The sequence below is a fragment of the Symphalangus syndactylus genome, chromosome 9, assembly GCF_028878055.3.
Source record: "Symphalangus syndactylus isolate Jambi chromosome 9, NHGRI_mSymSyn1-v2.1_pri, whole genome shotgun sequence".
NCBI classification, from domain to species: domain Eukaryota; kingdom Metazoa; phylum Chordata; class Mammalia; order Primates; family Hylobatidae; genus Symphalangus; species Symphalangus syndactylus.
The window spans coordinates 71,359,508-71,418,766 of record NC_072431.2 but is presented as its reverse complement, the minus strand read 5'-3'; the positions used below and the strand labels follow the sequence as shown (position 1 = coordinate 71,418,766).

General features: G+C 45.1%; 1 protein-coding gene, 1 non-coding gene and 1 pseudogene across 4 annotated transcripts; 1 reads left to right on the top strand and 2 right to left on the bottom strand.

Annotated features, from left to right (window-relative positions):
* Positions 1 to 4,256: 4,256 nt before the first annotated feature.
* On the top strand, positions 4,257 to 14,771 carry LOC129489843 (speedy protein E18-like). 3 transcript variants are annotated; one of them, XM_055293018.2, is made up of 8 exons: positions 4,257 to 4,835; positions 5,793 to 6,011; positions 7,329 to 7,559; positions 8,589 to 8,647; positions 9,866 to 9,951; positions 12,001 to 12,244; positions 12,358 to 12,462; positions 13,319 to 14,771. In XM_055293018.2, exons 1-7 carry the CDS (start codon positions 4,676 to 4,678, stop codon positions 12,415 to 12,417), a joined length of 1,059 nt encoding a protein of 352 aa, XP_055148993.1. In that variant the 5' UTR covers positions 4,257 to 4,675; the 3' UTR covers positions 12,418 to 12,462; positions 13,319 to 14,771. The 3 variants fall into 3 exon arrangements, with proteins under 3 accessions (XP_055148993.1, XP_055148994.1, XP_055148995.1); XM_055293019.2 differs by lacking the exon at positions 5,793 to 6,011 and having other exon boundaries at positions 4,531 to 4,835; positions 13,319 to 13,519; XM_055293020.2 differs by lacking the exon at positions 7,329 to 7,559 and having other exon boundaries at positions 4,531 to 4,835; positions 13,319 to 13,519.
* Positions 12,227 to 46,834, bottom strand: LOC129489844 (putative postmeiotic segregation increased 2-like protein 2; annotated as a pseudogene).
* On the bottom strand, positions 35,186 to 35,292 carry LOC129490839 (U6 spliceosomal RNA). Its single transcript, XR_008660329.1, has one exon. It is a non-coding gene; the product is annotated as a U6 spliceosomal RNA (small nuclear RNA).
* Positions 46,835 to 59,259: the final 12,425 nt, after the last annotated feature.

The window sequence follows — 59,259 nt, the reverse complement described above, 5'->3', positions numbered from 1 at the left end:
AAGACTCGCCTCAGGTAGGAAACTAAATGACTCACCTGGAGCACATGTTATTTTGCTTCTGAACTGAAAGATACCATAAAGCTCCTTTCCTCGATGACATTTTCATTTAGAGAGGGGTGGGCTTAAACAGATGTTTGGGTCTGGAAGCTAAAATCAGCTTTTGGTGTAGGAGTCTTTCCTTCTTTCTCTCTTTCTTTCTCTCTCTCTCCCTCCCTCCTTTCCTTCCTTCTTCCTTCCCTCTCTCTCTTTCGTTTGTTCGATTTTTTTTTAGACAGGATCTCGCTCTGTCGCCCAGGCTGGAGTGCAGTGGCACAATCTTGGCTCACTGCAACCTCCACCTCCCAGGTTCAAGCGATTCTTGTGCCTCAGCCTCCCAAGTAGCTGGGATCACAGGCGCCCGCCACCATGCCCGGCTAATTTTTGTTTTTTTAGTAGAGACGGGGTTTCACCATGTTGCTCAGGCTGGTCTCGAACTCCTGGCCTCAAGAGATCCACCCACCTTGGCCTCCCAAATTTCTCGGATTACAGGTGTGAGCCACCATGCCTGGCCTTGGTGTAGGAGTGATTTCTGAAATAATTTTTGGTTCCGCTTAAAGCACAGCCCCTGCAGACTGCAAGGAAGCAGTGAGGAGAGACCAGCAACCCCCAGCCTCCCCACACTCCCTTCTCCCAGCGGATAGCACTTACTTTTCCTGAGAGCAGCCTCCTAAACCAAAGCTGAGTGCAGAGCCAGCCGGGGACCCTGGCTTTATTAAATTTAAATTAATTTTGTTAATTAATTTATTTTTTAGAGACAGAGTCTCCTTCTGTTGCCCAGCCTGGAGTGCATTGGTGCAATCATAGCTCACTGCAGCCTCCGACTTCTGGGCTCAAGTGATCCTCCCTGCTCAGCCTCCCAAGCAGCTGGGAGCTACAGGCATGCACCAACACACTTAGCTAATTTTTTATTTTTTGTAGACATCGGTCTCATTGTGTTGCCCAGGCTGGTCTTGAATTCCTGGGCTATGTGATCCTTCTGCCTGGGCCTCCCAAAGTGCTGGGATTACAGGTGCGAACCACCACACCCTGCTCAGGCACCCGGACTTTGAAATGTGCAAGGAGACCTTTCTGGCATTCTTTCACATTATAAGCATTTTTATGCCCGAAGTATGTGTCAAAGACTGTAAAATCCATTCAGGGAGAAAAAAAAGAAAATAAGAAAAATAAGACTCAGTCCCCAGCCCTCCAGGAGTGAATACCAAGGTGGCGGGCCAAACTGTTCACCATTTAGGCATCTGTGATAAATGTGTAAGCAGCATTTCTGAAGTCAGACCTCCTAATGCTTATTCAGTTTGTATCTAAGACAGCTGATAAAAGACCCAATAATAGACAAATGGGCTGGGCGTGGTGGCTCACGCCTGTAATCGCAGCACTTTGGGAGGCCCAGCGGGAGGACTGCTTGAGCCTAGCCAGGAGTTCAAGACCAGTCTGGGCCACAGCGAGACCCCATCTCTATAAAAAATTAGCCAGGCATGATGGCGTGTGCCTATAGTCCCAGCTACTCAGGAGGCTGAGGCGGGAGGATCACTTCAGCCTAAAAGTTGAGGGCTGTAGTGAGCCTCCAACTGATTGTGTCACTGCACTCCAGCCTGGGTGACAGTGCATGATCCTGCCTCAAAAAAAAAAAAAAGCGGGGGCACGGCTTGGAGGCTGTTTCAGAAGGTCCCACTGAGCCAAGGACTCAAGGCCAGGCCACAGCCGTCCCAAGTGAGGCCCTGATAACATTTCACCACACTCAGAAAACCTTGTCGGCTCATTTCAATCCATAGTGATTTTGCTTTCTTTAGGATCTCTCTCTCTCTGTCCAACCCAGGGAGTTCCAAATCCGAATGGATTCCAATGGTGGAGTTAAATCAGGCCCCACCTCAGTTTTTGAATTACAATCAATAGGGCTGGGTGCCAGCATCTGTATCTTAACGGTCCTCCATGTGATCCTGCTGAAAGGCTGGTATTTGCAAATCCCTTTTTTGGGGGAGTGAAGGGTTTTTTTTGTTTTTTTTTTTTTTAAGAGACAGGCCTCACTCTGATGCCCAGCCTGGAATGTAGTGTTAAGATGAGAGCTCACTGCAGCCTCGAACTCCTGGCCACAAGAAACCCTCCTACCTTGGCCAACCAAAGTGTTGGGATGACAGGAGTGACCACTGCGTCTGGCCAGGAAAGCCCTTCTGTTTCACTTGAATGATATTTCTGCAGCATACCTACAGCCATTGTTGTATTAAACTGCATCATTGCGGGAAAAGAAAAGGTGAGAGGTGACTGTTTTGCTTTTTTCTGAACATATCAGACCAAATCTGGGCTGTTTAGCTTTTTTTTTTTTTTTTTGAGATGGTGTCTTGCTCTGTCACCCAGGCTGGAGTGCAGTGGCGCAATCTCGACTCACTGCAACCTCTGCCTTCCAGGTTCAAGCGATTCTCCTGCCTCAGCTTCCCAAGCAGCTGGGATTACAGATGTGCACCCCCACACCCAGCTAATTTTTTCTGTATTTTTAGTGGAGACGGATTTAAACATGTTGGCCAGGCTGGTCTCAAAATTCTGACCTCTGGTGATCTGTGTGCCTCGGCTTCTTAAAGTGGTAGGATTACAGGCATGAGCCACCGCGCCTGGTTTGCCAATTTTTTGATAACGTATCAACATCATTTAAGATGGGCACAGCCTCAGTGTAGTGTGTCTAGACAAGGTGGCCAGAAGAGAGAGGAATATGCAAACCAGGCTTAAAGATGGGTTAAATCAGAGCTTTTCATTCCACAAAAGAGAAATTTTAATGGAGTCAGAACATTGATGATCTAATATTTGAAAGCCTATTAACTAGGAGAGAGATAGCAAACTATTTTGTTGTAGGAGGACCCACCCAGCTCTGATGGTTTAAAGCGTTATGAATGCGAATTTGAACTCCAGAAAAGCAGAGCTTCCTAACAATGGGACTTCCACAGCAATGGGATCTGCTTCCTCATTCAGTTTGTGCCTTTCCCATGAGTGAGAGACTCCTAGGAGAGCCGCAGCCCATTAGGAAAACGGGTGGGAACTCACTCGCAAGTTCTTTGTTTTTTTTGAGATGGAGATTTGCTCTTGTTGCCCAGGCTGGAGTGCAATGGTGTGATCTTGGCTCGCTGCAACCTGCGCACCCCGAGTTCAAGTGACTCTCCAGTGCCCTCTCCCGAGTAGCTGCGATTACAGGCAACCGCCACCATGCCTGGCTAATTTTTTGTATTTTTAGTAGACACGGGGTTTCACCATGTTTGCCAGGCTGGTCTCAAACTCCTGACCTCAAGTGATCCACCCCCTTTGGCCTCCCGAAGTGCTGGGATTACAGGCATGAGCCACTGAGCCCGGCAGGGAACCCACAGGTTTTCTGGATGTCTCTGAATGTCATGCAACTCTTTTATTTATGAAAAAAAATTTTTTTGACACAATGTCTTGCTGTGTTGCCCAGACTGGAGTGCGGTGGCAAGATCACAGCTCACTGCAGCTTCTAATTCCTGGGCTCAAGTGATCTTCCTGTCGCATGAGTCTCCCAAGTAGTTGGAACACAGGTGCCAGCCACCACACCTGGCTAATTTAGTTTGGTTTTGTTTTTTTAGAGATGGGCTCCTGCTATGTTGCCTATACTGGTCTTGAACTGCTGGCCTCAGGCAATCTTCCTCCCTTGGCCACCCAAAGTGCTGGGATCACAAGCATGAGCCACTGTGCACAGCTGAGATTTTTTGACTTAGTCTTTTTGTACATGCGATATTTTATTCATAGAATCCATAAATGGAAGGGAAATTTCTGAGTTCAGAGCAATACATATGATACAAAACTTGATACAGAGACTAGAGTTTCTTAGCCGAACTCCTCCGGGCTGGCTTAGGTAATCCATGGACTCCCTGAAATTGGTGACACCATTGGAAATACGTGTGAGCTCAGGGGCAGTTTCCTATGATTTTCAGGCCTCAAAATGTCTCTTGGACTCAAAGTTGCCTTAGGGCAGAGGACGCGTGTACCCCCGGTACAGAATCTCGGACGGTGAATGTCAGTAAACATTCGGCAGAAAAGCTCTGCCAAATTGAGTGCTCTGATGTGACTTTTTCATCAAGTCAATGTTCCTGGGATCTCTTGTACATGATAATCTCACTCTGGTACATGATAATCTCACTCTTGTACGTGATAATCTCATTCTTGTGAGATTTCATAGTTTCTGCTTACCCTAGTTTTCTTTCCCACCCTATTCCCTCTCCCACCAGACTGGACTCTGAAATGGGCACGTACAAAGAGGAGACCCCAACATGCTTCAGGCTTTGAGTGGAGAGGACACAGCCTCTGCTGGGACAGGGAACAGAAGGATGCGGAGACCCTGAAGATGCTTCTGGACAGTTGTCTAAGGTTGGGACAGTGGCAGGAGATACCATTCACCCAGAATCTCCAGGACAAGAGATCAGCCTGGCAGTTACAGTTTTGTTTCAAACTGGTTGCCAGGTTGGAAAGACCGATGACATCAGAGATTCCGACCTTCCTGATTGGAAGGATTGGACTCCGTGGGCACCTGGAGTTCAGTTGGACAACAGTATCTTCTCAGAGCTGTTCCCCACTCCTGACTTCTCCTAGCCTTGAGAATTGATAACATACTCTTCTGGATCCTAGCAGTGTCCAGAAGAAGGCCATGGACAGAACAGAGACTAGGTTCCGTGAGAGGGGACAGATTACGGGAAAGATCATGACCAGCCGTCAACCGCATCCCCAGGATGAGCAGAGCCCCCAGCGGAGCACCTCGGGGTACCCCCTCCAGGAGGTGGTGGTTGACGAATTGTCGGTACCATCAGGTGAGGGAACTGGAGGAAGAAGAGGTGGGATAGGATTGACTCAGACGAAGGAAGGGGGCTGGGTGCAGTGGCTCACGCCTGTAACCCCAACACTTTCGGAGGCCAAGGCAGGCGGATCACCTGAGGTCAGGAGCTCAAGGCCAGCCTGGCCAACATGGTGAAACCCCATCTCTACTAAAAGTATAAAAATTAGCCAGGTGGTAGTGGTACGCACCTGTAATCCCAGCTGCTCGGGAGGCTGAGACAGGAGAATCACTTGAGCCTGGGAGGAAGAGGTTGCAGTGAGCCGAGATCGCGCTACTGCACTCCAGTCTGGGTGAGAGAGACAATGTATCAAAAAAAAAAAAAAGAAGGGTCAGCGGTCAGGAAGGAGAACCTGAGGAGGGTGTGTGGAAAGAATGGAGAAATTCAGGCTGGGTGCAGTGGCTCACACCTGTAATCCCGGAACTTTGGAAGGCCAAGGCAGGTGGATCACTTGAGGCCAGGAGTTTGAGACCAGCCTGGCCAACATGGTGAAACCCTGTCTCTACTAAAAGTACAAAATTAAGCTGGGCATTATGGCAGGCACCTGTAATCCCAGCTACCTGAGAGGCTGAGGCAGGAGAATAACTGGAATCTGGGAGATGGATGTTGCAGTGAGCTGAGATTGCACTGCTACACTGCAGCCTGGGCAACAAAGCAAGATTCTGTCTCAAAACAAAACAAGAAAGGAGGGACTCAGAGAGCCAGGAACCAGGGAAGGACATGAGGCGGTGTTCTGGGGACAGAAAGACGGAAGAATGGGGAGGGGAAGGAGCGGCACTTGGGGTTGAGCAGAGGAGAAAGTCAGAAAGGTGGCTTAGAGAAGCCAGCAGTCTGCGAGACTGGGGAGGATGGAGAGTGGTTTGGGGTTTTGGGTCGGGGTCTAAGTTGATCAGATGCAGAAGCATTACACGGTGGCCTGGTTTCTTTACTCAGCCCCTGGGGTAGATCCCAGCCCCCCATGTAGGTCACTTTGCTGGAAAAAGAAGAGGGAGTGGTCCGACGAATCTGAGGAGGAGCCAGAGAAGGAGCTCGCCCCTGAGCCTGAGGAGACCTGGGTGGTGGAGACGCTGTGTGGCCTCAAGATGAAGCTCAAGCGAAAGCGAGTGTTGCCCGTGCTCCCTGAGCACCACGAGGCCTTCAACAGGCTGCTTGGTAGGAGGACACCCCAGAGAGCACCTCCAATCCTGTTCTCCTAAAAAAGAGCAAACTTCCAAAAACCACACTTTTCCAATGGGAAAAATATGCCCCCAGTGGGTGAGCTTTCCATGCGGGAGGACTCTGAAGTGATCACTCATGAGGGACACTTAGGAGACGACAGAGGATTAGGCTAGACTTGATAAAGGTTGGCGCTTGGGATAAGAAAGCTTGGTTTCGGGCCAAGCATGGTGGCTCACGCCTGAGATCCCAGCATGTTGGGAGGCTGAGGCAAGAGGATTGCTTGAACTCAGAACTTTGAGGCTGCAGTGAGCTATGACTACACCACTGCACTCTAGCCTGGGTGACAGAGCAAAACCCTGTGTCAAAAGAAAAACTAAGGCCGCGTGTGGTAGCTCATGCCTGTAATCCCATTACTTTGGGAGGCTGAGATGGGTGGATCACTTGAGGTCAGTTGTTCGAGACCAACCAGACCAATATAGCGAAACCTCATTTATACTAACAATACAAAAATTAGCCAGGCGTGATGGTGCATGCCTGTAATCCCAGCTACTCAGGAGGCTGAGACAGGACAATCACTTGAACCCGGGAGGCAGAGGTTGCTTTGAGCCAAGATAGCACCACTGCATTCCATTCTGGGTGAGACAGTGAGACCCTGTCTCAAAAAAAAAAAAAAAAAAAAAAAAAAAAGAAGGAAGGGCCCAGAAGTCAGGAAGGAGCACGTGAGGAGGGTGTGTGGGAAGAATGGAGGTACTGACGCGCAGGGTGCAGTGGCTTACACCTGTAATCCCATCACTTTGGGAGGCCAGGCAGGCAGATCACTTGAGGCCAGGAGTTGGAGACCAGCCTGGCCAACATGGTGAAACCCTGTCTCTTCTAGAAGTACAAACATGAGCTGGGTGTTCTGGCGGGCACCTGTAATCCCAGCTACTTGGGAGGCTTAGGCAGGAGAATCACTGGAACCCGGGAGGCGGAGGCTGCAGTGAGCCAAGATTGCACCACTACACTCCAGCCTAGGCCACAAAGCAAGACTGCGTCTCAAAAAAAAAAAAAAAAAAAAAAAAAAAGGGACTCAGAGCCAGGGACCAGGGAAGGACATGAGGAAGTGTTCTGAGGACAGAGAAATGGGAGAATGGGGAGGAGCAGGAGCAGCACATGGAGCTCAGCAGAGGAGACAGACACAAGGAAAGATGGCTTGGAGAAGCCAGCAGTCTGCGAGGCTGGGGAGGATGGACAGTGGTTTGGGGTTATCGGTCGGGATCTAAGGTGATCAACTGCAGAAGCATTACACCGTGGCCTGGTTTCTTTACTCAGCCCCTGGGGTAGATCCCAGCCCCCCATGTAGGTCCCTTTGCTGGAAAAGGAAGAGGGAGAGGTCGGACGAATCTCAGGAGTCGTCATCGGAGGAGCCACAGAAGGAGCTTGCCCCTGAGCCTGAGGAGACCTGGGTGGCGGACACGCTGTGTGGCCTCAAGATGAAGCTCAAGCGAAAGCGAGTGTCGCTGGTGCTCCCTGAGCACCACGAGGCCTTCAACAGGTTGCTTGGTAGGAGGACACCCCAGAGAGCACCTCCAATCCTGTTCTTTCTAAAAAGAGGAAACTTCCAATAACCACACTTTTCCAATGGGAAAAATATGCCCCCCCACTGGGTGAGCTCTCCATGTGGGAGGACTCTGAAGTGATCACTCATGAGGGACACTTAGGAGACGATAGAGGATTAGGCTAGACTTGATAAAGGTTGGCGCTTGGGATAAGAAAGCTTGGTTTCGGGCCAGGCGTGGTGGCTCACGCCTGAGATCCCAGCACCTTGTGAGGCTGAGGCAAGAGGATTGGTTGAACTCAGGACTTTGAGGCTGCAGTGAGCTATGACTGTACCACTGCACTCCAGCCTGCGTGACAGAGCAAAACCCTGTCTCAAAAGAAAAACCAAGGCTGGGCACAGTAGCTCATGTATGTACTCCCAGCTACTCAGGAGGCTGAGACAGGAGAATTGCTTAAACCCGGGAGGCAGAGGTTGCAGTGAGCTGAGATCGCATCACTGCATTCCAGCCTGGCCCACACAGCGAGACTCTGTCTCAAAATAAATTAATAAATAAATAAAAATAAAAATCAAATAAAGAAAAACAAAATCAATAAACAAAGTGGTTTCAGCTGTGCCCTCTGAAAATGTCTCTTACAGACTTTTCTAAACCTAAGTGTCTCCATCCATAGTGGCGGATACCAAGGCCATGGTCACACCCTGATGTGACTGTCTCATGAAGAAATGATGGGAATTCCTTTATGACTCTGCAGTGGTCCCTCCGTGTCTGCTGGAGGGGGTCCTGGCTGATTCCCAGCTCTACATCCTATAGATTCTCACACCCACGGCCTCCTTCGGCCTCTTCTCAGGGGATTCTCAGAGCAGGAGCCCCTCTCCCTTGCCCAGTGAAACTCATTCTCCCCTCTCCCATCCACCTCACCCGTGGCCACAATCCTGAGACTTCCCCCCGGGAGGCACACTTCTCCTCGCTGCTCTGCTGCTCCCACGGAAACCCTGTCCTGCTTCTCACACTGACATCTGCTCTCTAATCACAGAGGATACTGTCATTCAAAGATTCCTGGCCTGGGACAAAGACCTGAGGGCGTCGGACAAGGTAAGGTTGTTCTCCATGTAACTGTGTTCCTGTTCCAATGCACGGCTGGGGGGAGGGCGCAGCTTCCAAACCCACAGTTCTCCCTCCACCACCTCCCACCAGATGCTCCGTCTTTTTTTGTGTGTGTGTGAGACAGAGTCTTGCTCTGTTGCCCAGGCTGGAGGGCAGTGTCTCGATCTTGACTCAGTGCAGCCGACGCCTCCTGGGTTCAAGCAATTCTCCTGCCTCAGCCTGCAAGCAGCTGGGATTACAGACATGAACCACCAGGCCTGGCTAATTTTTGTGTTTTTAGTAGAGACGGGGTTTTGCCATGTTGGCCAGGTTGGTCCCGAACAACTGACCTCAGGTGGTCCACCCGCCTTGGCCTCCCAAAGTGCTGAGATTACAGACGTCAGCCACTGTGCCCGGCCAGCTCCCATGGTCTTGAGTCTTGTCACCCACACATTCTTTTTTTTTCGGAGACAGAGTCTAGCTCTGCTCCCCAGGATGGAGTACAGTGGCATGATCATAGCTCATTGCAGCCTCTAACTCCTGGGCTCAAGCAATCTTCTTTCCTCAGCCTCCTGAGGAGCTGGGACTAGGCACATGCCACCATGCTCAACTGTATTTTTGAAATCTTTGTAGAAACAGGGTCTCTCTATGTTGCCCAGATTGTTCTCGAACTGTTGGGCTCACGTGATCCTCCTGTCTCCACCTCTCAAAGTACTGGAATCACAGGCTTGAGCTGCCACTCCCACCTATTCTTGGTCTTTTCATGACTTGTCAGCATCTCCCTCAGGACTCTGCTGGTCTCTTGCAGAGTGAATGAATGGCCCCTGCCTCTCCTACGGGTCCTGTGGGATCTGAGCCCTGGGGCACAGTCTGGCCGCAGCCCTGAAACTCCTGGCCCCTCTACTCTCAGCTCTTTGGGACAGTTCTCTGCCTGGCACACAAAAGGCCCTCCTGACAGCAGCCGACCTAGACACACCCCCTCCAAAGATCCCATCGGAGCCCACCATCCTGGGAGCATCACCGAAAACCCTTCCTCCGGCTTCTTGGATTTGCATCCGACCTTGGAATACCCCTCCACCCCACAATTTCCACATGAGCACAGTCACCCCAACATTGAGGTCCCTTCTCTGATGGGCAGCCCCTCCCCAGACCCTCATTCCCCCTCTCCACAATCTTCCTCTTCCAAGATGTGACCTCTCCCTCTCTGTGTTCCTTTCTCTCCATCAGTATCTCCTGGCTATGGTCATAGCGTATTTTAGCCGGGCCGGCCTCCTCTCCTGGCAGTACCAACGCATTCATTTCTTCCTGGCTCTGTGAGTGGTTTGCTGCCTCCTATCCCTCAATATCCAACACCCTGGGATAGCGGGGGAAGTGGGATTCCAGCCTTTCATTTATTCTTTCACCTATTTGTCCTCTTTACACTGTGTACAAAAAAGGGAGGATTATACTATCATAGACTGTTGTTTCTAAAAAGAAACTCAGGCTGGGTGCAGTGGCTTATGCCTGTAATCCCAGCACTTTGGGAGGCCGAGGCAGGTGGATCACCTGAGGTCAGGAGTTCGAGACCAGCCTGGCCAACATGGCCAAACCCATCTCTACTAAAAATAGGAAAATTAGCTGGGCATGGTGGTGTGCACCTGTAATCCCAGCTACTCGGGAGGCTGAGGCAAGACAACCCCTTGAACCCAGGAGGTGGAGGTTGCAGTAAGCTAAGGTTGAGCCACTGCACTCCAGCCTGGGTGACACAGCGAGACTTTTTCTCAAAAAAAAAAAAAAAAAAAAAATCCCAAAAAACAAACTCCAACGCCAGTGTACAAATAAAAGAATAAAACAAAAGGAACCACAAACCGCTCCTAAGGGAAAAAGAAAAGGAGTGGAGGAGCGGACACGACGCTTCCCCCAGCAAGCAGACGTTTCTGGTTCTTCTCTCTCTCTCCTACTTACATCAACCACAAACGCCATCAACCTCCTCCGGGTTCCCATGACAGAGGTCACGGTTCAGGTCCCCCTCGCATCACTCAAATCCACTGTCAAATGCTCCCTGCTGGGGTCTCCTGGAGTCTCTCCCCAAGCCAGGGGGCTTTCTAGTGCAGCCTGAGCATCTTTCCAAAGCACGACAACCTCACTGTCCACCTGAACAACTTCATTAGCTGATGTCTTTCTCTATCGAGGCCAGGGTCCACAGTGCCAATTCCACCCTCTCTACAATCTCTACAAGCACACTGGCTCGCCATCTTGGTGTTTCCTGGCGTGGCTTCACTGCCCCTTCCAAATGCCCTCCACTTGACTTTGTGTTTGTGTTTTCTGTCTGGGTGTCCTGCGTACACGTGATTCTGAAGGGAAGGACCCATTCCTTGAAGTCAGTTCACCCCACAGCCTCTGTGATGCCTTCCCCTCATCTTCCAACTTCTGCATGCCCGTAGCTCTCCAGTTACATCCTGGACACTGGGATTAGGTCATCTGCCCTGATTACTCCCAGTCCCATTAGACTAGATGCCTGTAGAAGGCAGGGTCCTGGCAAAATATCAATGTATACAATTTCTTTTATTTTTTTGAGACAGACTTTCCCTGTCCCCCAAGCTGGAGTGCAGTGGTGAGATCATAGCTCACTGCAGCCTTCATATCCTGGGCTCAAGCGATCCTCCCACCTCAGCTTCTTGATTAGCCCCAACTACAGGGCTGTGCCACCACACCTGGACAGTTTGTTTGTTTATTTATTTATTTGTTGAGACAGAGTCTTGCTCTGCCTCTCAGGCTGGAATGGAGTGGCCCAATCTCAACTCACTGCAACCTCCGCCTCCTGGGTTCACACAATTCTTATGCTTACGCCTCCTGAGTAGCTAGGACAAAGGGGCGTGCCACCGCAACAGGCTGATTTTTGTATTTTTAGTAGAGACGGGGTTTCTCCATGTTGACCAGGCTGGTCTCCAACTCCTGGTCTCAAGCGATCCACCTGCTTCAGCCTTCTAAAGTGCTGGGATTACAGGCATGAGCCACCACGTCTGGCATATTTCTTATATTTTTGAGAGAGACAAGTGTCTTGCTATGTTGCCCAGGCCCGTCTCAAACTCCTGGCCTCAAGTGATCCTCCTCCTCCCGTCTCCAAATGTGCTGGGATTCCAGGCATAAGGCACCATTCTTGGCCACCAGTTCGGTTTTTGTCTCCATCCTGAAGGAGTGGGAGACACCCTTGATCAGGTCTCTGTCCAGCAGAGCCCTCCTGAGGAAGGCGTGGCTCTCTGCAGGGTGGGTGCCAGTCCTGAGCTAGGGACGGTCGCCTGCCCTCCTCTCTGGGAAGCTGACCTCAGACGGAAGTCTCTCCTGGTGGTGCCCCTGAGCAGTAACCTGATTTCTGTCCCCAGCTACCTGGCCAATGACATGGAGGAGGACGACGAGGCCCCCAAACAAAACATCATCTACTTCCTGTACGGGAAGACCCGCTCTCATATACCCTTGTTCCATAAGCGTCGGTCCCAGTTACGCCGTTCCATGAACTGGAGGGCCAGGAAGAACCGCTCTCAGATAGCCTTGTTCCAGGAGCTTCGGTTCCAGTTCTTCTGTTCCATGCGCTGCAGGGCTTGGGTTTCCCCGGAGGAGTTGGAGGAGGTGGGTGGGGCCTGGGGAGGTGGGGAGGAATCAGGTGGGCTGGAGGCTGGACAAGGGGAGAGACAGGTATCCTGGCGAGTCCCCGTCTTCTCAAACGGCGTTTGTTTTTCCAGATCCAGGCTTATGACCCAGAACACTGGGTGTGGGCACGAAATCGCGCCCGCCTTTACTAGAGCTCCAGGGACCGTGCAGGCCTGAGGTCATCGGCCTGAGAGAAGGTACATCTGCATCCTCCGGGGTAAAGGCAGAATATTGGGGTCTACTTCAGAAATCCGAGGAACCCAATTGCTTGATCCGGCTTCAAGCCTGGGCAACGTGGCGAGATCCTCTCTCCACAAAAGTACAAAAATTAGCCAGGCGATGTGGGAGGCATGTCTACTCCCAACTACTCAGGAGGCTGAGGCGGGAGGATCGCTGGAGCCTGGGAGGTCGGGGCTGCAGGGAGCCCTGATCCTGCCACTGCACTCCAGCCTGGGCGACAGAGTAAGACCTTGCCTCAAAAATGATCATAAATACTGAGTTCGGGGAGGTTCATTATGATTGACGCACTTGAGGTACCGATTTGGGTCGAGGGTTCAGTGAAGCTTTGGTTTACATCTTGCGCAGCTAACCACGTTGAGCACAGAGCGTGAGACTTCGTCATGAGGAGGTAGGATTATGGATTAGGCTTCTGGACTCGTGGTTTGCGATGTTGTCACATTAGAAACAGATCTAGCATGGTTACAAGTTTAGATCTTAAGTGACACAAAAGGCCCCAGCTGTGATGAAGTCCAAAGCCACATTCTCTGAGAATACCCTACTCCCTGGGAAGACCCACCCAAAGTCCTTGCTATGAAGCAGATCACTGGGGCTGACCTTGGGTGTATTAAGTGAGTTTTGGAGTCATGGTCACCAAAGCGTGATATCACAGTTGAACATGATAGTTCAGAAGCAGGGTATAGAATGAAAGGCAGGAGATAAAATTGCATTTCTCAATTGCTCTGAACTCTAGTTAGACTTGACATGGGACGTGAATAGCCTTCCTGTCTAGAGAGCTGCCTCCTTGAAGTGTAACATCGTCTCTCTCACTTCCAGAACACTGTGCCGAAGGGAGATGTGGATTTTCAGCAGAACTTTATTCCAATGCTAATGGCAGACACCAGGGAGGAGGAGAGGAGCCATTTGTGCAGATCATCTAGAAGAACCTGGACCGTTCTTGGTGGAGCTGAATACAGTGATCACGTTGTCCTCCTAGGAGCAGGGGTGGGGGTGGGGGGTGGGGTACTTCTAGGAGTCCTTGGAGAAAAGTAAAAAACTAGGAGTGTCTCCAGTTCCACCCTTTCCTGTGACACCACCTCCCTTTTTATATTGCTGAATTCCAACCTCCCTGGGGCAGAACCTGGAGGCCCTGTTTCTTACGGACTTGGTTGCCACAGTCCAGGAGCATTTGAAGGCACAGTGCAGGGGCTCAGATTGGCACAGAATTCTTTGTGAAATATCAGTGCCATAGACTGTAACAGATAGCTTCAATCACACTATGCATTTATTGGTTTGTTTGGAAAATGTTGGCCATTGAATTATTAATAGGTTTATTTCAAATAGTTTGGAAATTGTTGTACTTTTGAAAACATGCTGTTCCTGTAGTTTGTTGATGAGAGTTATAGCTGTTATATGTACATAAAGATAATTTTCTTTTCATTTTTAAGAATTCTTTTTATCCTATTTTATTATCTTTAAATTTTTTTCTGTATTATTATATGTGCTCCTGAAGCGAGCACTCTTTTTATCTATGATACTTCCATAATAATCTCTTCTATTTATAGCTATTGGTAGTTCCTCTAAATTCTCATGATAGAAATTTTTATTTGCTGTTTAGCTTTGTGACTCAATTGTGAGAATTCAGTTGTGATTTTTAACATGTCTCAGATATACACACTAACATGTCAAATATATACTATTTTATTGGTTTATTTTGAAAAACATAGGCATTGAATTAAATATTATTTTATTAAATATTTATTAAATATATTAAATATATTTATTTAAATATTATTACTTTAAATATTATTTTAAACATTTTGGAAATACTGGTATTTTTGAATAGATGCTGTTTCTATAAAGTTGTGTGATGGGTGTTATAACTGTTATATACACATAAATAAAATTTTGTTTTTCTTTTTAAGAGAGAATTATTTTTATCCTAAATCTTTTACCTTTCAATCTTTGTATCTATTATTACACGTGCTGCTGAAGGGAGCATGGTTTTTATCTATGATACTTAGTTAACATACATATTACATTTATAGCTATGTAGTAGTTCCCCTAAATTCTTGTAAAAATAAATTTTATTTGATATTTAGTGTATGTTTGAAATGTGAGAATTCAGATGTAATTTTTTACCTTGTACTGGCATGTTTGTATGTTACTTTAAAGAGGATGTGTGTTCTAAAGGAGGGCATGAGCTGTGTGTTTTCAAGAGAACAATGCAGTGCGACTCTTGGGGAAACATAATAAAGATGAACTTTTCTCACCTTCACAGTAAGTGTGATCACATTGGTCTGGATTATTTGCTGTCAAGTGATATTTTTCCTTAATGGGGTTGTGGTTATTTGAACATATTTATTAGGTCTGGAAGATAATCCTGTGTTGTTTTTTATGTAGAAAAAAACATAAGGCTGGGTGCAGTGCTCACACCTACAATCCCAGCAGTTTTGGAGGTCATGATGGGAGGATCACTTGAGGCCAGGAGTTTGAGGCCAGCCTCAGCAACATTGCATCTACATCTATTTTTAATTTTTATTTTTTAAAGAAAAACAATAGAAGAGAAGGCTGATCTTAAGCTACAGGGTTGTTTTGTATGTTTGTTTGTTTTGGAGACAGAGCAAGACTCTGTCTCCCAGGCTGGAGTGCAGTGGTACAACCTCAGCTCCCTGCAACTTTCACCTCCAGGGTCAAGCGAATTCTCTTGCCTCAGCCTCCCAAAGTAGCTGGGACTATAGGCACCCGCCTGTATGTCTGACTGACTTTTGTAAAAATAGTAGAGACAAGGTTTCACCATGTTGGCCAGGCTGGTCTTGAACTCCTGACTTCAAGTGATCCACCCACCTCGGCCTCCCAAAGTGCTGGGATTACAGGCATGAGCTACTGCACCCAGACGCCAAGCTAGAGTTTTAAGGCAGGAAATGAGAGAAAGATATTGAGAGAGGAAAACCAGGTGGTAAGAAAACTCTAAAGGTGGCCGGGCATGGTGGCTCATGCCCGTGATCCCAGCAGGAGTTTGAGACCAGCCTGGCCAACATGGTGAAACCCTGTCTCTACTAAAAATACAAAAATTAGGCAGACGTGGTGATGCACGCCTGTAATCCCAGCTATTTGGGAGGCCGAGGCAGGAGAATCACTAGCAGAGATTGTGTCTCCCCACTCCCTCTCCAAATAAAAGGAAAGTTCCTGCAGCAGTTCAAGCTGTGAAAGGCAGGCCCTCTGCCATGCAATTCTTTCTGTTTTTTCTATTTTTGGAGTCAGGGTCTGGCGCTGTCACCCAGACTGGGGTGCGGTGGTGCGGTCATAGCTCACTGCGGCCTCCGACTCAAGCTCTAGCGATCCTCTTACCTTGCCTTTCAAATTGCTGGGATTATAAGCAGGAGCCACCACGTCTGGCCTGTGTGACACAATTCTTTTTTTTTTTTTTTTTTTGAGATGGAATCTCGCTCTGTCACCCAGGCTGGAGTGCGGCGGCGCCCTCTTGGCTCACTGCAAGCTCCACCTCCTGGGTTCACACCATTTTCCTGCCTCAGCCTCCCGAGTAGCTGGGACTACAGGCACCTGCCACCATGCCCAGCTAATTTTTTGTATTTTTAGTAGAGACGGGGTTCCACTGTGTTATCCAGGATGGTCTCAATCTCCTGACCTCGTGATCTGCCCGCTTCAGCCTCCCAAAGTGCTGGGATTATGGGCATGAGCCACCGTGCCCGGCTTGTGTGATGTAATTCTGATGTCATCTCCCTGATGTTACCTCAAATGCCACAGGTTAAGGCCACCAGCCCCCAATAGGCTGCCCTCGCTTTAGATGCAGCTGCAGGCTTGGGTGTCCTCAGACCACAGGTACTTCTCACCAACTGGCTGCAAATCTGGAGGTTCCCACCATGCCTTCAAGTTTGATAATTCACTACAACAACTCACAGAACTCAGAAAAGCATGATACTTTCTTTCTCCCTTTTTTTTTTTTTTTTTTTTGAGATGGAGTCCTGCTCTGTCACCCAGGCTGTAGTACAGTGGCCACCACCCTTGGCTAATTTTTGTATTTGTATTGGAGATGGAGTTTCGCCATGTTGGCCAGGCTGGTCTTGAACTCCTGACCTCAGGTGATCCGCCCACCTTGGCCTCCAAAAGTGCTAGGATTACAGGCATAGCCACCATGCCCGGCCGACTTCTAGAGTTTCAATAACAGAGATGTGGTTCAAGAAGAAAAGGGAGACATGTTTTGTAGATGGCAGGAGCTTCATGAAAAGAAGCCAGTGAAGGGCAGGGTGTGTAGCTGTCTACCTACGGAAACCAGCCAGGAGCCTCCCCGCAGGGACTTCAGCACAGACGGCTGGGAAAATCTGCATTAACCTGAGCTCTGGACCTAAGAGAGGACAAGGCCTTGACTGTTTCTACAGACTCAAAAGACGCAATCTTTGTGGTCCATGCCCAGGGTGTGATCTGGAAAACAGAGGGCCTTCTAAATGCCAACAACAAGGAAATCAAATGTGCAACAAACAGAAATATTGGCATTGATGTGGGCCATGGAGAGGCCTAAACAGATGACTGTAGTCCACTGCCAAGGTCATCAAAGGGGTGACTCTGAAATAATAAATTTCAGACGCCATGGCCCAAATAGCTGCACAAGGTGGGGAAGTCCTCCACATGCCTCTGCTTCCTTCAGTACCTTTTTATGAAATAAGCCGAAGTACTTCCCTGGGGAATTTCCTTTTTGTTTCTTTTGAGAAGGAGTCTTGCTCTGTCACCCAGGCTAGAGTGCAGTGGCGCGATCTCGGCTCACTGCAACCTCTCCCTCCCGGATTTCAGCAATTCTCCTGCATCAGACTTCTGAGTAGCTGAGATTACAGGTGCGTGCCACTATGCCCAACTAATATTTGTATTTTTAGTAGACAGGATTTCACCATCTATGCCAGGCTGGTCTTGAACTCCTGACCCCGTCTTGGCCTCCCAAAGTGCTGGGATTGCAGGCGTGAGCCACTGCACCCAGACTCCTTTATTTTTTGAGATGAAGTTTCGTTCTTGTTGCCCATGCTGGAGTGCAATGGCGAGATCTCAGCTCACTGCCAGCTCCTCCTCCCAGGTTCAAGCGATTATCCTGCCTCAGCCTCTCGAGTAGCTGGGATTACAGGCACCACCCAACACCAAATCCAGCTAACGTTTTGTATTTTTAGTAGAGACGGGATGTCACCATGTTGGCCAGGATGGTCTTGAACCCCTGACCTCTAATGATCCACCTGAATTGGTCTCCCAAAATGCTGGGATTACAGGCGTGAGCCACTGCACCCAGCCCCTCCCATACCTCTTTTGGCCAAGGCAGTACAATTCAGAAGAATCTTGCCAGGGAAGACTGGTAAATGGACCTCAATGTGATGCCGATGGCTCCTCGTGGATTTAGATACCTCCTAGTGCTTATTGATACCCTTTACCAGTTACACAGGGGCTTTTCCATGCCAGACTGAAAACGCAGGAGGTCAGTGATCATCGACCCTAAACTATTTACTAGCAGAACACTGAGGGGACTGTGCGGTCACCAATACCTCCTATTGCACTTGGATAAACACCTCCCAGGAAATAGAGATGAATAGAAAGGAAATAGTCAAACAAGCAGAATGGCTGCATTCCTTCAACCAGAAGGGTCCATTAGTCTGTTTTCATACTGCTATAAAGAACTACCACAAACTGGGCAATTTACAAAGAAAAGAGGTTTCATTGACTCACAGTTCTGCAGGGTGTACAGGAAGCGTGGCTGGGGAGGCCTCAGGAAACTGACAATTATGGCAGAAGGTGAAGGGGAAGCAGGCACATCTGGCCATGGTGGAGCAGGAGAGACAGAGAGAGTGAAGCCAGAGGTGCTGCACGCTTTTAAACAACCAGATCCCATGAGCGCTCGCTCACTGTCAAGAGAACAGGAAGGGGGAAGTCAGCCCCCATGAGCCAATCACCTCCCACCAGGTCCCTCCCTCAACACTGGGAATTACAATTTGACCTGAGATTTGGGTGGGGATACAGAGCTGAACCATATCAAGGGTAGTTCAACCACTGAGATTAATTGATTGCTTGACTGAGATGGTGTCCCGCTCTGTTACCTAGGCTGGAGTGCAGTGGCACAATCTCGGCTTACTGCAACTTCCGCCTCCCGGGTTCAAGCAATTCTCCTGCCTCAGCCTCCCAAGTAGCTGGGACTACAGCACATGCCACCATGCCTGGCTAATTTTTGTATTTTTAGTAGAGATGGGGCTTCACCATGTTTGCCAGGCTGGTCTTGAACTCCTGACCTCGTGATCACCCTGCCTCAGCTTTTCTTTTGTTGGCATTACAGGTGTGAGCCACCGCACCCGGCCAACCACTGAGATTTAGAAGGCAGTCGAGCCCACTATACCACACCTCACCTGGTTTCTTCCTCTACTGGGGTCCCTCGTGGCCACTGTTCTGTCACTTTTCGGTCCTATTTATTTAAATGGATGGTAAGCTGTTGGTCCTCCAGGCTCCAACACTTCCACCTTCACCTTGTATTACAACAATACCAGCCTTTCAAGCTACTCCAGGTGACCCCAGAACTCATTTGAACTCAGAAGCCCACTCACTTTAGGGGACTCAGTGCCCCTGGTCAGCATGAAGTCGATGCAGAAGCATGACCTCCATCCCTAATCCCTCAAGAATGAGCGGAAGGTGTCAGCAGGAGGGTGGGGGTGCGGTTTGTAAATCTGTAACTGCATCAGACCAAATCTAGTTCAACTTTTTTTTTTTTTTGACAGAGTTTCACTCTTCACCCAGGCTGGAGTGCAATGGCATGATCTCAGCTCACTGCAACCTCCCCCTACTAGGATCAAGTGATTCTGCAGCCTCAGCCTCCCAAGTAGCTGGGATTACAAGGGTGCACCACCACACCTGGCTAATATTTATATTTTTAGTAGAGACGGGGTTTCACCATTTTGGCCAGGCTGGTCTTGACCTCCTGACCTCCACATGCCTTGGCCTCCCGAAGTGCTGGGACTACAGGCGTGAGTCACTGCACCCGGCTCAGTTCAACTTTTATGTAATGAAGTTGTCAGCTGTTTTTCAATTGTCATGGACCTGCAGGTTGAAGGTCATGTACCCTGTGCATGCCCAGGTTAAGCAAGTGTGCCACCATAGAGTGGAACCTAAGAGCTTGGCCTGAAGAGCTGGGACCCATTTAAGAAACGGACACCCCATAGCAGAGCCAGGATCCAATCAGATTGAGTTTTGATGTCACCCCATGGCAGGATCCAGTCAGATCACACCTCCCAGCATTACTTTATTGCAAGATCCAATCAAATCACACCTCATTACCGTATGCTTATAAAATCTGACATAGCCCCCAGCTGTGTAAGGGAGATTTGAGTATTTCCTCCTGTGTTCTTGCTAGCTGACTTACAAAAAAGTTTTTTAAAAAAGGCTGGGTGTGGTGGCTCACGCCTGTAATCTCAGCACTTTGGGAGGCTGAGGCAGGCAGATCACTTGAGGTCAGGGATGCAAGACCAGCCTGGCCAACATGGCGAAACCCTATCTCTATGAAAAATACAAAAATTAGCTGGGCATAGTGACACACACCTATAATCCCAGCTACTTGGGAGGCTGAGGCAGGAGAATCACTTGAACCCAGGAGGTGGAGGTTGCAGTGAGCCAAGATCACACCACTGCACTCCAGCCTGAGAGACAGAGTGAGAAGACTCTGTCTAAAAAACACAATGTTAAAATTAGCACCAAATGATTTACAAGTAAAAAAAATTTTTAGCTGCATATGTTTACATAACTTTAATTAGATTATGAAAAACACATACAAAATGGAAAGGCACAAAGAAGAGAGCAAAACGTGCATGAGATCTCACACCCAAGGATAACCACTGAGAACATGAAAGTGCTGACTCTTCCAGCCTTTATACTATACACATTTAGGCCATTGTTTTGTTTTTATAAAACTGGAATCATATAATACAGATAGTTTTATAATCTGGTTTTTAAACACAACAATTACATAACATTTAGCTGTTTCATTTGCATTCAAATTCATAAGGGTTCCAGTAACTCATTTATCAGAAAACCAAGAGAAATATTCCCATGAAAATATAAGTACGTAAGGCCGGGCATGGTGGCTCACGCCTGTAATCCCAGCACTTTGGGAGGCCAAGGTGGGCGCATTACCTGAGGTCAGGAATTCGAGACCAGCATGGCCAGCCTGGACAACATGGTGAAACCCCGTCTCTGCTTAAAATACAAAAATAAGCTGGGTGTGGTGGTGTGCGCCTGTAATCCCAGCTACTCAGAAGGCTGAGGCAAGAGAACCGCTTGAACTTGGGAGATGGAGGTTGCAGTAAATTGAGATTGTGCCACTGCACTCCAGCCAGGGCGCCAAAGTGAGCCTCCATCTCAAACAAAGATAAAAATAAAAAATTATATATATATAATATATATATGTTACTGTATGTATATTATATATATTATACATATGTATAATATACATATGTATATTATATATGTATAATATACATATGTATATTATACATATGTATATTATATATATATGTGTGTATATATATATTTTTCCAGACAGGATCTTACTGTGTCTCCCAGTCTGAAATACAGTGGCACAATCATAGCTCACTGCAGCCTCAAGTTCCTGGGCTCAAGTGATCCTCCCACTTCAGCTTCCCAAGTAGCTGGAACTACAGGTGCATGCCACCATGCCCAGTCAATCTTTTTTGTAATTTTTCATAGAGGCAGGGTCTCACTATGTTGCCCAGTCCTAATAAACACTATGTGGTGAAAACAAAAAAGTAAATCACCTTAAAGTTAAGTCTTTAATGAGAAATGCAAATAAAGCATTTCTCAATAAATGATGGGAAGAGAATCAACTGAAGAATAAACATCTTTAGTAAATCTTTTGCTCATGTGCATTAACCAATACTCTTGAAAACCAGGATTAAATTACTGTACCTTCTTAACATTCCTTTGAAATTCCTTATGGCGCATAGGTAGCGTAGAAAGTAACTGCTTCATGCTGACTGTGGTCCCTCTGGGGCGGGGGTAGGGGGTTTTCTGGATGATTTTCCCATTGTGATCAAACACCAGTCGAGTCCCAACCTTTGCCAATGCGTGGCAGGTAGAAATGGTGACATTGCTGTGAGAGAATACCAGGCATGGTGTGTTCAGTGAGAGACCCATGATGTTGGGCACTGACTACGCTTTTCTTCACTTGCTTTTCTCTCAAAACTTTCTTAAAAAGCTGATGATCCCTGAGATAACCAAGATCTAAATGGTTGAGGAGTCATCATAATATCTAAGGTTTGGCATCTAAAAGACAGTGAGACAGAGAGCACTAAACATGTTTTGTTTTGAAAAAAGCTTGATTTCATTTTCAGGTTGAACTGTAAAACCATAAATAATCTCAAGATTTATTTATTCACAAATAGAGATTTTTTTGTTATTACACTTCAAACAAAATTTTTTAAAGAATTTTTAAAAGGTTTTAAAAATTTTTTTAAAGAATCCAAAAGATACTATAATTAAAATGTATACGTAGGGCAGGGTGCGGTGGCTCATGCCTGTAATTCCAGCATTTTGGGAGGCCGAGGAGGGCAGATCACTTGAGGCCAGGAGTTCCAGACCAGCCTGGGCAACATGGCAAAACCCCATCTCTACTAAAAATACAAAAATTAGCCATGAGTGGTGGTGCACGCTATACTCCCAGCTCTTCAGGAGGCTGTGGCACAAGAATCACTTGAACCTGGGAGGCAGAGATTGCGGTGAGCTGAGACTGTGCCACTGCACTCCAGCCTGGGGGACAGAGTGAGACACTGCCTAAACTATATATATATATATATATATAATTATAAAAATTTTGTATCTGTGCTATAATTAAATAATGCTTTGGTGAAATGTTTCCCTAAAATTTGGTAGTGAAAACCAATGGTAACTATCATTTATTATCTACATGTTATGTTAAAATTGAGAAGTTACTGTTTTAATAAGGGTAATCTTTTTTTAACAATACTATTTGCTTCATTTCATTCATTTATTGCTCACATTTCAGAAGTACTATGACTTAGACTGGCAGTGAGACAAAACAGAATTCAGAAGTTAGAAGTTGAGATACTGAGATAGAAAATTGTAAATAATGATTCCAACTAATTTTCAGAAAGGTTTTTCTAAGGGGTCAAGTCAATGGATAAAAATATTGTTTCACGTCGGTGCACAAAGTGAGCTCACAGCTTCCGCCTGAAAGCCGAAAGTTTCAACCTGAGTTAGGTCGGCAAACTCTTAAATCTTAGATGTGTGATGTTTCAGAGCTGAAAGAGAGTGTAAAGTGAGGACTAAGATACCTCAAGTGCTATAACAACGAATATACATGATATCTAGTAACTGGCTTTAAAAAACTGTTTTTGCTTTTCCCAAGACAGTTTTACTCAAAATTCTGAGACATGTGGCCCAATTATTTTATAATAGGATTAGAAAAAGTCAACTTACTTAAGCCTTCGAAGTTTTCTTCTTCTTCTTCTTCCCTACATCCATTGTCTGAAACTTCAATGAGATCCACTCCATAATCCTTAAGCTTTAGATCTAGAAAGTTTAAAATATTTACATAGTTATTAAAAATGGACCCATGCTATGTGTTTATATTGATATTATTTATAACATATGCAAATTTAAGAGTCATAACTATACCTTTAGTTAAATGTACTAGTGTCGTTTTGTGTATTTCATTTTTATAAAGTCCTTCCTGGGTATTTACCAGCCCAGATTGAAAAGTTTAGCGTTTTCTTTCTTTTCTCTTTTTTTTTTTCCTAGGCTAGTCAAGTGAAGCAGTTGGAGTGGAGAAGGAACAAAAAATCTGTAACTGGTTGTGATCAAGTAGTGGGTAACACCGTTGCACTTTGACCAGCCTTTTCTTTTGAAAGAAATAATTTTAACATACCCAGTAAGGAGAATGGGGGCCGGACGCGGTGGTTCATGCCTGTAATCCCAGCACTTTGGGAGGCCAAAGTGAGCGGATCACCTGAAGACTAGCCTGACCAACGTGGAGAAACCCTGTCTCTACTAAAAATACGAAATTAGGTAGGCGTGGTGGCGCATGCCTGTAATCCCAGCTACTCGTAAGGCTGAGGCAGGAGAATCGCTTGAACCCAGGAGGCAGAGGTTGCGGTGAGCCAAGATCGTACCATTGCACTACAACCTGGGCAACAAGAGCAAAACTCCATCTCAAAAAAAAAAAAAAAGAAGAAAAGAAAACTGGTTCTGGAATCAGACTTCCTGGATCCTATTTTATTAGCTTTATAATCTCAAAAAAAGGAAATTTCCTGTTCCTTAATTTCCTCATCTGTAAAATGGAGATAAGTTCTATATCACAAAGTTATTTGGCAGATTAATAATTTTTTATTTGTTTTAATTTTGTTTTTTTTTTTTTTTTTTTTTTGAGATGGAGTTTTGCTCTTGTCACCAAAGCTGGAATGCAGTAGCACGATCTGATCTTGGCTCACTGCAACCTCCACCTCCAAGGTTCAAGCAATTCTCCTTCAGCCTCCTGAGGAGCTCAGATTACAGCCATGCACCACCACATCTGGCTAATTTTTGTATTTTTAGTAGAGACAGGGTTTTACCATGTTGGTTAGGCTGGTCTCGAACTCCTGACCTCAAATGATCAGCCCCCCCTCAGCCTCCCAAAGTGCTGGGATTACAGATGTGAGCCATTACTCCAGGCCTATTTTATTTTATTTTATTTTATTTTATTTTATTTTATTTTATTTTATTTTATTTGAGACAGAGTCTTGCTCTGTCACCAGGCTGGTGTGCAGTGGCATATCGGCTCACTGCAACCTCCGCCTCCCGGGTTCAAGCAATTCTCATGCCTCAGCCTCCCAAGTAGCTGAGATTACAGGCTTCTGCCACCAGGTCCGCCTAATTTTTGTATTTTTAGTAGAGACAGAGTTTCACCATTTTGGACAGGCTGGTCTCGAAATCCTGACCTCAGGTATCCACTCGCCTTGGCCTCCCAAAGTGCTGGGATTACAGGCGTGAGCCACCATGTCTGGCCTACTTTAGTTATTAATAGAGACGAGGTCTCACCATGTTGGCCAGGTTGGTCTGGAACTCTTGGACTCAAGCAATCCCCCCAACCTTGGCCTCTCAAAGGGCTAGGATTACACGTGTGAGACACCATGCTCAGCTATTCTGCAAATTAAATGAGATATTTCTGTGTAATTCTTAGCATAAAACCTTCCTGGCACACCATAAGAACACAATAAAAGCTGTTATTATTATTACTACCTAGCTAAGTACTAGGCACATAATAGGTGCTAACTTTAACTTAAAAATAACTTATTACTACATCAACACTTGATAGTCTTCTTTCAATAACAAATGTTTCTTGACTACAACAACATTCACTGATCATTTCTTGTGGCTTAAAACTCTCCCAAACTTACCAATATTAGTGGCACCAGCATCCAGACTGTTTTCTACTAACTCCTTCACCGCAGTGCTTAGACTCAGTACCACCGGCCCAGAGCAAATCTGATGGACTGACTTCCGACCAACAGGCTTGATGGCCTTAGCAGCTTCTGTACTAAAGAAATGTTATAAGAAACAAAGCAACTATTCAGCTATATATTTTCATCCTGATTTTAACTGTGGGAAATGACTCAACACCATAAATAGTTTATGGGTCTAATCTATTCATTTATTATATTAACAAATACATTTATTATATCAAGAAATAAAAACATTGTTTTACAATCCTTAAACATGTACCCAAAATACTTCTGTATAGATACTTCAAATTCAACAGATCCTTACTATCTAATTATACTAGGATCCACATGGAGAAAACATACATTGTATCTCTCAAATTACCAAAATCTTTGGCAACAATGGCGTCTTCTTTCTTGAAAACTGAAAGCATGGCCGGGTGGGGTGGCTCATGCCTGTAATCCCAGCACTTTGGGAGGCAGAGGCAGGCGGATCACTTGAGGTCAGGAGTTGGAGACAAGCCTGGCCAACATGGTGAAACCCTGTCTCTACTAAAAATACAAAAAATTAGGCAGGCATCATGGTGGGCGCCTATAAACCCAGCTACTCGGCAGGCTGAGGCAGGAGAATCACTTGAACCTGGGAGGTGGAGGTTGCAGTGAGCTGAGATTGCAGCATTGCACTCCAGCCTGGGCAATGAGCAAAAAAACAAAGTGAAAGCAACATAATTTCCCACAGAATTAGAAAAACCAACAGTATGCTGGAAAATACACAATGTTTAAGTCAAAATCATCTCAGAAATTGGGTACCAGTGACATAACTATTCCTTATACACAGTTGCCTTTGATATCCTACTCCAAATTGAAGCTGCCAGCTGCTGTCTTAGCAAAGACCGTCAAAGTTCTTGCTGTACTAGCTTTAAGAGTTTTATAATGGTTTTATCTCCCCTTATTCCCTGCTCCAAGCCATCCTCCACTCTATTACCAGAGCTATTTTTGAAATCACAAATCTGGTCAAATAATTTTTCTGCTTAAAAGTTTACTAGTGCCCCACTTCCTACTAAATGAAATTTAAAATCTAGTCATCACTGGGCCCAAAACTACCTTCTTTTCAGAATCTCTCTAATCCTTTCCCTTTATCAAATCCCCTATATTATTATTTATTATTATTATTATTATTTGAGCGTGCTCACCCTGTCGCCCAGGCTAGAGTGCAATGGCATGATCTCAGCTCACTGCAGCCTCCACCTCCCAGGTTCAAGCGATTCTCCTGTCTCAGCCTCCCAAGTAGCTGGGATTACAGGCACCCACCATCACACCCAGCTAATTTTTGTGTTTTTAGTAGAGATGGGGTTTCACCACGTTGGCCAGGCTTGTCTTGAACTCCTGACCTCAGGTGGTCCACCCGCCTTGGCCTCCCAAAGCGATAGGATTACAGGAGTGAGCCACCGCAACCAGCCATCCCCTATATTGTAGCACAGTGAACACAACAAGCTCTTTTAGACACTACAGTGCATAAGCAGGTCTCTGTCTAAACTGCTCTCCTCTTCCTCCTTTGCCCAACCAATGTCTGCTCATCCAAAGAATGTATCCCGTGTGTTCATTAACTTAGCAATTTCCAGTAAACAGGTTAATTGACAACTTGTTAAGAGAAGGCAGGAAACCTCCATGAAAGAGAAATCACTGGGTATTTCCTACAGCATTTAACTCATCGTAGGCCTTCAATAAACCCTTGTGAAATAAACAAACCTCTTTACTCTTCATTCTACCTTGCTAAGAATCTCACCTAAGTCTGTCTACCATGTGAAATGTAGAATGATGTATAATCCTTTGGGCATATGCCAGTAATGGGATTGCTGAGTCAAATAGTACCTCTTGTTCTAGATCCTTGAGGAATCGCTTTCTGGCATTATAGTTTCTACTTTCTATTTGATCTGCCTTTTCTGTGCTTTATTTTCTTTTTCAATTTTCTTTTTGGGTGATTGTATTTTTAAGTTTGATTGTCCTCTCTATCATTTTGGAAGTTTTCACTCTATCGTATTCTTTTTTACTTATTTATTCATTTTTTTGAGACAGTCCTGCTCCGTTGCCCAGACTGGAGTACAGTGGCATGATCTCAGCTCACTGCAACTGCCAGCTCCCTGGTTCAAGAGACTGTCCTGCCTCAGCCTCCTGACTAGCTGGGATTACAGGCTTGTGGGCTAATTTTTTTGTATTTTTAGTACAGATGGGGCTTCATTATGTTGGCCAGGCTGGTCCCGAACTCCTGGCCTCAAGTGATCTGCCCGCCTTGGCCTCCCAAAGTGCTGGGAATACAGGCGTAAGCCACCATGCCTGGCCTATCCTGTTCTTTTAGTCAGTATCCTTAAAATTTTGATATGCTTAAGTAACTTGAAGACCAAAGTTAAACAGAATATTTCTTTCTCTGAACAATCACAGATGTTAGAACACTTTAAATAACTTATCCTCTGTCTTACATATTATTGTGGATCAATATTTAGATTTATGTTGTAAATTCCAGCCTGTAATCCCAGCTACTAGGGAGGCTGAGGCAGGAGAATCGCTTGAACCCGGGAAGCAGAGGTTGCAGTGTGCCGGGATCATGCCACTGCACTGCAGCCTGGGTGACAAGGCAAGATTCAGCCTCAAAAGAAAAAAAAAAGAAAGAAAAGAAAAGAAAAGAAAAAAAAGAAAAGAAAAGAAAAGAAAAAGAAATATAATTACTTAAAATGGAGAGTACTCAGTCCAATGGAAGCCTTCTCTGGATGATCCTCAGACGGCAATAAAGGACACTGAGGATGAGGATAATCACTCATCTTTTCCAGGTGAGTGTGCACCTGGTGAGACAGGAGCAATGACCTGTTGGAGGTAGCAGGAAGAACAAGTGAGGGAAGTGTGTAACTGATGTGGCCTCAGGGGCCACGTGGCAGGTAAAACTCGAGGGGCTGCAGGCACCAGGTCATGGAAGATTTGTGTGTTCTCCATGCTTTCCGTGCTCTTCATTAGGAGAATAAAATGTTTTTGTTGTTGTTGTTTTGAAATGGGGTCTGTGTCACCCAGGCTGCAGTGCAGTGGGAATCAGAGCTCACTGCAGCCTCGATCTCCTGGGATTAAATGATCCTTCCACCACTTCAGCCTCCCAAATTTCTGGGACTATATATGTGCACCACCATGTCTGGGTTAATTTTCAAATTTTTTTGTAGAGATGAAGTCTCATTATGTTGTCCAGGCTGGTCTTGAACTCCTAGGCCCTCCCACCTCCACCTCCCAAAGTGTTGGGATTGCAGGCATGAGCCACTGGGCTTGGCCTAGAATTTGTTCTTAGTAAAGGGAACAGTGGATGTTTTTAAGGTGAGAGTTAACCACAATTAGATTTGGGTTTTTAAAAAATCATGTAGGAGCATTGAGAGAGATGGTTAGAAAGAACGAAGGAGATTGTATATATGGCTGCAACCATATCAGACACTGAACATGCTCTTCTTGCTATATGGCTTTCATATTCCTTCCGTAGAGGAGACCTGGGCAGATTTATGATACTGTGAGACTTTCAAGCCAGATCACAGAACCCAACAGTTTCCCCCCAGGCCTCTTGGTATGTTTGTTCTTGGAACTCACCAACATGCCATGAGGATGCCCACCCATTTGTGGAAAGATCCAGGAGGAATGAAATTCAGGACCCCAGCTGAAAGCCACGGCTGAGCTCCCAGCTGACAGTTGGCATCAACTACCAGCCATAGGAGTACACTATCTTGAAAGTGGATCCTTCATTCTCGGTGATTTCCACATGGTACAGAGAGGGGCTGACACTGCTCAACCCTGCCCAAATTGCACATTCAAGGGCAAAAGAAAGGATTACTATTGTTTTGAGACATTGTATTTTGTGATGATTTGCTACTAGGCAATAGATGATACCAGGAGGGAGAATGGAAATAGAGGCATTCATTAGAGAACACAATTACTCAGGCAAAAGATGATGAGGGCTTAGCTAAAACATTCATTAATTGAACAAAATTATTACACGTCAGGCACGGTGCTATGACATGGGAACAGAATATGAACGAGATAGACAAGGTCTTGTCTCTGAAGAAATTGACTGTTTACTGGGCAGAAAGGATGGCATGTAGAATACAGCCATTGAGCTACTTGATTACATTTACCTAAAGATGCATGATCTCGCCATGTAATATTAAGAGGCATTTAAAAATAGAATAAAATAAATAGAAAAATGCATTATTATAAGGGTAAAACTTTTAGCATCCAGATAGCATGAAAATGGCATTGGCTTTACTCTCTATGCCCTATTGAACATGTTAGGAAGTAGGGTTTTTTCTGCCTTTGTCTCCATTAGAGAAAACCTTCATGTGGGCAATTTTGATGCTCCCCTGCCATTGTGGGATTTTCAGTTCAAAGCATTTACTATTTGCATCAGTGCTTGTTGCTTTTTTTTTTTTTTTTTTGAGGCAGAGTAGGAGGATTACCACAGTATTCTTTTCAAGTGCTCTCAGTCCCTCATCAAAGGGAGGGTTTTAGAGCCTTAGTTTGTTGGAGATTCCATGTAAGACTATTCTTGGTTTGGGGTTTTGAGTAAATCACTTTTGCTTAAACACCAGAGAGAAAGAGTACTAACCCATGCATTGTCAGTTACAAAGTCCAAGTGCCAATTATTTTTATAATTTTAAAATGGAATTTGGGGTTTAACGGTACTCAAAGGGGTCTCATCATGACCCGATTCTGCATGTCCACTAGGGCAAGCTGGCTTTTGTTCCCATTGTTCTGCTGGGAATGGAATCATCAGAGGTTTTTTTGGTTGTTGTTGCTGAGTTCTTTGAACTCTTCTTAGTGCACAGTTGGCCCTACACTCTCTGCAGCACGTGGTGCTGTTGACCACGGCCTGGTTCTCAAAACCTGGGTCTCCACTGACTTCTGTGCTAATATGCTTGGCTCTTCTCTGATTCCTTTCTCTGCTTCTGTTGCTGGCTTTTCTTTCCACTTCTTTCTTGGTCTTAAATATTGATATTATCCGGGATTTAGTCATTAAATCCTGATGTGGTTTGGATCTGTGTCCCCGCCCAAATCTCACATCTAATTGCAATCCCCAATGTTGGAGGTAGGGGCCTGGTGGGAGGTGACTGGATCGTGGGGGTCATTTCCATGGTTTAACACCATCCCCCTTGATGCTGTCACTGCAAGTTCTCATGAGATCTGGTTGTTTAAAAGTATGTTGTACCTCTCCCACTCTCTTCCTCCTGCTCCTGGCCATGTGTAATGCTGGCTCCCCACTTTGTCTCTGTCATGATTGTAAGTTTCCTGAGACCTCCCCAGAAGCCAAGCAGATTACAGCATCATGCTTTCTGTACAGCCTGCAGACTGCGAGCCAATTAAACCTCTTTTCTTTATAAATAACCCAGTCTCAGATACTTCTTTATAGCAATGTGAGAACAAACTAATACAAATCCCTTCCAATTTCCCAAGCTACTGTTATCTGTTTCCAAGACTTCCATCCATCTAATGACTGTCTATATTCCGACGAGTCTCAAAAACCACATCTACTACCCTTGAAGCATCAATGCTTAGGAATCACCATTTTTTTTTTTTTTTTTTTTTTTTTTTTTGAGACGGAGTCTCGCTCTGTCGCCCAGGCTAGAGTGCAGTGGCGCAATCTCGGCTCACTGCAAGCTCCGCCTCCCGGGTTCACGCCATTCTCCTGCCTCAGCCTCTCCGAGTAGCTGGGACTACAGGCGCCCGCCACCGCGCCCGGCTAATTTTTTGTATTTTTAGTAGAGACGGGGTTTCACCGTGGTCTCGATCTCCTGACCTCGTGATCCGCCCGCCTCGGCCTCCCAAAGTGCTGGGATTACAAGCGAGGAATCACCATTTTTAAGGATACAAAACTGAGCAAGCCATACTCTCTCACAGCAAGGAGTTTACAGTCTATTAGGGCAGACTAGATGTGCACACGCATTGTGTTTTCAACTTGGACTTCCCCATCTGGCCTAGCAGAGAACAGATACTCAAGACTTAAGGTTTCATGGTCAAAACTAATTTCTTCCATTGCATAGAAGTAGCACCAACACCGAAGGGGGTTAAGACAGATACATATAAAGCTATTTTATTTGAAACTGTATGAAGTTTGGGAGAAAACAAAACTCCTTGCCATCTCAGCTGTAAGTAGAACTGTATCGGGTGGTGTTGCTAAGTTGTAAGCCACAAAAATGGACTCCAGCTAATTTCAACTGAGAAAAAGAGTTTACTGAAAGAATAGACAATCTGTCTTGGAATTGAAGAAAGAACTGGATAACTAAGTTTCCAAAACAAAACAAAAAAAGCACCAACACCATTCTGGAAAACTGGGCAATAGAAACACACAGATTATCACATGCCCAAACCTGGGCTCAGAGGTAGCTCCACCAGAACTCCAAAGTAAATAAAGCTCTGTAGGCTAAGACCTGTTAATTAACTTTAAAAAAATCACAAATTTATAAATTCAGAGGAGACTTTATTTTTTATTGTTATTTTTTGAGATGGAGTCTCGCTCTGTCACCCAGGCTGGAGTGCAGTGGCGTGATCTCAGCTCACTGCAAGCTCCACCTCCTGGGTTCACAACATTCTCCTGCCTCAGCCTCCCAAGTAGCTGGGACTACAGGTGCCTACCACCACACCAAGCTAATTTCCTTTTTTATTTTTAGTAGAGATGAGGTTTTACCGTTAGCCAGGATGGTCTCGATCTCCGGATCTCGTGATCCGCCCGCCTCAGCCTCCCAAAGTGCTGGGATTACAGGCATGAGCCACCATGCCCAGCTGAGAAGACTTTATTTCTTGTAAAGGGTTATATCCTGCAAGATGGTCATCCCATAGGCTGGGAAGTGTAGCCTCTGGCCCAGACCATCAGAGGAGGAGGAGCTGGGGCAGGAGTTTATGCTGAACAGGTTGGCTAAGCATACACATTCAACAGATTAAGGAAGAGCTATGAACATTCATGAAGGAATCTTGATGTATGCATGTTGAACAAACATGCATCTAACATAGGACCCGTGTACACGTTGTGGTGGAGACTTAATGCTTAAACGTATTACAGTTAGTCTCTAAATGTCAAAACATCTTTTCGGGATATGGAGCTACTCAAGTGTGCAGCCTCTATAAACAGGCTAAAACTAGTCATGGCTAGTGGTCTTCTTATGAGGAGGAAGATACAGAAAGCAGTCTCTTGTCCAATCAAAGCTGTAGTTGTGACTCGTGGAACTAGGGGATCAGTTAGTGTCTGGTGGTGAGCTAATTATTTTAATAATACTTATTCCAAGGTCAATGCTTGTTTAGCGCCAGAGAAAAATAAAAACCTTGTGGCAGTTAGAATGTAGTTCATTCTTTAAGCGTAGGGTTGTCTGTCTGACTTAACCTTGCCTGACATAACCTTAGATGCTGTTTATAATTTGATATCTTATTGCCACAAAGAGTCTGTTCTGTCAGTACTGTGGTCTCTATTTTTAACATCAGTGCTGCTCAGTTGTGTCTGAACTGCAAAAGGGCATGTATTATGAAGCATTTTTGACCTCCCATCCCATCATGGCTGGAAACTCAGTTTTCAGTTTTTTCTGGGGTCCCCTCCGCCAAGAGAGTTTGTTCAGTTGGTTGTGGCAGCGGGGGAGAGGTGGGGCTTAAGAGTTCATTTTTAGTTTACAGACCACAGTCACCTACCCCAATAGAAAAAAGTGGGGTCTGGGCACAGAGGCTCATGCCTGTAATCCCAGCACTTTGGGAGGCCGAGATGGGTGAATCACCTGAGGTCAGGAGTTCGGGACCAGCCTGACCAATATGGAGAAACCCCATCTCTACTAAAAATACAAAATTATCCAGGTGTGGTGGCACATGCCTATAGTCTCAGCTACTCAGGAGGCCGAGGCAAGAGAATTGCTTGAACCCAGGAGGTGGAGGTTGAGGTGAGCCGAGATTGTGCCATTGCGCTCCAGCCTAAGCAACAAGAGTAAAACTCCATCTCAAAAAAAAAAAAAAAAAAGAAAGAAATAAGTGGATTAGTCAATCACAGTGCTTGACTCACAGTGGGTGTTCAACAGCAGACTTCTGAATGAAGAAGTCAATGAATCAGGTTACTAGGTAGATTAGATAACACCTGAAATGTCTGCCAATGATACTAGAATTCTTTTCACAGACCAAGGTGAAACTTTCTGGGCATTTTAGTGTGGCTGGCATGATGGATAAACTATATTTCTGTCTGAATGGGAAGACAGGAATACTGTGTGTAGCCATCTTATTGGGATTCAGAAATCACCCTGGTTATTACCGAACCAAATAAAAATAAACTCAGAAGAATTTGCACATCACACTATAGTTTTTTTCACTGATAGGGGCATTATGGGATGCTGAGGGATGCCAGAAAAGGAGGCAATAATGCTCCTTTGGATATAGAACACTTGAGATTTGACAGTTTTACATTTTTATTTCTGTGAAGGCAGGATCCTGACAGGGCTATATTCTGCCACTCACTCACGCTATTTTCTTGTAAACAGCAGTGAACGAAAGACAGGAATGGAGACACCTTATTACTCAACTCGGCTACAATTTTATAGCATTGTGCCCAGAAGGACACACTGAACTATCAGTGTCAGTCAGGGAAACACATGACGCAAACAAATAAAGCACTGTAGAAATTCCACAGATGGACAGGAGCCACATTCCATCCAGCAAGCTCTGTGCCTTTAAGCCTGTCTGGGAAGCATTCCTTACTCAAGATGTGAAATGGACAACCCTATTGACCCACTGGCACATTTGTATGTCTAGAGCCTTTTTTTAATATTTTTTTTTTTTTGGGAAGCACTGACTTCCAGGCACCAAATCTGTTCCTCTACTTCTGCAGAACAAACTAGCATGGTGATTTAAAGAAACTATTTATTTGGCTCTTACAGTTATGCGGGTGGACTAAGCTCACCTGGGTGGTTTTCACTTGGGGTCTCTCAGTTTTTTCCTAAATTTTCAACTTTTAAGTTCAGGGGTACATGTGCAGGATGTGCAGGTTTGTTACACAGTTAATGTGTGCCATGCTGGTTTGCCACACAGATCATCCCATCACCTAGATATTAAGCCCCACATGCATTGGCTATTCTTCCTGATGCTCTCCCTCCCCCAACTCTCATGATGGGCATCAGTGTGTGCTATTCCCTCCACGTGTCCATGTGTTCTCATCATTCAGCTCCCACTTGTAAGTGAGAACATGCAGCGTTTGGTTTTCTGTTCCTGTTGTTAGCTGGGGACAATGGCCTCCAACTCCATCATGTCCCTACAAAGGACATGATCTCATTCTTTTTTATGGCTGCATAGTATTCCGTGGTATATATGTACCACATTTTCTTTATCCAGTCTATTATCGATGGGCATTTGGTTGATTACATGGCTTTGCTATTGTGAATCTCTCAAACAGTTTTGCAGTTAGATGTTGATTAGAGCTGGGGTCATCTGAAGGTTCAACTCTTCTCTGATGTGTCTCGTGTCTCAGTAGGGGTAACAGAGCTATGTGGGTTAGCTGGGCATCACACTCTTTTCATGTGGCCTCTCCATGGGGTTAAGCTAGGCTCCCCAACTGCAAAGCATTTATAGGCCAGTGCAAACTTTCCAAGATCTCCCAGTGGCAGCCGCACAAGCCATGTGGAATCACAGGCCTGTTGATGTTCAAGGAATGGAGATTGCATGAGGGTGTGAGTCCCGGGAGCTTCATCTCATTAGGAAACCATCTTTGAACTATAGCAGAGAAACAGCGAAAGAACAAACGTAACTCACTCCATTTTTGTTTAAGGGACCTTTTCTCATTCCTGCACGTAGCCTAGGATAATTTTAGGACACTAGGATAATAACGCACACACAGCAATCATGTAGTTTTAAAAACGAACTCTGGGATTAAGGGAGATGTAAACAACTAGCTGTTTTGTTGAAAGATTTATATTAGCACTGTGATCTGACCAAGGACGAAGAAGTTCCCAACCTCCTTGGACCCTCACTAGTGCCCAGATGTCTGCGGTGGTTGGTTACCCCTTTTTAAAATTTAAATTTTTTTTTAAATATGGAATGCTCCAAAAATTTGCACGTCGGCCGGGCGCGGTGGCTCACGCTTGTAATCCCAGCACTTTGGGAGGCCGAGGCGGGCGGATCACGAGTTCAGGAGATCGAGACCACGGTGAAACCCCGTCTCTACTAAAAAAAAAAAAATACAAAAAAAAAAAAAAAAAAAAAAAAGAATTTGCATGTTGTCTTTGCCCAGGGGCCTTGCTATTCTTCTCTGTACCATTCCAACTTTAGTATATGTGCTGCCGAAGCAAGCACTGTCAGTTACATCTTGATCCTAGCCGCCCCCCTTCCCCCTGCTCTTAACATAGAAAGAGCCTAAAACTTGTTGTGACTTAAGATGGTACTTTAGGACGATATCCACCATCTTCTTGCTTTGCTTGCTCTCCAAATCAACAGCTTTTCTTCCCACAAATTCTTGTCTCTTGTGTAAGGCTTTCAAGTGGTCAGCAGCTGAACCCTGGTTCGGTTACAGAGCGAGGCTGCGCTAAGTCTCTTCTCATGTGGCCTCTGGAGGGGCTGTGCATGGTCTTGCCACTTGTCCTGCATGCTTTCCACATCCTGGAGTCCTATGGTTCCCCCAGTTTTCCCTATTTCTTAGATCCAAATGCACCTGCCTGCCTTCCTGAGGCATGTTGTTCTCCCATCTCTGCCTCATGGCCTAGGTTCCTGTTACTGATCACCAGATGTCCCCCACACTACACCCCTTCAGGGAAGTGGTTCTTGGCTGCCCAGGCCAGACACTTCTCTTAAAAACTTTCAAAGGCCAGGTGTGATAGCTCATGCCTTAATCCCAGTACTTTGGGAGGCTAAGGCAGGAGGACTGCTAGAGACCATGAGTTTGAGACCAGCCTGGGCAACATAATTACACCTCATCTCCACAAAAAACTTAAAGATTAGCCAGGTGTGGTGGTGTATGCCTGTGGTACCACCAACTCGGGAGGCCGAGGCAGGAGGATCACTTGAGCCCAGGAGTTTGAGGCTGCAGTGAGCTATGACCTTGCTACTGCATTCCAGGCTGGGTGACAGAGGAAGACCCTGTCTCTAAAAAGAAGAAAAAAAAACTCTCAAAGAAGAGTTCCTTCTCTTTGTGACACCAACAGCAGTTTGTACATAATCAGCTGCAAGACAATTTGGCTAATGAACACCTCCTCTGCAAGTCACTTCAAAAGAGCAGCAGCAACTGTATTTTGTGTATCTTTTAAAAAATCATAAAAAATCAGTATCATATGTTCTGCACTTAGTGCCTAGTGGCAGCTCAGAAACTTGTGTTCAGTGAATAAATGAGTGAACATCCCTTTTCAAACTGCTGTGCTCTATGTTGGGGCATCTTTTTCAAGGTAATTTGCTTCTTCTGTTGGGAACACATTTTTTTTTTTTTTTTTGAGACAGAGTCTCACTCTGTGGCCCAGGCTGGAGTGCAATGGTGCACTCTCGGCTCACTGCAACCTCCACCTCCTAAGTTCAAGCGATTCTCCTGCCTCAGCCTCCTGAGTAGCAAGGATTACAGGCATGTGCCACCATGCTCAGCTGATTTTTTTTGTATTTTTAATAGAGAAGCGGTTTTGCCATGTTGGCCAGGCTGTTCTCAAACTTCTGACCTCAGGTGATCTGCCCCTCTCATCCTCCCAAAGTGCTGAGATTACAGGCCATGGGGAACAAATCTTCTGATGGAGGAGAGATTTAGCTGAATGCAGGGGATCTGGGGCCTTTTAAGAGACTTGGAAATAAGGAACAATGCATGGAATTTTCAGAGAGGTTGCCTTCTTCCTGGGATGCAAGGGTTGGGTGCAGTGGATTAAACTCCTTGGGGATCCTATGGATTGGGGATGGAGGCACAGATTAGTGCGTCCTCACCTGGGCCAAAAACTGAGGACAGTCTTTCCACGTGGTGGCCGCAGCAGGGGATCTGGGCTGATTTCCCTGAGCAGGCAAGAAAGAGAGTTGGCACTCACGGGTGACAGGTGGAATATTTAAGCTGCAAAACTGGTGTGAATCTGGTAAGAAGCAGGACAGGTGTGTAGACTTTCAGACCATTGAAAAGGGGCCCAGGCTGCCAGCAACAATCTGAGTTAGGAGACGTTCTGCAGGGAGCACAGCTGGCAACCCGAGTGTCTCATTTCTCCAGCCTGCTGAGGTCATACCTTCCTGTATTAACCAAATCATATAAATGAAGCCTCTATCCCACTTCTTCACGGTGAATCTGGTGTTCCCCCTACCTTCCCCCAGAGTGTGCTAGATGGTTCTGACTACCAAGTCCCCAACACATTGCTGGCCATCTGAAAATGCTGTATCTTTCTCATGATTTCACACCAAATGTGAACACAGGTGCCTCTCCTTCAACTCCATAGCACCACCAACCCACAAGTGATTTCAGCAGAGAAGTCTGGGTTGTGGGACAAAAGGAAATGATAGCGCAGGGCAGGAAACAACTTCAAAAGAAACAGCAGAAATTGCTGTTCCTAAAATTTAATGGCCAACCATCACCCCAGAAATTCCCTTAAAAGCTTTATTTATCCTTGGTTTCAGCTGAATGTTATTTTGTGAAAGCTTCATTCTGCTTAGAGCCAACACCTACTAATACTATCTGCAGCTGCCTCAACATGTAAAAAACTCTTTGAGCCTGCTAAGTGAAATCTTCAAATGTCTTAACACTAAATATATATAATTTTGGACAGGTGTGGCGGCTCATGTTTGTAATCTCAGTGCTTTGGGAGGACGAGTCAGAAGGATAGCTTGGGGCCAGGGGTTTGAGACCAGCCTGGGGAATTTAGCGAGACCCCATCTCTACAAAAATAAAATAAAAATTAGCTCACTGTGGTGGCACATGCCTGTAGTCCTAGCTACTCAGGAGGCTAGGGCAGGAGGATCACTTGAGCCCAGGAGTTGGAGGCTGCAGTGAGCTATGATTGTACCACTGCACTCCAGCCTGGGCCACTGAGCAAGAAGACCCTGTCTCCTAAAAAAAAAAAAAAAAAAAAAAAAAGAAAAAAATAATATGCCAGAATTCCTTAACCAAAGAAAATGCCTTTAACCAATAAAGAGAAATTTATGCTCCCTATTCCTGCCTCTTTCATATAGATTTTCTTTTGTATAACCAAAGGCTCCTTTAAATGGTATTGGTTGGTGTGGCTCACGCCTGTAATCCCAGCACTTTGGGAGGCAGAGGCGGGCAGATCACTTGAGGCCAAGAATTCGAGATCAGCTTGGGCAACATGGAGAAATCTTGTCTCTACTAAAAATAGAAAAATTAGCCTGGCTAAGTGGCAGGCGCCAGTAGTTCCAGCTACTCAGGAGGCTGAGGTGGTAGGATCACCTGAGCTTGACGTAGAGGTTGCAGTGAGCTGAGATCATACCACTGCACTCTAGCCTGGGTCACAGAGTGAAGCCCTGTTTCAAAATAAATACAGAGTATTGGTTAACTAAGTCTACCTACGTTAATTGTGTGCCAACTATCTATTAGACATCATGTGGCCTCCTGGACATACAGAAGTGAAAAAAATCACACAGGATTCTGTCCTTCGCAGCTTCATGTCTCCCCCTTCTTCCCTGGTTTTCTCTGAGCTCCGGGAGGGATTGGGGGGTGTTCAGTCCGATGTCCTTGCTGGGTGAACAAAGTGAGTGAGACCAACCTCCACCTCCATTTGAAGGAACTAACGCTCCTCCCTGCAGCAAGAATAAAACAGATCTATGAACACTGTGGCTGCAACCAGCCTAGCCATTCCCCACCTGAGAACTGTGGCCCCATCATCTGCCTGGAGTCACCTCATCTTCTCCGTAACTTTTTCCTACATCCTTTCAAGGAAGAAATCACTCCCTCATCGTGCTCCCTTGGAGACTTGCAAAGTCCTCAGTCATAGCCACGAGGTCGAATTCAGTTACACCTGTACATATTGATCTCACCCCATAGCTGGTTAGCTCCAGGATGAGTAGAATTTCTTCTTGCCCATTTCTGTGGCCCCCCCCATTGGACACCATGCCTGGAGCAAAAGGTAATTAACAAACATTTGAAGAATAAGCTGGGCTTTCTGAGTTTGTGTTGGCAATTAAAATTAAAACTGTCCACAGAAATACTATTTGATGCAGCAATTCCATTACTGGGTATATAATAATAAACCCAAAGGAATACAAATCATTCAGTTACAAAGATACATGCACGCACATGTTCACTGCAGCACTATTCACAATAGAGAAGATGGAATCAACCCAAAGGCCCATCAATGATAGACTGGATAAAGAAAATGTGATACATATACACCATGGAATACTTTTAAGCCATAAAAAGGAATGAGCTCATGTTGTTTGCAGGGAATGGATGGAGTTGGAAGCCATTATCCTCAGCAAATTAATGTAGGAACAGAAAACCTCTCTCTCACCACACATGAAAATCAAATCACATGGCTTAAACACTTATTTAATACATTGAAGACTAGAAACTATGAAACTACTAGCATAAAACATTGAGGAAACACTTCAGAACACTGGTCTGGGCAAAAGTTTTTGACTTGAGACCTCAAAGCACAGTCAACCAAAGCAAAAATAAACAAATGGGATTTCATCAAGCTAAAAAGCTCTTTGCACAGCACAAGATACAATATAAAAGAAAACCCACAGAATGGGATACAAAATTTGTAAACTACTCACCTGACAAGGGATACAAAGCCAGAATAGATAAGGAGCTCAAACCACTCAATACCAAACAAACCCAAATAATCTTATTTAAAAATAAGAAGACCTGAATAGATATTTCTGAAAAGACGACAGATAAATGGCCAACTGGCATATTAAATAACGTTCAGCATCACTAATCACAGTATTGCGAATCAAAACCATAATGATGTATCATCTTACCCCTTACAACTGCCTTTATCAACAGATACTGAAAATAACAGATGCTAGCCAGGATGTGGGAAAAAAACTACCCTTTGTACACTGTGAGTGAAACTGTAAAATATAATAGCTACTATGGAAAACAGGATGGAGGTGCCTCAATGTATTAGTCTGTTCTCACACTGCTATAAAGAACTAACAGACTGGGTAATTTAAAAAGAAAAGAGATGTAATTGACCCACAGTTCCACAGGCTGTACAGAAAGCACAGCTGGGAGGCTTCAGGTAACTTACAATTATGGTGGAAGATGAAGGGGAAGAAAGCACATCTTACCATGGGGGAGCAGGAAAGGAAAAGAGTGAAGGCGGAAGTGCCACATACTTTTAAACCATCACATCTCATGAGAACTCATTCACTATCACAAAGACAGCAAGGGAAAATCCGCCCCCATTATCCAATCACCTCTCATCAGGCTCCTCCCTCCAATTTGATGTAAGATTTGAGGCAGGGACACAAATCCAAACCACGTAATTCCACCCTGGCCCCTGCCAAATCTCATGTCCTTCTCACATTGCAAACTACAATTATCCCTTCTCAACAGTCCCCAAGTCTTAATTCGTTTTAGCATTTACTCAAAAGTACACAAAGTCTCATCTGAGACAAGGTTTACTCTCTTCTGCCTACGGGCATGTAAAATCAAAAACAAGTCAGTTACTTCCTTCCAGGATACAATGGGGATACAGGCATTGGCCAAAACAAAGGTGATACAGGCCCTGTGCAAGTCTGCAATTCAGTAGGTCAGTCATTAAATCTTGGGCTCCCAAGGCCTTGGGCAGCTCTGCCCCTGTGGCTCTGCAGGCAATAGCCTCCTTGGCTGCATTGATGGGATGGCATTGAGTGCTTGTGGCTTATACAGGTCCACAGTGAAAGCTGTCAGTAGATCTACCTTTCTGGGGTCTGGAGGATGGTGGCCCTCTTCTTGCAGTTCCATTAGGCAGTACCTCAGTGGGGACTCTGCGGGGGCTCCAACCCCACATTTCCCCTCTGCATTGTCCTAGTAGAGGCCTCTGCCCCTGCAGCAGACTTCTGTGTGAACAGCCAGACATTTCCAAACATCCTCTGAAATCTAGGTGGAAGGTCGCAAACCTCAACTCTTGTCTTCTATGCACCTGCAGACCTAACACCACTTGGAAGCCACCAAGGCTTAGAGCCTGCACTGTCTGAAGCAATGGCCCAAGCTGATCTTGGCCCATTTTAGCCATGGCTGGAGCTGGAGCAGGTGGGATGCAGGGCACCATATCCCAAGGCTGTTCAGAGCAGCAGGGCCCTGGGCCTGGCCCATGAAACCATTTTTCCCTCCTAGGTCTCCAGGCCTATGATGGGATAAGCTGCCATAAACATCTGTGAAACACCTTGGAGGTGCTTCCCCATTGTCTTGGCTGTTAACATTCACCTCCTCTTATGCAAATTTCTGCAGCCAGCTTGCATTTCTCCCTGGAAAATGGGTTTTTACTTTCTTCTGCATGATCAGGCTGCAAATTTTCCAAAGCTTTATGCTCTGCTTCCCTTTTAAATAAAAGTTCATTTCAGATAATCTATTTGTTCCCACAAATGAGTGTACACTTTTAGAAACAGCCAGGTCACATCTTGAATGCTCTGCTGCTTAAGTATTTCTTCTGCAAGATATCCTAAAGGATCTCTTTTAAGTTCAAAGTTTCACAGATCTCTAGGGCATGAGTAAAATACCACCAGTCTCTTTGCTAAAACACAGCAAGTGTGACTTTACTCTAGTTCCCAATGAGTTCCTCCTCTCCATTTGAGACCATCTCAGCCTGGACTTCCTTGTTCATATCACTATCAGCATTTTGCTCAAAACCATTCAAGTCTCTAGGAAGTTCCAAACTTTCCCACGTCCTCCTTTTTTCTGAGCCCTCCAAACCATTCCAACCTCTGCCCAATATTCAGTTCCAAAGTCACTTCCATGTTTCCAAGTATCTTTATAGCAATGCCCCATTCTTCTGGTACCAGTTTTCTGTATTATACTTTATACATACTGCTATAAAGAACTACCTGAGACTGAGTAATTTAGAAAGAAAAGAGGTTTAGCTGATTCACAGTTTTGCAGGCCATACAGAAAGCAAGGCTTGCGGGGGCCTCTGGAAACTTACAATAATGGCAGAAAGCAAAGGAGAAGCAAGCACATCTTACCATGGCAGAGCAGGAGATAAAGAGAGCTAAGAACAAAATGCCAAACACTTTTAAAACAATCAGATCTCAGGAGAATGCATTCACTGTCATGAGAACAGCAAGGGAAAAATCTGCCCCCCATGATCCAATCACCTCCTACCAGGCCCCTCCACCAACTTAACATGAGGTTTGGGTGGGACACAAATCTAAACCATATCACTCACTACACTGAGAGTAGAATTAGCCACATGATCCACCAATTCCACTATGGAGTATGTATCCAAAAGTAAGGAAATCAATACCTCTAAGATATCTGCACTCCCATGTTTGTTGCAGTACTAATCACTGCAGCCAAAACATGCAAACAACCTAAATGCTCATTTTAGGAATTAATGGATAAAGGAAACATGGTACACAGTAAGAATATTGTGCAGCCATAGAAAAGAATAAAATCTTGTCATTTGCAGCCACATGGATAAAATGGGAGGTCTATCCATTAGGTCTATTGGGATAGAATGGGTGGTCTATTCCATCAAACACAGAATGTTTAATGAAATAAGCCACATGCAGAAAGACACAATAAATGTTCTCACTCACACGTGGGTGCAACAAAAATGGGTCTCCAGAAGATAGAGGGTAGATTGGTGGTTACGAGAGGCTGGGATGAGAAGCAGGAGGGGAGATAAAGAGAAGTTGACTAATGGCTACAAATACACTATTTGATAGAAGAGGTGAGGCCTAGTGTTAGATAGCTCCATAGGATGACTATGATTTAAAATAATCTATTGTACATTACAAAATAGGTAGAATTATGCTAGCATAAAAAGGACGTTATGCTAGTATAAGGAAATGACAATTTTTTTAAGGGGATGGATATTCCAGGTACTCTGACTGATATGATGTTTACAAATTATAAAAATGTATCAAATTATCCTATGTACCCTGAAAAAAATAAATTGTATGCTCAGTCACAATCATAGTTATTGAAACGATATTATCTGATCACCTGGCAATTAGAAATTAACCCTTACTAATAGGAATTTTATAAACACAGGTTGGAAAACCTGAGAAAACAAAGCTCAAACAAGGAGTAGCTTACAGACACAAATCACAAACCGAATTCAAAATGTAATAGATGACAGACAATACAAATACAAAAATATTAAACACAAAATCAAAACTAGTGTAATACAACTAAAACACTATCTGAAAGTTATCCATAGTTTCTATATGTTTCTGACAACAAAATGAGTTAAGTATTTGACCCCAGAAGCTAGATAAAGAATTGAAAAGAACAGTAAGAAAGTTGAAGACAATTATAAAAGCAAAATCCAACTTAACAACCTAGGAAAAAATCACCGAAGTCTATCTTTTTTCAGACAGGGACCTCTGGCTCTTTCACCCAGGTGGAAGTGCATGGTACAATCTCATCTCACTGCAACCTGTGCCTCCCAGGCTGAGGTGGGGGAATCACTCCTGAGTAGTTGAGACTACAGGCATATGCCACCATACCCAGGTAATTTTTGTTTTTTGTTTTTGTTTTTTTGTAGAAATGGGGTTTTGTCATGTTGCCCAGGCTGGTCTTGAACTCCTGGGCTCAGATGATCCACCCACCTCGGCCCCTCAAAGTGCTGGGATTATAGGAATGAGCCACTGCACCCATCCAGGAGTCTATTTTCAACAAAGATTTCGAAAACACGCAATACAGAAATCACACTCTCTTCCACAGAAGACACTGGGAAAACTGGATATATCCACATGCAGGAGAGTAAAATCAGAAGCTCCTCTCACAGCATATTAAAATAATGAATCGAAAACTTCAAAGACAGACTTGAAACTGTAGTACTAGAAGAAGCTATAGGAGAAAAGCTCCATGACATTGAGCTGGACAATAATTTTTTGGACATGACCCTCAAAGCATAGGCAACAAAAGCAGAAATAGACAAATGGAATTGCATCCAACAAAATAGCTCCTGAGCGACAGCCAAGGAAACAATCAACAGATTGGATAGAAAACCTATACAATGAAAGACAACAGTTGCAAACCATACATCTGGTAGAGGGTTAATACCATATACATACAGGAGATATATGTGTATGTGTATATATATTTAGATGCACACATACACATGTATATGTAAACCTCATTAGTAAGAAAATAAATAAGCAGATTGATAAACATGGGCAAAGAAACTGAATAGACATTTTTCAAAAGAAAACATGCTAATGGCTAACAGATATATGAAAAAAGAGGATCAACTCACTAATCACTAAGGAAAAGTGAATCACAACCACAATCAGGTATCACCTCACACATCAGAATGGCTGCTATAAAAAAGACAAATGATAACGAGTGTTGACGAGGATGTGAAGAAAAGGGAACCCTTGAACACTGTTGGCGGGAATATAAATCGGTCTAGCCACTATGGAATACAGGACGAATGTTCCTCCAAAACTAAAAGTGAATCCATATGATCTAGCAATCCCACTACTGGTTATCTATCTAAAAGAAATGCAATCAGTATGTTAAAGAAACATCTGCACTCTCATATTTATTACAGCATTCACTCCAAATGCTGGTGATGGGTCACGATAGACAAAAGGTGGTACATACACAGGATGAAACACTGCTGTGCCATAATAAAATTCGATCATTTGTGACAACCCAGATGAACCTGGAAATCATAAGGTTAAGTGAAATGAACCAGGCACACTAAAACCAATACCACATGATTTCACTTATGTGTGGCATCTAAAAAAACCTACCTCCAAGAAGCAAAAACTGAAATGGTAGTTACCAAAGGCTGGCTGGTGGGGGGATTGGGAAGATGTCAGGCAAAGTGTATAAAATTCCAGCTTGACAGGAGAGTTCAAGAAAGCTACTCGCAGCATCAGGGCTAGCATTAATAACTGAATTGTATACCTAAAAATCCCCCAGAATAGACTTTCCATGTCCTCACCACACGTAAAACAAAAAAGTACATGAAGTAAGCTAAAACATAAAATAGCTTGATTTAGGCTTTTCAAAATGTGTACATACCTCAAAACATAATGTTGTTTACCACATATATAAACAAGTTGTACTCGCCAATACAACAAGTTTAATATCTAATACTGTTAATATATGTAAACTAGCGTTGAACCTCTGTGAACGTAAAACATATTAACAAATATGGAAACAGTGAAGCTTATAAAGGAAACTGGTAAAAAATAAGAAAAACTGGTAAGTCTGTAATCATGAAGAGAAATTACATACCTTGGTTGGATATTTATACATTAAGCAGACCAAGACTTTAGTAAGGACTGATGAAGCAGTCAAAACTCAGTAAGGTCAGGTGCGGCGGCTCATGCCTGCAATCCTAGCACTTTGGGAGGCCGAGGTGGGTGGATCATCAGAGGTCAGGAGTTTGAGACTAGCCTGGCCAACATGGTGAAACCCAGTCTCTACTAAAATTACAAAAATTAGCTGGGTGTGGTGGTGTGTGCCTGTAGTCCCAGCTACTCTGGGAGGTTGAGGCAGGAGAATCACTTGAACCTGGGAGGCAGAGGTCGCAGAGACCCGAAATTGCACCACTGCACTCCAGCCTGGGCAACAAGAGCAAGACTCCATCTGAAACAAATACAAAAACAAACAACAAAAAGGAAAAGGAAAAAAAAACTCAGTAAGCGTTATCTAATGGGCATGGTTAGAACCCTACAAAGAGAGAGGACATTCATTTCTGGGATTTCTGAATGAGTCCCGAAAGCTGTCCTCAACAATCGAAAGGTAGCCTATACCCTAGAAAAATGCAATAAAATCATCACCCCAAAGCATATATATTTGGGAAACTGAAAACTACACTTGTAAACTATTCTCAAGTCAATTCATCACAGAAAGCATGATACCTGTATAAAGAAATAATGAACATCTCACAACCAACACTTGTGCAATGCTGCTAAGGGACTACCAAAGTGGGACTCTAGGCTGTGCATCCAGCGTGCGCATATGAGAAATGAAGATGGAATGGAAATTTGCCACGGTCTGTATGCAATCTAAAAAAATGGAAGAGAGTAACGATGTACATACAGAAAGCAAAATAAAGGAAATGATCCAATTTAAAGACAATTTGATGACTATAGGCCAATTTTGCTTATCAATATTAACAGACAGTACCACAAAATAAATGCCAAAACAAACGGAGCCAAACAGACATTTGACACTGGGGGATACAAAGTCACAGCAGGCACATGGAACCACTGGAACCCTCCTAGCCACTGCTAAAACTAGAAATCAGGAAGGACCATTATGAACACTTCTCTTAGCCAATGCTCTTACACTCATGAATGGGAAAATATCCAAACCAGGGAACCCCAGGATGACCTCAAAAAAGGTTCTAACAGCTCTCACCGCTTCTGGCTCACTGGCTGGCTCCCCAGCTACCAGCCTGGACCTGGCCCCCATTGCTAGGCTCCTGCAGGCCCAGCGAAGTGGCATCAGCAGGACTCCTGGGTGCAGACCACAACCACAGGTGGCAGGGCTGGGGCATGGCTTGAGGGTTCCTATTCCAGTACCTGATGAAGGACTGCTGGGTGTCTATGGTGTGCGATGCCTTTCTGGGCTTGCTGGATTCGGGAACACTGGCCACTTGAGCAGCATCTCCTGACGCCATCTGGAGACCTCCACATCCGTGTAAAAGGTGCCAACTTCTCTCTGTGCTGTCTGGGTCAGGACTCCATGTTCCTGGATGGCATGTTTGGAGGCATGGAGCACCACTGCTGCAGCCGCCTGGTGAGTGCACATTCAGGTCCTGGAGAAGACAGATCAGGATCATTTTCCCTTTCATCACTCTCATTCAACATAATCCCCAGTGCAATTCAGGGCCAGAGCAATTCAGCAAAAGAATGGATAGACGAACAGAATGGAAAGGAATGTAAAGATAAAAGAAAAGAGGAAGAAAGGAAAGGGGAATAAACGAAAGGGGAAAAAGGAAAAAGGAGAAAAGGAAAGGGAAAGGCAGGAAAGAGAAAGGGAAAAGCAAGGCTTCTACATAGAAATGGCAGGCATCAAACTAGCCTTGTACAGATGACACAATCATACACTTAGATAAACCTAACGAATCCACCACAAACAGGCAGAAGTGATTAATTTTTGTAAATTTGTAGGACACAAAATATCAACATACAAAAATCAGTAGCATTTATATTCACCAAGAGGAAATAATCCGAAAAAGAAATCAGGAATGTAATCTCATTTACAATAACTGCAATCAATATAAAACACCTAAGAATCCATTTAGTCAAACATGTGAAACATGTATGCAAAGAAAACTGTAACACACCAAAGAAAGAAATGGAAAAAGACACACAAAATAAAAAGCTCTTCCATGGTTACAGACTGGAAGAATTAAGATGCTCAATATGACAACAGTAGCCCCAGCAATGAACACATTCAATGCAATCCCTATCAGAATGCCAATGACCTTCAGAAATAGAAAAAATATCCTAAAATTTCTATGGAGCCACAAAAGATCTTGAATAGTCAAAGCAATCCTGAGCCAAAAGGATAAAGCTGGAGTTACCACACTACCTGACTTCCAAATGTACTAGGAAGCTGTAGTAACCTCATCTGCATAGCCATGTCCTGGAAACAGACACGTAGATCAATGGAAGGGAACAGAGAACCCAGGTCTACAGACACTCACAGCTAACTCATCTTTGACAAAGACACCCAGAAAATACCAACAATGGAGAAACGGCAGTCTTTTCCACCAACGGTGCTGAAAAAACTAACTTCATGCCCAATAATTAGACTAGGCCCCTATCTCTCACTATACGTTAAAATCAAATCAAATGGATTAAACACTTACACTGAAGACCTGAAACCACGAAACTACTGGAATAAAACCTTGTGGAAACACTCCAGGACCCCGGTCTAGGCAAAAGTTTTTGGGTTAAGACCTCAAAAGCACAGGTGACCAAAGCAAAAATAAACGGAATTCTGTCATCCTAAAAAGCTTTTGGCACAGAAACGGAAAAAGAAAGGAGACAACACACAGAATGGGACACAGTATTTGCAAACTCCCCACCCCACAAGGGATTCAAAACCAGAACATACAGGATTTCAAACAACTCAATACCAAAAGAACTCCAGAAAACAAAAAAAAAAGTCTGATTGAAAAATGGCGTGGGCAAGGACTTCATGTCTAAAACACCAAAAGCAATGGCAACAAAAGCCAAAATCGACAAATGGGATCTCATTAAACTAAAGAGCTTCTCCACAGCAAAAGAAACTATCACCAGAGTGAACAGGCAACCTACACAATGGGAGAAAATTTTTGCAACCTACTCATCTGACAAAGGGCTAATATCCAGAATCTACAATGAACTCAAACAAATTTACAAGAAAAAAACAAACAACCCCATCAAAAAGTGGGCAGAGGACATGAACAGACACTTCTCAAAAGAAGACATTTATGCAGCCAAAAAACACATGAAGAAATGCTCCTCATCACTGGCCATCAGAGAAATGCAAATCAAAACCACAGTGAGATACCATCTCACACCAGTTAGAATGGCCATCATTAAAAAATCAGGAAACAACAGGTGCTGGAGAGGATGTGGAGAAATAGGAACACTTTTACACTGTTGGTGGGACTGTAAACTAGTTCAACCATTGTGGAAGTCAGTGTGGCGATTCCTCAGGGATTTAGAACTAGAAATACCATTTGACCCAGCCATCCCATTACTGGGTATATACCCAAAGGACTATAAATCATGCTGCTATAAAGACACATGCACACGTATGTTTATTGCGGCACTATTCACAATAGCAAAGAGTTGGAACCAACCCAAATGTCCAACAACGATAGACTGGATTAAGAAAATGTGGCACATAAAAAATGATGAGTTCGTGTCCTTTGTAGGGACATGGATGAAACTGGAAAACATCATTCTCAGTAAACTATCGCAAGGACAAAAAACCAAACACTGCATGTTCTCACTCATAGGTGGGAATTGAGCAATGAGAACTCATGGACACAGGAAGGGGAACATCACGCTCCTGGGACTGTTGTGGGGTGGGGGGAGGGACAGCATTAGGAGATACACCTAATGCTAAATGACGAGTTAATGGGTGCAGGAAATCAACATGGCACATGGATACATATGTAACAAACCTGCACATTGTGCACATGTACCCTAAAACCCTAAAGTATAATAAAAAAAAAAAAAAGAAAAACGAACAGAAGCTCTGAACTAACATTTCTTGAAAGAAAACACACGGAACTACTGGAACTTTCTCAGCCCCAGACAGAACTAGAATTCACTCTGAACACCTCTTAGCCAATGTTCCTACATTCATGAGCGAGAAAACACAAACACAGCAGGCCCCAAGATAACTTCCAAGAAGGTTCTGCCATCCCTCACCACCTCTGCCTGACCCGCTGGCCAGCGGCCTAGGCCTGGATTCCCCCCTCAGCACCACGGGAAGTGACGCCCTGCAGAGCACACCCAACCAGTCCTCCGCCACAGGCAGTGCATCCACGAATAGCACCACGAATAGCACCCCAACTAGCCCCCCAACTGTGCCCCGGATAGCGCCCCAAACCCACTCCAGGCCACGGGTAGTGACACCCCTGATAGGGCACCCAACCACCCCCATGCCATGGGCAGTTCGCCCCGATATGGCCCCAACCCAGCCCCCGCCACCGGCAGTGCAGCCCCAGATAGTACACCTACCTTGCGGCCTTTTTACCACTCTCACTGCCATGCAGTCTCAGTCGCCGCCAGAAACCCACAGTCGCCGCCACAAACCCATAGCGAAGTGAGCCGCGGCTCCCGCAGGCTGCACGCTCCAGCCTCCAGCTTCCAGCGTGCTGCACAAGAACCGCTCCGCTTTCTCCTCCTCTAAGCCGAACACCAAACACCCGGCTGAACACACGCAGAAAAGCCTGAAATAGCAAGACTCCCCCGCTTAGCATATTTTATATCCCGAAAATATGCAAATATGGGTCCTGGACTACCTGTTCTGTTCTGACTGGATGAGGGAAAAACTCTAGGCCTGCTCTGATTGGACTTTATCGTCATGTTCTGATTGGATGAGAGTAAATCTTATGACAACCAATCAGAACATGATGATAAAGTCCAATCAGAGCAGGTGTAGGGTTTTTTCTCTTAGCCAATCAGAACATGTAGTCCAGGAACCTCATTTGCATATTTTTCCAAATATAAAGTATGCTACGTGGAGCACCGTGCCATTCGAAGCTCTATTGCGTCTGAGGGGGGCAGCTGCCGCATGCTGGCTTCGAAGAAGCGGAGACCGACTAGCCAGGAGTAGCTGCTTCCCGCATGGTGGAGGCTCGAGCCTGGGCTCGCCTCGCTGTGGTTGGTGGCCCAACCTCCACAAAGTCTGCGGCACGCCGGAGTCCAGGGTGGGTGAGCTATCCGGATCATTGGGGGGTTGGTTGGCGACGCTATCTGTGGGTGCACTGCCCCGCACTGGGGGAGCTGGTTGGGGACACAGTACCCATAGTAGGGAATAGGTTGGGGAGCACTGTCCGGGGCTGCAATGCCCGTGGCTGGGGTTGGGGGAGCTGGTTGGGGACACTACCCATGGGTGCAGTGCTCATGGTGGGGAGCAGGTTGGGGGCCCTCTCCGGGGCTGCAATGCCCATGGCGGGGGATGGGGGAGTTGGTTAGGGATGCTATCCGTGGGTGCAGTGCCCACAGTGGGAAGCGGGTTGGGGGCACTCTCAGGGGCTGCAATGTCCGTGGCAGGGGATGGGTTAGGGGTGCTAAAGGGGCTACACTGCCCGCGGTGGTGCGGGTGAGTGTGAGAGGATTGGTTGGGGCAAAATTGGGGGCCAGATTGCTTATGGCGGGAGTGCTGGTTGGGGGTGTATCGGGCTGCACTGCCCACAGCAGGGAGCAGGTTGGGTGCGATATTTGGGGTATCACTGCCTGCAGTGGGGAGTGGGTTTGGGATGATATATCCAGGGTTCTGCTGCCCACGGCTGGGTGTGGGTTGGGAACGTTATCGTGTGCTACTCTGGGTGGGGATGTTTAGAGCCGTATCCAGGGGCTACACTGCTGGCAGTGAGAGGCAGGTTAAGGGTGCTATGGGGGCTGTACTGCCAGTGGGGGGTGGTGGATTAGGGGCACTATCAGGGGCTGCGCTGCTGGTGGCAGGGGTGGCAGCTACAGTGGTGGCCTCCAAGGAAGGAGCTGTCCTTCTCTCCCCAGACTCCAGACTCTAAAGGGTGACTTGGGAGGGTGCACAGCGTTTCCGCGGGAATCCTGAGAACTGCGGGGGCCCCCACCCTGTCCTGGTTACCAGCCCATGCCCTCTCGCTCTGTGTCGTGGAGACCGACCGGAACCCCCAGGCGTGGGGACACCGTGGAGAGACAGGGCCCTGTGGGTGGAGGTGTCAGGAAGGGAACAGGCACTTGGGTAGGCCTGGCTGGTCCTGAGTTTGTGGTATTCCTGCTCTGCGAGGAGTGCAGCCCCAGTGCCCAGCGGCAAACTTGGGCCAGAAGGAGAGGCTGCGCTTTGGAGGGTGGGCGTGAGTGCCTTGGCTGAAACCGCCTCTGCCACCCAGTGGCCATTATGACAAGGTGACGCTCTAATGCTACCACTCCCTGCATCTTGTTCTAGGTTTTTCTGACTTTTTCTACCTAGCTGCTCCATGCCAGAAGGAATAGCGACCTGCCACATGCTGGAGGCTGGAACTTGTGACACTGCAGCTGGCCTTGCTGAAGTTGGTGGTGGTGGTGGAGACTGCAGCACACCGGGGGGGTAAGAGTTGGCCAGCTGTGGCCAGGGTGAGGGAAGGGCTGTGGCAGTGGCCAAATGGTAGGAGCTTTGCAGCATGGACCAGTGCATTGAGGGTGACGGCAGGGGTGGTTGTATTGGCATCGGTGTCTAGTGGTGGCAGCAGCAAGTCTGGGGGCTGGGAAGGGGGAGCAGGAGCCTTGTGGGGCCCGCTGCAGTCTGGGGTGGAGGAAGCTGCAGGTGCTGTACCGCAGGCCTCAGTGGATGCAGTGGAGGCACAGCCAGGGCAAGGGGTCCTCCTGCCCCTTCTCCTGCAGAATCTGAAGGGCACCCTCCTCCTGCTGGCACTTGAGCCAAGTGATGGAGCATTATCTCACTCAACAAAATTTAGGGGGAGTCTACTTGTGTATCTTTTTGGTTGCTTTTTGTTGTGATAGTCTTGCACTTTTTCAAATTTCGTGAATCAGGGAGGGGGAAAAAGTATAATAGGACTGATTCCCTCACCTGTTCTTTTTCCTTTTTTCCAGTTGGCTTTTTCTTCTTGTTTTCATCTTCTTGTTCCTCTTCATTTGCTTATGCTGTTGCTTCTATGAACTGCTTGTCAGTGTGTTGTATTTTAAAAATAATCGGTCCATGCTGTTTTAGAGATGAGAAAAAAAATTCGTTGCTTATTTATTTAGTTCCTTGAATAGCTGTGCTTTCACGATCCTGTTAATGCATTGTAAGTAGTTATTCAAGGAATCAAAAAATGAAGCATCAGATAAAGTATTGGTAGCAAACAGCCATTTCATCTCACTTAGATACCGTTCTGGAGATATGCAAGAGTCATGGGAGTAATAAGTTCCAATTTAGGAGGTCATTAAGTGAACCATTTTCCCTTCATTTTATTTCTCTGCCACTATTTTCAAGAGTATTGTCATCTGCATGAGGAAACCTGGTGCGTCACTACATCTTTGCCAACAGGAAAAGGAAGGGGAGGATCATGTGTGTAATTCTTTAAGGCCAAGATTCACATTCAAAAACGAGGCTTTATCAACTTTAGCCTTTAAGAACCTGCAGTGTTGAGACGTCTTTTATTCCTAGTATTACAACCTTTGGTATGAACTTTTTTGTTAGTGATTGCTCTAGAAGTTTATGTGTTTTATTGACTACTTTAAAGAAATTATCTGTATTGTATCTTTTTTTCAAGCCCACAGAAATGTATAATGCCTATAATTTTGACACTTTTTATTTTTAAGATTATGAGCATGTAAAATACTGTTGATATATGTAAGTATATGCATAAATAGCACTAGATAGCTTATTTTGAAGAGATAACAGTGTCTAAATTTTTGTTGAGAATAGATGGGTTGCAGTTTTTTAGGTGTGTTTCTCAGTACATTGCCTCAATGTTTTAAAGCACATAGAAATTTGAATACTGCTTAACCTCATATAGTCCTTTGTTTATAGGTTAATATTTCTACAGTCTAAAGGCATCACAGCCCCCTTTAAGATTTAGTAATATTAATATAATTTGAGATATATAGGTTAGAATCCGATAAATTCAGAGGAAAATTGTTAAATTATACAGTTGTAGAGCAGGAAATGAAACCCAGGTTCTAAGCTCTAAGGGGCCAGGATGTGCCATGCAAGTGCCTCAGTGACTGGGCATAGAGTCGACAGAATTACAGGATGGTTAAGAGTGAGCTGTGGAGCCTGACTATGTGAACATGAATTGTTAAACTGCATGGTGCCTCAGTTTATCTGTCTTTACAATGGGGACAGTAGTAAGTTTTTTTTTCTTCTGAGTTGACTGAATTACTTCCCTAGTCTGTCCTGTTGCCACTTCAATTCATGAGACATATCTAGCTCTATTACTTGGGGTGACTCAATTCAATTCACATTTGATTCAATGTTGACTGGATAGTTACTTCAGCCAAATTACAAAGGAGTCCCCTGGTTTCCTTGGTGAACTTTGGGGAAGTCTGATGATACTCTATTCTCTCTCCTTCAAGACATTTATTGATCACCAACTGCGGCCTACATATTCAGCATTAAAGTTAAATGAAACTTCTGTCATTTGAGGGTGTACCAAATAGTATTTTAAATAAAAACAGGCTCTGGCGTCAGTTGATCTGGGTTAGATTCCTAGCTTTCCTGTTTGCTATGTGACCTGGGGAAAGTCTAAGCCCTTCCAATTAAATTTGGTTTCTTGCTCTGTAAAAGTAGAGATAATAGCAGTGTCTGTGCGGTAGGGTGACATGGTTTGGATATTTGTCCCTGCCCATTTCCCAGTGTTGGAAGTGGAGCTTGGTGGGAGGTGATGGGATCATGGAAGTGGATTTCTCATGAATGGTTTAGCACCATCCCCTGGTGCTGCCATTGTGATAGTGAGTTCTCACAAGATCTGGTTATTTAACAATGTGTGGCACCTCTCCCAGCACCCCTTTCTCTTGCTCCTGTCTTTGCCCTGTGATGTGTCTGCTCCCACCTCCCTTTCTGCCATGAGTAAAAGCTTTTGGATGCCTCCCCAGAAGCTGAGCAGATGCCAGCATTGTGCTTCCTGTACAGTCTGCAGAACCATGAGCCAGTTAAACCTCTTTTATTCATAAAACTACTCAGTCTCAGAAATTTGTTTATAGCAATGCAAGAACAGCCTAATATATAGCATGTGTTTCAAGACTCAATATATGAAGGCTAGTACATAGTAAGTGCTCAGCTTAGAAACAGTTTAGTTGCTCATGTGTTATAAAACATATAAGAAATCCAATAATTGATTTAAAGTTTAGGTAAAGATGCTTAGCTTTTACTGAATTCATGGGAAGATGACATTGAGAATGGGCTTGGAAATAAGTTGGGGTCTTATAGATAGGAAAGGGGTTATAAAGAATTCTAGATTGAAGGGATGGTAAGACAAAGATTGGCAGCATGAATATGATTGGGGATGATAAGTTTCCTGTAGAATGGGAGTGAGATAACCTCTAGCATCCCTTGGCACAGGTCCCAGCCTGTGGCCTGTTAGGAACCAGATGGGTGAGCAGTGGGCAGAAATGCATTCCCACCTGAGCTCCACCTCCTGCCAGATCAGCAGCAGCATTAGATTCTCAAAATAGCATGAACCTTATTGTGAACTGTGCATGCAACAGATCTAGGTTGTGCACTCCTTATGAGAATCTAATGCCTGGTGATCTGAGGTGAAACAGTTTCATCCTGAAACCATGTCCCCTGCCATTCCCTCTTGTGGAAAAATTGTCTTCCATAAAACCTGTCCCTTGTGCCAAAAAGGTTGGGGATGGTTCCCTTGAGGTAAGACGGGAAATATAGAATGTAGCCAGAATCTCAGAGTTCTGAATGCCATGCTAAACAATTCCTCAATCAATTGGGAGTGGTGAAAGGTTTTCAAGATATGTGACATCACACCTCTTTTGTTTTTGTAAGTTTTATTTTTCATGGACACATGATAACTGTACATATTTATGGGGTACAGTGTGATGGTTTGATACATGTACATATTGTGTAATGATCAGATTAAGGTAATTAGCATATCCATCATCTCAAACATTTATCTTTTCTTTGTGGTGAGAACATTCAAAATTCCCTCTTCCAGCTATTTTGAAATACTTACATCTGGAGGCTAGTTACAGTGGGTCACACCTGTAATCGCAGCACTTTGAGAGGCCGAGGCGGGCAGATCACCTGAGGTCAGGGGTTCAAGACCAGTCTGGCCAACATGGTGAAACCCTGTCTGTACTAAAAATACAAAAGTTAGCTAGGTGTGGTGGCGGGCCCCTGTAATCCCAGCTACTCTGGAGGCCAAGGCGTGATAATCACTTGAACCTGGGAGACAGAGGTTGCAGTGAGCCGAAATCACGCCACTGCAGTCCAGCCTGGGCAACGGAGCAAGACTCCACTGTCTCCATCAATCAATCAATCAATAAACTCGTGAACTGACCCCAGACCCATCCCCCCGCCCCCACCAGGAATCACAGGAATCCTCCTACTGGTGCTGCAGCAGTGGCCAAGTTGCGGCATTGCCCATGGCCCCTCCATCTGATGCAGATTCAGGGCTTCTCTTCCATCATGTTGGGTTTTGATTCTATTTTTCCTTAACTGCAAAACCCTCTTTTCTGTCCTCTTATGGGACAAGAAACCTGGTTTTCTACACTGCTCTTGGCCACCACACTGCCTGCCCGGCAGGTTGGGAGACAGATTTTGTACAGTATGTAGTTATTGATATGATATAAAACGTCAAACGTCAAAAAAAAAGTTTTGCTCTACGAAAACACCATGAAGAAAATAAAAAGACAAGCTACAGACTGGGAGAAAATATTTGCAAATCACATCGCTGACAGATTACTTGTCTCTAGAGTGTTAAAAGAACTCTCAAAACTAGCCTGCCATGGTGGCTCATGCCTATAATCCCAGCACTTTGGGAGGCCGTGGTGGGCGCATCACCTGCGGTCAGGAGTTCAAGACCAGCCTGGCCAACATGGTGAAACCCTGTGTCTATTAAAAATACAAAAATTAGCTGGGCATGGTGGCAGGTACCTGTAATCGCAGCTACTTGGGAGGCAGGAGAATCTCTCGAACCTGGGAGGTGGAGGTTGCAGTGAGCAGAGATTACGCCACTGCACTCCACCCTGGGTGACAGAGTGAGACTCTGTCTCAAAAAAAAAGAAAAAAAAAAAAAAGATAGGTCTTCTTGTACCCAGAATGTCTGAGTCAGGAGGTCTGGAGTGAGCCTGAGAATTTGCATTTCTAATAAGTTCCCAGGTGATGGTGATGCTGCTAATTGGGGGACAACAATTTAAAAAACAATTTTTTTTTGGTAGCGATAACGTCTAGCTACATTGCCCAGGCTGGTCTCGAACTCCTGCATTCAAGCAATCCTCCTGCCTTAGCCGCCCAAAGACCTGAAATTATAGGCATGAACCACAATGCCCAGCCAGAGAGCAGACTTTGAGAACACCTGGAATAACATGTGGAATGTCTGTCCTCTGCCAGACCCTGGGAATGGAAAGATGAAGATGGCAGGATCTTTCCATGAAATTGCTGACTTGGCAAATAATTCAAACTCTTTGAGGGTCAGATCTCTCATCTGTAATGTGAGAATAATTATAATTCCTTCACAGGGCTATTGTGAAAATTAAGTGATACTGAGTCACAGACCTTTGCTATTTTAGAAGGACAAATTTTGAGACCTTTTCAGGTCCACAATTCTGTGACTACTATTAAAACATGTAATTTTCTCCATAAAATTTAGTTAAGCATAAGTGAAAATTTTAAGTGACCCTTTTAGGCTCCTAGTGATTCCCTAAAAATAGGATTAAAGCAATTTATAAAGCAATTAAAATAAATTCTTGCCGAAACACTCATTGAACAGTTTCAGAAATTACTTTCCCTTGATTCCTTATAGAGTATTTGGTGGCTTCAAGCAATTATCAAATTTGATATTTTATCCTTGGATTTATCTAATACTTCACTTTCTTTTTATTCCTGTTATTCATATTTGCAATTGTAAATGGGGCCCTTTTTTCCCTGAAGAGACATGAGGGCCCAGCGTGGTGGCTCATGCCTGTAATCTCAGCACTTTTTGAGGCTGAAGTGGAAGAATTGCTTGAGTTCAGTAGTTTGAAACCAGCCTGGGCAACAAACCTCATCTCTACAAAAAATTTTAAAAACTAACTGGGCATGGTGGTGTGCACCTGTAGTCCCAGCTACTCTCTGGGAGGCTGAGGTGGGAGGATCATTTGAGCCCAAGAGGTCAAGGACACAGTGAGCCATGGTCGCGGCACTGCACTCCTGCCTGGGTGATGAAGCAAGATCCAATCTCAAAAGAAAAAAAGATATGAGATACCTGACACATTGCAAGCGCCATGGCATATTTGACATTGGATAGAGAAAGCAACAAGTCCACATCAAGATACAAATGCTAGGCAGTGAGCTAGACTTGTTCACTAGCTGCGGCATTTGTTAATATGCCAACCACTCCTACAGGGCTACCGTACCATATGACTCTCGAAGGTACTACGCATACTGCTGTCTGCGTCAATCATGTTCCTTCGAGTTGTGCAAACTGGTGGGGCTACCCCTCTGTGTGGGGGTCTAACTGATGACCTTGCTGTGGACCTTCCAGGTGATGCACAAGACTGGGAAACCAAGGTTAACTGCAAATGCCAAGGTTAGCGCTCTGATTAGTACCTGGAGCATCACTGATTTCCCAAACAGCCTTTATCATAGCTTACACTTTAATTTTTGTATTTTCAGTATTGGTACTATTCCATCTAATCTTGGCTCTTTTTTCTTGTTTATGGAAACAAGATCTCACTCTGTTGCCCAGGCTGAAGTGCAGCAGCACAATCATAGCTCACTGCAGCCTCCAATTCCTGGCCTCAAGGGATCCTCCCACCTCAGTTTCCCAAGTGGCTGGGATTACAGGTGAGTGACATTACGCCTGGCTAATCATTTTATTTTTGTAGAGACCGGTTCTTATTATGTTGCCCTTATTATGAGACCTGGTCTCAATATCCTGGCCTCAAGTGAACCTCCAGCCTCAGCCTCCCAAAGCATTGAGATTACAGGTGTGAGCCACCATGCCCAGCCTGGTTCTTAATGTGCTACTGTCCTCAAGTTTATTCTGTTGCCTTGGGTTAGCCCAGGTTTGAAGGGCATTTTGGCCACCACTGCCTAATAGCACTTCTTTAGACATTTGGCTGCCTCAGGAGGAGGAGAAGCAGATTGAAATTTCAGTGCCATCTCTGCCACTTTTATTGAATGATCCAGATAAGGAGTGTAACTCCTCTGCACCCCACTATTTTCCCCCAAGAAATGGCACTCCTGCGAATGGTGTGATTAGAAAATAATTAAATGAGGCCAGGTGCAGCGGCTTATATCTGTAATGCCAGTACTTTGGGAGTCTGAGGGGGGCAGGATCATTTGAGGTCAGGAGTTCCAGACCAGCCAGGCCAACATGGAAAAACCCCGTCTGTACTAAAAACACAAAACTTAGGCATGGTGGCGTGCACCTGTAATCCCAGCTACTCGGGATGTTGAGGCAGGAGAATTGCTTGAACCACAGAAGGCATTGGTTGCAGTGAGCCAAGATTGTGCCACTGCACTCCAGCCTGGGTAATAGAGTGAGTAAGACTCTGTCTCAAAGAAAAAAAAAAAAGAAAAGAAATGGTAGTCACAGAGTCTTACGTTTATTTGTAAATTCATTTACATTCCTTGTAAATAGATGAGCCCATCATTTATTTTTGGAGTGTGAGATAAAAAAAATATTTTGTTAGACTTTGCTTTTCTCAGAAAAGCTGTTTTTTAGTGCAGTGGCATTAGTACCAAGCAAAACACAAGTTGTTTGATGTCTGCGGAATAAATTTAGAGATGTCAGAGTCCCCACCTACTGCATCATACATCATGAAAATCAAGTTTAATAAAAAGTTTATTTGCTGTTTGTTAAACAGTTGTCTGCTTTTTGAATT

Excerpts from the sequence above, each read along its gene's own strand:
- LOC129489843 (XM_055293018.2), top strand. The coding sequence starts at position 4,676 with ATGGACAGAACAGAGACTAGGTTCCGTGAGAGGGGACAGATTACGGGA. Across the intron at positions 4,836-5,792 it reads CGAATTGTCGGTACCATCAG|CCCCTGGGGTAGATCCCAGC; the intron begins GTGAGGGAACTG and ends TTCTTTACTCAG. Across the intron at positions 12,245-12,357 it reads CCCCGGAGGAGTTGGAGGAG|ATCCAGGCTTATGACCCAGA; the intron begins GTGGGTGGGGCC and ends TTGTTTTTCCAG.